Below are 62346 nucleotides of genomic sequence, written 5' to 3' on the forward strand. Positions count from 1 at the left end.
TTGAATTAAAGAACATTTGATTATGACCGGAAAATTCTATGGAATTAACTGAAAGCTACGTTGACTGACTGCAATTTTGGAAAATATCAAATTATATACACAGATCTTTATGACCAAATTGAAGATTTCAACCCTGCGATTTAGGAAGCAAAGTTCTAGCCAATCTTTAAGCGATAAGGTAGTTCATAGCCAGTGTTCACAACGTTGTCAATGGATAGAAAATAGCACAAGAACCATCGTGCTGGCTTAACTGATGGGGGAAATGTCAAAAGCGTGTTTCCAGTAGAATTTGCTGAGTGCTTCTCAGCTTTAAGGTAACCAACGTATCCTTGTTAAACAAAAGGCAAAAAGCTATGATATATGTATAATAACAAGGCCACTGACCACATATTCTCATACAAAAATATGTTGTTCTAGAAAGTATAGATTTCTTTACAAAAAGAAGGGTAGCAAGGAAGCAGATGCTACGTTAGCTGTTGTTGCCAAAACCAATCCCATGTACAAGTGAAAAGGAACAAGGAATGGAACAAAACCCTTTCCGAAAGGAATGCCATTTATTTTTAGAAAATTACAATTTTCTATGACGGTTCATAATCAAGGAGAGAACCAGCTTTTACACCTTTACACTCCTCACCACCCAAGTTGATCGCACAGCTAAGTTCTCAAGATGGAATCCCCTGAGCTTAATTGTCATGTGTGTTACAAAGGTGACCAGGAAAAAGAAGAAAAGAAAAAAAAAAAGCATAAAGGAAATGCCTGATTTTTTCGCAGATGTCTCTATATCTTCTATCTGTATCTTTCTCTACTTTATTATACACACGATCTCCATATCCTTCCCTCTAAAGAAATAACAATGATGGAAACATCATCATGGTACCGCCGTCGATCTCCCTGTGGTATTTGGAGCAACTCGTGGAAGTCCATACCTGCAATTCACAATGAGCAAAGTCACTTTCAGTTTCCATAATTGTTTTTGCTGCTGACAGACAACTCAACTTTCTTATTAATACTTTAACAATACCAGCTTTCTTGGCTGCACGGAACAGAACTTCCTCAACCAGATGTTGAGCTGGATCTCCTTCGGGTTGCAATGTGATGAAAAGCTCAACTTCATAAACAGCTTCTTCATTTGTTAAGTATTGATAAAGCCCATCGGATGATAAAATCAGAAACCTGTCTTTTGGGCCGAGTTTGTGGTGGTAGAGCGATGGTAAACAAGTTATGTAAGGGGATTTGCCAATGTAGTCAATTCTGAACATCTCTAGAAGTGCGTCGTTCCATCTAGGCTGCAGAAGGGAAATAAAAAATGTGAGAAGTGGCGCCGCATTTCAAAAGCAAAAGCACACAAAAACTGCATCGCCAAAATATTCTGTCCTCTCATTTGGCAATACTTTGTTAGCACAAATGGATGATACAAGTATCATTTTTACACTTTATAGTTCTAAACAATCAAATGCTCTGGATGCTCCCCCTACCTGTTCCCCTGCTATTTGTTTAAAATGAGAACATGAGGCAGAGGCATCGTAGTATCCTTCATGTAATTATTTCAAATTCAAGTATCACTGAACCATGTTTCCCTTTTCTTCCCGAATTGATATGTTAGCTATTATATTATTGGCAGTAGTACAAGCAGTTGCACCTTTTTCTCTCAAATGCATTGTTAGTGTTGTAACTTGCTATTCAGAGAAGAAATTAGGAGGAACATCTCCGTGCTAGATATTCCAAGCTTAGTTTTTCCATGCCCCGATGGATACATTTCTCAAGCCATTAGTGATATATCCTTTTGACAACTTAGACCCCGAAAAATGGCAAAAGAACTGAGCTTCTTAACCCAAAAAAAAAAGGAGTCCGAATGTTTAAATTGAGACCATACCTGCTTGAGAAAACCAGCACCAAATGCCCGAGTAACCTTCAATGAACCTTTCACACGGTCATTCAACAAAGCACAAGCATCATCTGGATGTTCATTTTTTATTCTTTGCACTTCCTGAAATGCAGACAACACGGCATTCAGATATAGTTCACACGAATGCAATGAAAACGAAAAGGAGTGAACATGCTAAATTGGTCAGAACAAGATTTCGTTACCACAAACTGAAAGCTAATTATACCTCTTCCACACTGGTGCTATGATCAACACTCAGCTGTGAGGCCGTCAAACTAGGCATTGAATTTGATCTTTCACCATCAGAAGCTTCAAGATCATGCAATGTTTCCTCATTGATTCTTTCCAAGTCCTGTCTAATCTTCCCTAGCCAATAATCAGGCTCTGCCTTCTGTGCTAATACTGCTCGACTATCACCCACATTCATCACATAAACATCTTCGCCCTTCATTAACATCACAAGAACACAAGAACCCATTAAAGCCAGCTCCGGATTCTCCACTAGCATTTTGTCTGCAATATCCAAATATGACTCCTCTGTTTTCTTCAAAGCCTGAGACAAAGCTTCCAACACATCTGCATGGTTTATTGGGCTAGTATCTGATCCCGATCGATTCAATTTCTCCTTTAATCTCTTATCAAGCTCCATTCTTTCCCTGTCCCATTCGCATTTCCATCTCCTCTGATTCTCCTCCCATTTTTTAGCAGCTCCTCTATACTTCCCTTTGGAACTCCTGCTCTTTTTTCTCTTCAAATTCATATCAAAACCAGCTTCCCAACTCGCACTGGGATGATTATCTCGATCCATATACCGATAACATTGATCATTTCCGCAATTCCCATTAGTTTCACTGTTCTGTAACACATTTTCCAATCTTGAATTAGTACTTTCAACAGAATTACTAGTATCTGTTTGAACAGGGGAAGATGCAGGGGCAGATATTTTATCAGAATCAAACTTATCATCCCACAACAAACCTTTAAGCTCTTTATGCACAGCAGAGTAGAGATTGGACAAAAGATAATCAGGCGCATCTGGACCATTGAATCCATCATAAATCCCAACAAAAACCCAACCATGCTCCTCTGATACAACAACATGGACCCTATCCTCCCCTGCTTTTCCTTGAGCCCATTGAAGATTTTGACTCTCTAAAGAATCATCATCCTCTAAACTACCATCACTACTCAGATTAACACTACTTACAGTCAACTCATTCTGCTTCTCTGAACTCAGTATCCACTCAGGTTCTTTAACAACACCAACACCCCCTTTTATAGGAGCTACAACCGAGTTCTGTCCACGAGTTATCTTTTTAGTTATTGCTCTTTGTAAGACTCGAATCAGCGACCTTTTTCCTGATCTGGATCTAAAAGCAAAACCACCGTGGGAAAAGCTTCTTTGAAACTGATCAGAAGTGCCCTTTTCCAGCGGACCCGAGAACAACCCACGATCCAACGGACCTGACATGAATCCTCTCTCAATCGGACCCGACAAGAACCCTCTCTCCATCGGACCTGAACAAGGAATCAGGGCCGAGTTTCCTGTTAAGGGGCCAGAATTGATGGACCCAAATAGACTTCTGGGAATTGGTTGCAGAGGAATCGAAGCAAAAGAAGTTGAGCTCTCAAAAGCAGCAGCTCGATCGATGGTGTTATAAACATAAGGATCGATGAAGGCAGTGGAGAGTGGCGTTGAAGTGTTGGCGCTGACGGAGGCACCGGATATGGTACGGAAGGTGGTTGTTTCCTCTGAGTGTACTTTGGAGGAGGATAATCGGGCGGGGTCAGGTCTCACATAGCAAAAGGAGTGACCTAGACCTTCGTCTAATGGGTTTAGTACCGATATATCCTTTCTCCGGCGAGCATCTCCAATTCCGGTGAAACAGACCGTCAGTTTACCAAAACCGTTTCCCATTAGAATTTTTTTGGTATGAACTGAATCACTGTTAGTTATAGTAATTCATTAGCATAGAGATAAAAGAAAGAGAGAGCAACTGAAGAGAAGCAGAGGTGAAGCTCAGAGAGAGAGAGAGAGGGAGAGATAGAGACACAGATGCGTTGACTTTTGGGTAATTTTTTTTATCAGCTTAGGAAGCAGAAAATGAGGTCTCGCCTTTAGGAGCTAAGGTATGTTACCTCGTAGCCGACTTTTATATATTTGAAAACGTAATTGTGGATATTTTTTAAATTAATATTTTAATATTTTAAATTTTAATTTTTTAAAATTCATTTTAATATTAAAATAATTTAAAAATAATTTTTTTAATTAATAAAAAAACATGTTAAAATTAATTTTCTAACACCTCTTTTAAATCTTCATAAATATTAAGAATAGTTTGGTAGATAAGATAAAAATATAGTTTTTTGCTTTATTGTTTTAGTTTAATCTTGAAATTAGTTTTAAAAAAATGTTTATCTTGGATATATCATATCTAAAAAAAGAATATGCTGTTAAGATAAATTAGTAAAAGATTTAGTTTTATTAAAGCTTAAATTAGTTTAGAGATATATTTATATATAAATAAATAAATTTAAATATTAAGTAAAATATAAAAAACAAAATTTCCTCTCGTCTTATGAAACAACGAGGAGTTTAGTAAATTATTTAAATAAATGATTTTAAATTAAAAAAATTAAAAAAAATAATAATTCAATCTATTCCAGTTAAAAACTCAATTAAAATTAGTTGATTATTTTTAAAAACTTATTTAAATAATATTATTTTTTATTTTTTAAAAAAATTAAAATTGGTTGAGAATGATATATGTAATACATTGCTTCAATCTTATTTTATAATATTATTTGAAATTGTGGTTTAACCATGTTTTTATATTTTTAAAAATATAAAAAATATTATTTTAATATATTTATAAATAAAAAATTTCAAAAAGAGATGCATATCTACTCCCAGATTGAATTTAAGACTAAGATCCTCTCATTTATACTTGGTGCATGTTTAAAATGTGGTTGGAATGTACCTTAATTGTTAGAAAGAAGAAAATAAAAAGGGTCTGCTTTTGCGCGTCTGTGGAGGGGTTGACTAAAGTTACGGGTTTAAGTAAATCTCTAAATTATAGAAATTAATTTAATAATCAACTTCATTAAAGAGCGTTGGATCGCAGACGCTTCTCTCCCTCGGCAAAGATTTGGAAAGATATGCATGGTAGGTAGGCCCACATTCGGGGGGCTATGGAGTGGAACAAGAACATGCTTCCTTTGGAAGCATTTGAGCTGAAAAAATGGCCACCTCTAGTCTTTTCATGTGAGTGTTCGTTATGACAATGCACCCAAATTCCTAATAGTACTTTTCAATTAATAATATATTACTAAATTTATTTTATTTTATAACTTATTAAAATCATACAAAAATATTTTAATTTAATTTTTAAATAAAAATCAATTAAAAAAATTGTGGCATAAAATAAACACAAGTGCATGTATTGTTTTATTCAATTTTATTTTTTAAAAAAATCATAATAAATTAAATAAATACTGGTTCAAATTACAAATCAAATTGAATAATTATCTAATTATATGTGATTAATAACTATAATTAATGGGTGTTGCAAAACAGTCATATTCAAGTAGAATAAAAAATTAGTTATTTATCAAAATATGATTGTTAGTTACCTCAATTAAAAACTTTAATATTTATATAGAATCTTATGATTTTGAATTTTTCTTTTCCAAGAACTCCAATTATTATACAAAAAAGGATTGATTTTAAAAAACTAATGAAATGAACTTTCAGTTTTATCTTTATTTATATCTAATTATTTATGTTTGAATTTAAAATTAAAAAAATATTAATTTAAAAAATAAATATTTTTATATATAATTGTCAAATCCAACTCAAGAATTGATCTAAAAAATAAGTTAGGTTATAAACCCAGCTTATCATAACAATTAAAGTTAATAATTTTTTTAAAACAATTTTGTTTTATTTTTTTATTAAAAGAATTTAAGGATTTACCAACCAGACTAACAAATTCAATATTTTTTATTTATTTAATCTAAAACCCAATCTTATCTAGTGGTCTGATTTATCTACGTGCGTCATATTAAGTTAAAGAAAAGAAATGTAAGAACATCAAATTATCTAAAAGTGGAAGGAGTGAGTAACGCACGCGCTGTGGAAGGGGGTAGGGATCGTATTAGCAAGTGGATGGGTGAATTGAAGGGGGACCAAAAATTCTGCAACTATCAAAAGTCAAAGAGGGACAGCTCTTAAACACGCTTGGTAAAACGTGCCACGGTAACCGCTGGATCGGGAAGAGGGATTGATAAAAGAAAGGGTATGGTGACACCTGGCGTTTAATTACGGCCTCAGTATTGTTTATTTTGTCAACTCGTGGTTTTCTGGGTACGTTCTCCGCAAGCTCTCTTTGACTTTTCCTAGCACACAAAAATAATTCTCTCATAACTATTGTTTTTTATTTATTTTGGTGGGGGGTAGGGTGGTTGCACTCAACAACTGCTTGCTGCTACGACATTACACTATTATATTTAATGCTTATTTATTTTTTATTTTAAAATATTTTTAAAAAATTATTTTTTATTTTTTCCTTTATTTTAAATTAATATTTTTTTTAATATTTACGAATTATTTTCATATTTTTAAAAAATTATTTTTTTTTATTTTTTCCTTGATATTTTTTTAATATTTATACATTATTTTCATATGTACTAATATAAAAATAATTCTAAAAAATAAAAAATATTTTAATATATTTTTAAATAAAAAATATTTTAAAAAAACTGCTACCACAAGTATAAACACTTTCTTAAAATAGTATTATAGTAGAGTTAGTTTTAAAGGTATTTTTTATTTAAAAATATAATAAAATAATTTGTTAATTTTATTTTAATAATAACAAACCAAAATAATTTATAAATACAAAAAAAATAATTTAAAAAAACATAAAACACGCTTCTAAAACATAAAAATCAAACAGTTTTATAAGCTTCTTAGCAGCACCTGAGCACTAACACCTGCCGGAGTTCAGGCGGTGGCTGAGCTAACTTCTTTTTGCTGGGAGGCGAAAACTAATACTTCTCAAACAAATATCTTCACCAAAAGGTAGTATATATTATAATGGATCATGGGATTTTAAAATGAAAATGAATTTTTAAATTAAAATATAGAAAATATCTTAAAATTTCAAAATATTGAAACTTTACTAACAATTAATCTGATTTTTACCTTACTATAATCTTCGAGTTTTAATGCAGTTATTGTTTTAAGGTAAATTTAGGAACCGAAAAGTATACAAATTAACAGAAATTAATTGGTGCAGTGAAAGTACTTTAGCTCAAAAGAGAAAACCGTGGGAATAGTGTGGTGATGAGTTTGTCGTTCTCAAAAAAGAAAAAAAAAAAAGAAAAATTCAATGGTTTTGGTTTGGATTTTGGAGGAAAGATAATCTTTTCCAAAGATTTATTGGTCATTATAAAGAAGATGATTAGGGACAACTCATTCTTTTCAAAAACGAATCACAGTTAAATGACATTATTATTCTTAAAAGCAAAACTCAATCAATTGACTTCTAGGGTATTTTTAATTTTCTTTTGTTTTTAATAACTGAATTAACTTTAAAAGTAAAACTTCTTTAAGTGTACATCAAGTGTTTTTGTATATTTTTATATTAGCTTTTTAATTATTATCAAGTAAAAAAAAACTGGTAATTTGATATTTTAATACATATATAAAAAATTAGTTGATGAATATATTGCGCACCTCAGCAAGCAAGTTATCTTATCTTGTCATATTTAGGCAGGTCATGTGATGGTTTATTGCAGCCAGAAACAATCATATTTAGTGTTTTTTGATTCATCATGATGGGACTTACATAAAGAGGTGGCATTAATTGATTTTTCTTTTATCTCTACTTTTTTATTTTCATGCTCTACCTTTTAAAATTTCACAGTAATTTTTTTATTGGTTTTCATTCAATTGTTATTTTAATTATTATTTTTTAATTAGTTTATAAAATTAAAATATGTTTTAAATTTTATCCACTTTAAATTTTTTTAATTTGTAAGACTTAGTTTATGTATTTTTTATTATTGTATATTTTATTCAAAATTAGTTTTTTTAATGATTTCATCCTCTCTTTTTTATCTGATTTTTTTCATTATTTTTTTATTTTTTATTTCTTTACTTTGTTAAAATAATTTATTGAATTTTTTTTTTATTTCATCATTTGATATTAAATTAGTTGAGAGTTGAACTATTTTACTGAACCTAGGTCTATGATTTCATATGTTGTGAGTTTTAAAAATTGACTTAAATTTAGAAGATTCGTTCAAGTTTATTTTTTTAATTCTTTTTTAAGTTTATATTTATTTTTATCTTTATCTTTCAATATTTAATTTGATTAGAGATTGAACCTCATTATTTTTTTATTTATTTTCTATATGAATTTTTATTAATTTTGAAAGTTACCTGAGTTATCTTAGGTATTCTTATTTATTATTTTTTGTTAAATTTATTTTTTGAAAATGTTGTTGAATTAAGTTGTCTTTTTTTATCATATTGTTAAATTAAATAAGGCTTAATAAGCCTATTAAGATCAATAATATGGATCTCATATATATATATATTGCTTATTTAAAAATACTATCAATTTGTATTCCACAAGTGGTATATCAATCTTTTATCCCAAATAGATGATTTTGTAGGTTAACTATAGTAGACCCAAGACGATCAAATATGTAGCCATCTCAAAATTCATTTTAAAAAATATATCATCTAATATATAATTATTTCAATAATTTAAACTTGTTTCATTTAGCAAGCATATTTTTTTTTTACTTTTTAGCATCTTTATATTTTTTTAGAATTAGAAAAAAATGACTCAACTTGTTGCCGAGCACAATCTAATAATTTAGTACTTTACTATATTGAGTTAAGAAAAACTAAAAGAGCTCTACAATTAATTATTGCAATTGTTGTAGCTCTTGATTTAATGGCATTGTGAATTTCGTTGAGTGTTATATTTTATCTATGTAGTTTTGTTTTTTGTGATCTAATTTGAGAACTCTATATTTTTTTTTTAGATTAACGTAGATATCCGGACCAGCTTACGCATCATATGACTAATCCTATGGGCCTTGAAGTTAACGACCATGTAAGCCTCTAGTGGCTATCATATGAGCAACCAAAAATTCTAAACTGAGACCATAGAAGAAATAAACCTCTTGATCTCAAGTTTTTACCACTTGATCATCATCTAGATGATTTTGATAATTCTATATTGATTTTATTTGTGATTAATCTTGATAGCTTGTTCCCATAAGTTTAATGTGAGATTATCGTGGATTCAAAACAAATCTCATTACTAGGTAGTCTCTCAAATTTGCAAAGAACTATTTTGACTTTCATCTTTCAAATGAATAGAACTAAGGTGACTACAATTGAAAATGAGCAAGAAATCTTGGCCATTTTTTGTCCACGAAGGAAAGTGGAAGAAATTTCATGCACGGAAAAGAAGGGGGGAAAAAATGCCATCGAAGCAACACTGAAGACTTGTTTCACACTCGTGTAACGATTCAAAGCTTCCAATGACACCAATGAAAATTGTATTTGGAGGTTGGAGGAGGTTGCGCATACGACTCCCAACTTAGCGACACTTCCCACACACTAATGCGCTAGCCTTTTTTGCCCCCTTGTTCAATTTATTCCAAGATTTTATGATTAAGATCTCTTTAATTGAGTCCCAAAATCAATGTACCCGGCACAACCCAAGTTTTTATTTTATTTTTATAAGATCTCTTTAAGTGGGAGAATGTGTGTTTAAGGTAATTAGTATCATGTGCTAGCCACGTGAAAAATACTAGTACCAATTTATAAAAAGATTACTTTTAATTTTTACTTTCAAGGATTATCCGCGCTTAATAAATTAGATAAATATTATTCTCGTCTTGACCAATAGTTTAGGAACCATGACATATTTTACCCTGAAAAAATTAGGAAAAAAAAAGAATTAATATTCTTGCGATGATATATATATATATATATATATAAAAGTCTCAAAATTTGTGACTGAGCGTATTCTTTTTCTTTTTAATTTCTACTTGAGGATTGCCTTGGTAAAACTGGATGGCATATAAAGGTAAAATGGCTTTTAGTTACAAAGTACAATGATTGCGTCCAACACAACCGAAAGCATTTTGAATATGGCGTTTGAGAAGATTAATGAATCGAGTCTCGAAAGATAATAATAATAATAATAATAATAATTATAACGATTGAGATTTCAAAACTGTCATCATTCACCGTTGCGAGTGGAGTAATAAGTATTATTTTATTTCAGTGTTGTCAAAACCGGATCGGACCAGTTGATCCAACCAGTGAGCTAGTGGTCAAAGGATTTTTTAAGTGTTTGAGCTTGAATAACCTAATTAATTTATTTTTATATCAATTAATTCGTGTGAACCGACAAAACCATCCGTCTACTTTAAAAACTAAAGGGACTGCAAGTCAATTTACAACTTTAACTTTACAAAACCTTAAAAAAAAAGAGTCATGGGTCTGAGTTTCACATGAGCCAGAAACTTAATAACTTCTTGTCACATGAGTACATATTTGTCAACCTGATACAGAGACTCACTTGAAAAAGATTTTTGTTATTTTATCAACAATTCTTATTAAAGTCTTTTTTATTATTGTTGATGATGAAGTTAGGTTGAGATTGTATTTAATTAGATTATTAAAAATTTAAACAACTTCAACAAGTTTATTCAGGTAATATCTTGTTCCATTTAATTAGAAACCCCTACATTATATTTGATTAAATTACTAAAAATTTAAATAATTTTTATAAATTTAGTTGGGTTAATATCTTATTTGATACAACTATAAACTTTACTAATTTAGATTTTAAATCTTAAAATTTTTAAATTAATCTAAGTAAATCTGATTGAGTTTAGAAGTGCAATTATTTTTTAGTTTCAACAATATTTTATATCTAAAAATATAATAAATTGATGTTTTTATGAAAAAAATTTTATGATATTAATTTGTAAAATTTAAAAAAAATTATTTTAATATATTTTTAATTAAAATACACCTTACATGACGATAACAAATATATGCCGACGACTATATACACACAAACTCCAACAACGCTCGAAAGAGAGGGTGACAGAGACATGCACTTTCCCTTAGCCGCCAACATCATCTTCCCATTTCTACATCGAAAGCAGTCGAAGTTGAAAAAAATGAAAGGCTCAATTCTCATTCTGTTTTTAGCTTTCCAACGTTGAAGCTTCGAAGAGCTATGGGAAATTGAAGAAGATTTTCCTATCCATCGTTCATGACTCGAACTCGGTAATTAGAGTGTTCGGTGATAATTATTAATTTATAAGCTATTTATCTCAATTTAATTCTTATTATGATGCACCACAAAGGTAGTTTTTTGTGGAGATGCATCAAGTGAGTTTTACAGAAAAAAATAATAATATAGTTTTTGGTGGTTTTGATCACTAGAAATTATTAAACGGATCAGGCCCATCATCTAAAATAATATTATAAATAATTATACTTATTCAAATCATGTATTTACTAAATTATATTTAAGGTTTGTATGGGAATATGATAAAAGTTATTTTCAAATTATTCTAGCCTTAGAATATAGAAGAAACACGGCTAAACTATATTGAAAAACTAGCCTTAGAATATGGATTTGTTAGCATTTGATAACACAATTATATGTATAATTATTAATCTTTTGTTATTTTCTAAGGTGGTGCTCGAAGGAAGAACAAATGACGAGTCGGTCCAGATTTGGGCCTATAGAAGAAACTAGCATTTCTCAACCTACCCGTTGGGCGGTCCAGCTTGGATGTGCCCACTGCTATTCTTACGAGTAACTTGGTGCTGGGCCGTTGATCCTTCCTCTTCGACTCATTCCATCCAAGCAAAAGCCAGGATTTCCTGAAATCACACAGACAGATGTAAGCTTATAACAAGCTCCAACAGTGCAACTCAAGCAATCAATGACGAACATCAATATTGCCGAAGCTCTATTTCGATCCGAGAGTGATGGCGGTGTTATGCAAAATCCAAATACCGAGTGGACAAGGCATGGTATTTTCTTCGACAGGGATAAGCATTAAATGTTGAAGACTACACGGTCCAATATCTTGCTGTGTCAAAGGTCGAAAAGTAGGTTAGAATCAGTCAGCATATAATGCAAAAGATATTCAAAGTCCCATATGTAGGCATCTTCAGAGTGTCAAATATAACTTACGGTTCAACGTTGTAATTCAAGTTTGTAGGGAATATTCAAAGCAATATTGCCATGCTACACAATTATATAAGCTTGATGAAATACTGGAAAACTAGACAGCTTGCTGATTATTTGCTATAGTGTTTTATTCTATCAATAAATCATGCGTTGTAACTCTTAATTCAATAGCTAACCAGGCTTGTTCAATGAATAATATGGAATGCACAAACCAAGCTTAATGTAAGCCTAGGCAGATTCAGACAACATTTGAAATTGAGTTTCAAACCATGCTTGTTTTTTATGTTTTAGGATTGTTTTTGGTTTGTTAATAATATTATTTAATATATTTTTAAACACTTTAAAAAATAATTATTATTATATTTTAAAAGACCGATTCATTACAACACATGGAATTAGGAATCTCTCAACAATTGAATGACTGAACAAAAATCAAGGGACAAGTGAGGATGAACTGAAAAAAATGGTTAATTTCTTCAATATTTCTCGACGGAACATGTTGTTTTGGTGGGGGGGCATCTTGTGCACAATTCTTTAAGTAATTAGGCTAATCACTCGACTGGCAATCGTAATCCACATGCTAACAAGGATACATGAAGGAAGAAAGCCTAGCCTTTAGTAAAAAAAATAACAGAATAAAGGCATTCGAGAATGTCTCCAACATATTGACCTACTTTATGTGAGCTTTTCCAACTAATCATAAGCTCTTGTAGGCAAACTAAGGAACCTCAATTATTGCGTTCGCTTAAAGGAGAAAAAAAAAGGTGATAATGTAGGGGTTTTAACATAATATTAACAGGCAATTTTCCTTTTCAAACTTGTTTTTTATGATTATTTTTAAATTCAAACTCTAGATAACATAAAAATGCAGGGGTTTTAGATAAAAAAAATTATTTGTAATATTAATATTATTTCATCTAACTTAACTTGTCAAAGATAGATAATATGATATTATAAATAACAATGAATAAAAATAAATTTAAAAAACTAATATTATAAAATAGGCAGTCAAGATTTTTAAAACCTAGTCAATTTGTAAATACTATACTCATTTTATTTTTATATTTGATAATTTATGAATTAAATTTTTATTTTTATTTTATTTAGACATGTTTTGATTTTAAAGTTTTTATCAATGTATTTCATATTATGTTTCTTTAACGTAAAAAAAGAGTGAAAAAGAAAGGGAGGAAACAAGATTTTAATGATAATGTAATTAGTGAAAATTTAGACTAAACATTTCAGGGATATATATAATATTTACAAAAATATTTAGCTTCACCTAATTTATCCAACTCTTTTGGATTCAAAAATATTAAATTAATTTAATTTATAAAATATCAAAAATTATATACATAATATTATAATTCCAAACTCAATCCAACTATATATATATTGTCGAAGGGTGAAGAGAAAACCTATCATAACACCCATAAAAAAGAAAAGAAAAAAGGAAAATAAAAAACATGACAACAACTTAAAAAATGGGAATGTAACAACCACCTACAAACAAGAGAGAGGCAGACCAACCGCCACAAGAAATAAGTCCAAGTCAGACTCCGATTTTTATTTTATTATTCCTTAATCCTCATCTTAATTAACAGTATCTCTGTATTGGCGTGCCAAAGTTAGGTTTGGTTATCCAAGCTGAGGTTTGGTTACCAACAAGCGTTCTTTCAGCTTGATTGGTAACACCTCTTCTTTCAGCATTATTTAAGGTTGAATGTTTCTAGAAACATTTGGGATTTTAATCATTTTTTAAAATATTTTTAATTTGTTTTTCACTTCAAAATATTAAATTTTAATATTTTGGGTGATTTTTATAGTCTATATATGTCAATATCAAAAATAAAAAATAATTTTATTATATTTTTAATTAAAAATATAACATTATTAACCCCACTTTAAAAATATCTTGTGAGTGATATGGCCAAATAAAATAATCATGAGTCCCTTTGTTTGTGTGGTCAACCATGTAGTTTACTATATAAAAAACATAAAATATAAAATGCATGCTTTTAACATGTATTATTGTGTTAATTATTAACTTCAAATATGTGTTTGCTATAATGATATATTGTGTTTTTTAATTGTTTTTTATTTAAAAATATATATTAAAATGATTTTATTTTTTTATTTTTATTTTTAACATCAAAATTTTAAAATCATTAGAAACTAATAAAAATATTAATTTAATATTTTTTAAGTTAAATATATTTTTAAAATACATTTAAATATAATTACAACCGCAAAAATAAACTACGCTGTGCTAATTAATGTAAACTCGGTTTTCTCTTTTCTATTAATTACCAAAAACTAAGATTAGCCGGATTAGTAATAACCCAACGGGTTATAAGGTATTTATATCCACGGATAAAGAAAAAAAAAAATAACAATCTTACGTGTGTTCAATATTTGTGGCCATCCAATCCTTGCCCTCAAGGCAAGCTTATTTAAATGACTTTTTTATTATTATTATTTGTATACCTGAAATTGGACCAGTCTTCGATAAACAAGACAGACAAAAGACCTGGCTTGGCGGGTAAAGTGCGGCCAGAACTGCTTTCTTTTCTCCTTGTATACTATGATCCCTTTATTGGTACAAAAGGCCATCGACTTCTTGTTTCTTCTTGTACGTTAGATTAATATCTTTCCAAGTATATGCTGCTCGCTTTCATGATATTCTAAGCCTTCCATAACTGACTTCAGAGTTTACGAGCTATCTCTAAGCTCTTTCTCCTCCATCAGGTTGGTGTTTTAGGCTTTTCATGTCCCCATGATTGTTCTGATTCTTCTTTCTTTTTGTTGTTTAACATGTCAGAGTAAATACAAGAGCAGTCTGAGTTGGTGTTTTAGAGCATAAAAGAATGACTTCATTAATTTTCTGAACACAATTGCCTTTGTGTTCTACACCTGGTATTGGGTATTCAAATAATCTCCCTTTTTATTTATGGATATGCCTGTTGAAGTTGAGGAAACTAGACGCGCGTATTAAGTTCAGCTACCCTTGTTGACTTTCCAGTCTTAGAATCTTTTTGAACCTCACAGTAGACATACTCCACCACCATGTTAATTAGCTCTGTAAAGATGGGGTTCTGTATATTGAAATCTTTTTGCTTAGAATAATTTGCGTGGAAAACTTGTTTGCAATTACACCCCCCCCCCATGGTGTCTGATGCTTGTTCTGATCAAAGATGAAGATTTGAGAGGCTTCTGAGACATGGATTTTTAGCTCGAACAGCAACTTCTCGACTTGTGTGCTTGGAGTTCGAATTCTAAATATTCACTAAAATATACTCATGATCATCTCTCTGTGTGATTTACATGATTAGTAATGTTATTTCAGGATATCAAAGGTGTCTTCGTGGTTGAAATCTACTGTGGTTTGTGGGAGGACAGACAGCAGGAGGAGGATCAGCTTATATCTTGTCTGAGATTATATACATGGGGAGACAGTTGGAGCGCCAGGTTTCGGGTGTTGGATTTGAGGACTATCATCCAGGTTGCATGTGGGGAATACTTCAAGTTCTTGACTACCATTATTGGCACAGTCCAAAAAAATCACCTCTGCGCAGAAAGCATGGCAGATGTAAGCCATCTTAATTTGCCTCATGCCCTCGTCCTGTCTCCACTTTTTCACTTAATTTTTATCATCTTCACTAGAGTAAATAGAGAGTGTTTTTTATAGGTACTTGTAAAGTACTGGTTCTATGTTTTTATCGAAATTGCAGAATTGGGTTCGTTAGAGTTGACTGATACTTGTCATGGTAGAAGAAAAGAAATTGTCCTCTTTGGAGTTGGATATGATTCTATCTTGAAGACTCGTAGAGCTTTGGAAATCGTTTTACGTAGAAGCTTGATGCGATTAGTTTATGGTCAGATATAAGGATACTTTACCTTTATCTGCAACACACATAGCAAACTGTTGTTTCTTGATATTGAATGGCCCAGTCCTGTTTTATCAGTAAAACCTATTCGATTGGCTATGCTGGTCTGATATGCAATGGTTCCACCTGATAAGTGGTATTCTCGCCACCAAACTGATACTACTAATAAATGACTCAACAATGGAGTGTATCCAGAGCCAATTCAATATAGTTTTTCTGACGACTAAGGTTTGGAGGGTTGAATGGCATTGGCAGCTGGTTCAATCTGAGAAATATGTGTTCTTTCACCTAGAAAATGACATCTTTTTCCCCTCTTGTCGGAGTATCAGAAATCTATATCCTTGTCAATATGTGTAATGTGCTTTTCATCCCCTTTTATGGTCTGAGCAACCTTATTTCCTTATTTTGCAGGCTGCCAAAATCCTAAAACAATCTCTTTTGATCATTACACTAATGAAGTACAGGAATATTTGAACGCTGAAGCAGTCCCCTTACTGGTAAGTCCACTGTACAGATAAAATGCATGTGAATGGTTTGATATCGATGAGTGCATGTTACTTTTATCCTGAAAATTACTTCTTTTGTATGTAAAACTATGAAACTGAGAATAACTTGCTAATAAATTGGCCAGGTTGAACAGCAAACTACAAAGACTAGCTCAACCAACATACTTGCTAGAAAAGCCCAGATAAAAGCTTTAATTGCTGAGGAGAAATTTTCAAGAACAAGGTCACAGAAAGCTGATCCAGTCCCCCAATTAGGACCTTCAGAAAATAGCGTTGCTACAATAAATAGTGATTGGAGAAATCCAATCATTATTCTTCACAAAAGTGCTGATACTGCTGTCTCCAGATTTCAGGTTCCATCAGTGTCTAAGACAACTGAAGAACTAGTTGCAGACAACAGTACGTATCATCTGCCTGGCACTGTGAATGCCAATGACTGCTCAAAACAAAACCAGCTTTCTGCAGAGGATGCATTTTCCTTGGAGAACTGTGATAACTCATTAAACCTTTCACATGCTAAGCGTCTCAACAGAGAAATTTCATGCCCTCAGTTTAAGGAGAGGGTGGATTTTATGGAGATCCTAAAGGCAAATGAAAAGCTGTTGGAAATCCTACAGGATCCAGGCGTTCAGAACACCCATGTCCAGCAGACTTCCGAAGCAAAGGTAAGATTAAGGAGGTCAGGATCATTTCCTGCAGCTGACTGTTCACACATTACATTTGTTAGGCCTAGTACAATTGAGCACAAGCAGAAGGAAATTTGGTCCTTTCCAAAGGGAGTGAAGCCATCCATCGGGAATCCAGCACCAAGGTCTACAGCATCCAAGTCTTTGGAAGATTTTTATGAGAAATCAATAGATTTAAAGGTTAGCAATCACGGAGTCACTTCTATTGATCAAGAAACACAGTTTTCTTCTCTCAAGTCATCTCAGGGATTACATAAATACAAGTGGCATCGTTCATTTATGAGTCCTTTTAAAGGTCTTAAGAAAAAAATAAAGTGTGCACTCACAGAAAGCAAAAGGGAGAGTGACCATGAATCAACAAATACAAGTAGCTTCGAAGTTCCTTCTGGAGACAAGTTTTCCACCGATGAGGAAGAGATGTCTAAGAAGCTGAAGGAAATCACAATTCAACAGGATGGTGTAGAAAACCCCACAAGTTTTCAGGAGACGAATAGTTTCGATAATGATCTCAGCAAAGCTCAAGCCCCACGCATAAGAAGAGGATCCTCTCTAAAGGAGTCACTGGATGGTTATGCTCGATTGTTTGAGTACAGTTTCAGTAAACAGGTCAAGTGGAACCAGTATCAATCTAAAAGCTTAAAATTGTCGAGCGAAGATAAATCTCAATCAAGTGGTCTGAAATCCTTTAGAAGGAGACTCTCTCTGCCAGATATCGAGTCTATATATCTCATTCCAAATGAGTCCTCAAGTGATGCGCTTAGTTCAAATACGACTGGAATGGACTTCGATGCGAATGTTAAAACTGACATTCTTAATGACTTGAAGTCCGTAAGCACTCCTGAAGTTAGAAAACAATTCAAACGACTAGATACTGTTGAAGAAACTGAACTTCAGAGCAACATAGAAGAAAGAGCTGGCAGCATGGACAAAAATGAATGTTCAGGTGGTCTAATGGCAAGTTTCAACGAAGGAAGTGCTATTACAAGTGAACTAAATCAGGATAAAATGGGACCTGAAAGGGGACCTGAAAGGGGAGATCAGAGTTCTCTGACTAATCAGGGGATTGGTTCAGCAATCACCTCCATTAGAGAGCATGAAGAACAAAGTCCAATTTCAGTTCTTGAGACTCGTTTTCGAGATGATATAACTTGCCTAGATGAGTTCCCAATGTCAGAAGGTATGGCATACTATCTCCTCTTACAAAATGCTTTTACACAAGCCTTAAAATTTGTCCTTTTTTTTCTGAGGATATTTTGTTGAACCATTTCCATGTATTATTGGCTTTGCAAGATATGTGAACAGCATGGATTGCCTAGATTTAGTGGAAAAAAAAACTCTTTAGACTTGCTAATTTGACCACTCCTGTTATTCAATTATTTTTCTGGAAAAAACCATCTGATAAGTCGAATGTGACATACTGACCATAAAAGCTTTCTATAATGGAACTTGATTTCCAGAAAATGTCCATAACAAACTCTCCCCAAAAGTATATACAATTCTTCTGGCAGTATGATTGTATTGGTAGTTAACTGGTTCCCCTAAATTGCATCAGGTTCAGAGCTGGATCCTAGGCACATGTGTGGTGATGAACCAGATTCTCCTGTCACTTTTCAAGACAGGTCAACCGGAGATTCCTTGGAAGAAACTCGCAGCTCTACCAGCCATGCGAATGCAGAAAATGCAAGCACAATGGTCGGTGCTCGATTCCTCCATTTTGAATTGAACAGGCCAGAAGATGATGCTGATTTCAATTATTTGAGAGACGTGCTTGAGGTGTCCGGCTTCATTGGGCCAGAGTCCCTTGGAACATGGTATTCATTAGAGCAGCCCTTGAGTCCAACATTGTTTAGGGCTTTGGAAACTTATTTGCACAAAGGACTTGAATCTTCCTCAGAGGATGTTGCCTACGATTGTGATCACCTGCTTCTGTTTGATTTGATTAACGAGGAACTGCTCGACATATATGAGAGCTCATTAGCCTACTTCCCCAAGCTCTTCTCTTTCACTCAACGCGTCCGTCCACTGCCCAGAGGAAATAATGTTATTGATGAAGTCTGGAAAAGAATTAGCTGGCACAGGATGTCAACCTCAGAAATGGAGCAATCAATAGAAGATATATTAGCTCGAGACTGCGAAAAAGGTGATGGCTGGATGAACCTTCAATTGGATGCTGAGGATGTAGCATTAGACCTGGAAGATTTGATTTTCGACGAGCTTGTAGATGAAGTTATATATTCATATACACGGTAGACAGTTGAGGTCAGATGAATCAGCCTTGCCCAGAAGCCGTTCTGCCTCAAGGCTGGCTCTGTACATAATAGTTTAGTTTCCTTCCAATTCATGTTTGCCTATAAATTCCATGGTTTATTGATTGCCTCAAGAGAAGAATTAAGGACTGCCATTGTTGGCTCTGAAAAGTTTCCATGTTTGGAACAACTTGATTTAGAAATAAGACCATAAGACTATTATTATCGACAACCCTTGGATTTTCCACTAATATTTTCACATAAAAAATAATATCAAGTCAAGATATTTAAAATGGCATCCATTATTAGTAATGTATTAGTATGTTATTTCCATAAATCCATGTTAGAAAATATATCTCAGATCTCATACAATACTAGTTTCGTTATTTTCACCCTCTCTGGCTGCTGTTATGTACTGAAGGACACATTCTCCAGGCTGCGCTGACATCCTCTCGCAAAGCAAATACCAGGGCATTATCTTGCATTTGTATTTTATTGTATTCTTTTCCATTCGTCTATATGGCTTTCAAAGTTCTAGGAACTATATAGCTTGTAGAGCACAAACAGTTAGTGAAAATTACCGAGCGAAGAAAATAAAAATCTCCTATTCAATGAATTATGCAATTGGGGATCAAAAATAAGCTTTGAAGTTGTTAGGTTAGAGATAAGAAGATTATTAGTGATGAAGTTCGATTTTATCAAATGAGCTTGAAGGTTAAGCCGTGACCTGGTGTACGATTATTAATTTTTTGTTTCTAATGATTTAGCCCATTCTTTCTTGGTTAAGTGGCTAATGAATTTTACTTAGCACCTACAAAAAAATTCATTTATTAAAGTTTTGAAATTCTCCAATAATTAAATTAATATCAAATAAGAGAAAACACAAATTTTTTTAAAAAAATCTTAAAAATAGATGTGTGTGTGTGTATATATATATATTGTAAAGAAAAATTATAGATTGCATTAATTTCTTTTATAACTTATAAGGTTAAAAGAAAAGTATTCATGTATTAGTCAAATATTTATGCTTTGTTATGATAAAATATTTCTAACTTATTATAATAAAATATTTCTAATTATAAATCTAGTGATTCATCTCATTTAAATTTAACTAAATTTTAAAATATTAAATTTGATATTTTATAGACCAACAAATATTCAAGCTCAACACTTCACTGGATAATTATCTTAAACTTTGATATTTGTTCCAAAAATGAGGAGTTAGGAAAAACATAAAATGTTAATGCACCAATTAGTGTGAATAAATTAACTTCATAAGGTTAGGGATGACATTAGAGTTTTACTTTAACTGTTTGCAAATAAATTAAAATGCTATTTGTTGAATCAAGATTGACGACGTGTATGAAGAATTGAAAGGAAGGGTTTTGTGTATCCAGTCTGTGCTGTCTTGGAAGAGGGGTACCAGAGCTGAAAGTTGGTCTTAGGATGCTCATGGATAGTGGAGAATCGCTGAGACTGGGTTTAGAAATTATTGACTGTTACTGATAAGTTTGATGAAGATACTGAATCTAAAGTTATAACAGCCTACTATAGAAAAACTTGCCCAGCATAAGCCCGGTAGCAGCTGAATTCCTGGTTTTCTTCAGAAGTGCTGTTTTTTTATTGCAATTCATGAAATAGACTGCTGGTGATTGAAGGTTCTGCTGGAATGAGTTTTGCTTCTCTTTGATTGTTTATCAATTGAAACATGGATCTATAATTGTATCAAGTACCTGTCAAGTTTATGTGCCTAATCGACACTCTCTTCATATCTAATGCAGATCTGATTTTCAAAAATTACCTCCCGGAAGGTTTCTACATGACATGTACTTTATCTATGATAACCCACATATCTTTCCATATTTTTATTACCATGGAAGAAAGTTTCACTTATGGTGTTTGCTCCTGCAAAGTTCAGTCTATAGCTTTTAACATAGAAAGCAGCAGAATGCACTTCTTGGTCTGTGTGCAGGTTTCTGTCTGATCTCAGTTTTTGTTGAGTTTCTGTTGTTACATTGGTATGATGCGCTAGTAACAGACAGTTTACTATGAGAGCCTCCCTATCTGAACAAGAGGAAGTCCCATGCCAGAAGCTCGCAGTACTTGAGCGAGTAATACAGTCCTGCATTCCAAGATCATAGCGGAAGCTCCGAAAGCAATTTCGCCATCATCAGATGCAAAGGCATTGATCATCAGTAGTGGATTTCATCACTGGTCTCTGCCTCTAGTCTATATGATTCAGCCCCACTTCTATCATAAGCACGTGGACGCATTTCAGATCAGGAATATTGTATTGTGAACATGGCCTCTAGTCTACTCCGCCATCCTGGGATTCTTTCCTCTATGTTATTCCTAATCAAGTTTATCTCTTTAATATCTCAAACAGCAGGAAAACATATATAAATAAGCAAAAGCTAGCTTTTAAAAAAAATATACAATGCAAAAGGGAAAAACAAATCAGGCCTTTTATAGAAGAGAAAAGAGTGGCAGACAAAACTTGGAGTTTGACGCGAGAATAATTCGCTGACAAAAGCAACCTCCACTATGGAAGGACACAGGGCACTCAAGCCCCACTGCACACTAGCAATGGAGATCATTGCCTCTCTTATCTAAATCGCCGCGTGCCTGTCAAATGGCTTGAGAAGCGCAGTGCCCAAAGCATCCACAAATCCTTGACTCTGTTTCACTTTTTTTAAATCCAATTTGATTTTTTTTTAAAGTGATATATATATATATATATATATTATTGATTTATTTTATTTTATTTTATTTTTAATATTTAATTTAATTTAATTTTTATATTAAACTAAATCAGGCCTTTTATTTTTTTTAGATTTTCTAATTGAATTTTGTTTTCAATTTAATTTTTTAAAATTTTATTTTATTTAATTTTTATATCAAATTTATTCTTTATTTTATTTATTTTATTCCATTTTTATTTTTATTTTTTCTAATTAATTTTTTTTAATTTAGTGTCTTAACATTTGATTTTAAAATATTTTTATATAAAGTTTAGTCTCCTTTTTTATTTTATCATTTCTTTTGTCATGGAGCCCTTTTTTGATGCACTCTTTTAACAAAATCATCCTTCTTTGTTTTATAGATTTATAATTTATTTTTAGTTCATAATGTAAGAATTTTAAAAGTTATTGCAGGTTGAATTTGATCTATTTTAGATTTATTTAAAATTTATTAGATTATCTCAAATTTATAATTTTAATAACGAGGATAAGGATTGAGACAAATATATTTTTTTTGTTTTTTAATTATTTTTTTAATTTTAATTTTTAATATTAAATTATTTAATAATTAAATTTTATATTTTTATTTAGTTTGTTCTCGACAGGAATATTTTAATATTACAACTGAGATGCAGATTTTATATTTTCGGACACGAAGTTCTCCGCTTCCACGCAGCACAGTAGCTAAGCTGTCTGAAACCACAATTCCACGATCCTTCTGTTCCTTTCATTCCATAACCGTCCACCAACCCATGGCTGAGTTAGACGTACGTCCTCTGTAAAGAAGACGAGGATCCGCCACAAGTAACAGACGAGGACCAAATTGAACTAATATTTCTCATCGGACTCCACCAGCAGCCGCACCGGTCAAATTTAATTTAGAACACTTTTATGTTGGTGTTTTAAATATGTTTTAAAAATATTTGAATTTTTTAAAATTAATTTTTTTAATATTTTTATGTAGCGATGATAAAAATATTTTTTTTATATAATTTAAAATAAAACTTTTTAAAAAATAATCATTATTATATTACCAGATACAAATACATGCTTTATTGTACTTGTGGTGATCATACTCAATCATGCAACTCGTCTTAATCGCTGGGAAAAGAGAGTTAAATCCAAGAAAGAAACAAGTTGGGGTTTTTAAGTATATATGAAGCTCCTCTCTGTATGAGCTTCATTCATTGACCGAATTATAATTTTTGCTTCACCAATATGATGAAGGGACACTAATAAATAATATGTAAAGCTATGGTATCATCGATGCATGATTAAGAATATTTAATGAATTCGATCTAGACATCTAATGTCTAAATCAAAAGGGAATATGTCAAATGTTGCAAGATGCTAAATAGGAACTGGTTAGTTTTTAATTTTTTAAAAAGTATTTCAAAAAATTAATTAAATTAATTTTTTTAGTATTTTTAAATTATTTTGATATGTTGAAATAAAAATAATTTCAAAAGATATAAAAATATTATTCAAATATATTTTAAAATAAAATACATTTTAAAAAATAATTACTACCATATTTATATTTTGAAATATTATCTTCACCCTATCTCTACATCATCATCATGCTTTCCTGCCTCTCCCCGTTTACTTTCCTGAAGGCCTTCGATGATTTGGTGACTAATTGATTAATTTCAGTAATTTGATTACGATAAAGGATCGAATCCATTTCATCTGGACCCACCAAGGTTCGATATTACCATAGTGGATGAACAGAATATCTCCTTTGATTGCTCTTTTTTTTTTAATAAATCTCTATCACTTGATTTTTGCCTTGAGAATATCTCCTTTGATTGCTCTTTTTTTAATAAATCTCCATCACTTGATTTTTGCCTCGGAGAGCAGAAAAAGAGAGCCAAAAATTATCTACCACCGAGCGGTCCTCTCGCCTTGATTAGACCCCTCACTCATTGTGGGTTCGACTTTTTCTTATTGGAGTTCTCCTTTTTTTTTTCTATATATATTTATTATACATATATATCTTTTAATATTGTCTTTTTATTTAAAGATAAGTAGACTGTTCGGTTAATCAAATAATATGTATTTTTTTACTTTGAATTTTGTATATAATTTATTTTAAATTTTGATTTTATAAAAATTAAAATAATATATTTTTTATTTGTTTTGCATAACAAGATTCATGTAATATTGATTTTAACCAAATAATTATTTTAAACACATTTTTAGAATAGCATGGGGACACTCTTCTAACCTGCCCCTGGAGGAGAAGTGTTTGTCCACGCTAGGCTTGACCCACCACTGATGGTCACCATATCTACCATTACTGACACAAAGCTTACAGTTACGGGCACCATTTTCACTATAGCCCCACCACCCAGCAGCTTTGTAATTACCGTCGCCACCATCTCCAGAATCATCTCCGTCCACTCCAACACTGTCATCTCTATCTTCACCATTACTAATAAAAACACCACAACAATACATTATCATCATTCTACTACTATCATACTTTTAAGTTATTGTTTATTAAATGTTGCAAAACCTTCTTTCTATATAGAATATGTTAAGGAAAAATGTTTTATATGTAACAAAAATTATTTATAAAATGTTTTGAGAAAAATAATAATTTCATTGATTTTAAAAGCATGTCTCTATATCTTAAGGCATTTAATTAACTGAATTTTGCAACTCAACAACCCTAAATTGTAATTGATCCTTAATTATAAAACCGAGTGAATGTAAATATTTTTTAGAAGAAATATTGTGAGTCCACTTATGACTCATCAATAATTAGTTTAATGATATTTTATAAATTTTAGGATTATTAAAATTTTATATAATTATTAATTTTAAAATTTATAAAATTAATTAATATACATGTAAGATAATCTAAATACTTATATTAATAAAAAATTAATTAGACTGATAATACAAGTATGCAATTCCTCCTCCTTCTTCTTTTTTTATTATTATTATTTGGATAGCATCTTCGATGATATTTTTCTATGAGAATAATGAGAATTACGTATATTTATTTAGCATCATGAGTAACACACTATTATATTAGAATTAAAAGCTTTATATTTTATAATTTAGCTAGATGAAGTCAAGGAAAAATAACACACCATTTTAACCAGTATTTTCATAGTTCGTACCTGATAATTAAAAACAAAAAACACAAGCAAAACACATAAAATAATCTTTTGAAAACTATTGTAAAAATTTTAGTTCAATTTAATAGTTAGATAAAAAAATTATTCTCATTAGGCACAACTAATTTTTTTAGATCTAAATTTATTTTATTGTTCCATAAATATTTCAGTTAGTTTAGATAATTTATTTAAGTCATATCATTATTTAATTATCACAGGCTCTACTTCTTCAAGCCAATTATTAAAATAATTTATTTAAGTCATATCATTATTTAATTATGATAATTACATATTTAATTGTTCAGAGATATCAATTATCACAGGCTCTACTTCTTCAAGCCAATTATAGGAGATTTGTAATTTTGATGACGGGAAGTTAATGTGAAAATTGCTTTATAATTCGATGGCAAGCACCAGACGCTATTAGCCTAAGATATAACCACGTGTATGGTGGATATTAACCTCCTTTTTGCCTGAACTACACTATAAATAGCAGCTAAGGGCAAAACCTGATAAATCATCCTGAGGACTTAGCTTGAGTGAATTCTTCCAAGTAAAGAAATTTTCATCACACTCTTTCTTTTCCAACAGAAAATGTCTTGCTGTGGAGGAAACTGTGGCTGCGGCTCTGGCTGCAAGTGCGGCAGTGGCTGCAATGGGTGATTCTTTCTTTCTTCGAAAAAATCAATTTGCTATTATTTTCTTTCATTAATTACTTCTTTGTAGTGCTGATAAGATTTCAGATGAATCTGACACTCAGCTTTTCTGTTTTTGTAACATCTTCCTCTGCATGCCCATTGCAGATGCGGCATGTACCCAGACTTGAGTTTCTCCGAGACCACCACAAGTCAGACAATCATTGCTGGTGTTGCCCCAGTTAGGATGTACGTGTCATTCAGTCACAGTACTGCAGATGAACTATATAGTCATAGAACTTGCAGGAGATTAAGGACTAATTACTAGCTGCTGCTGCTGCAGGTTCTACGAGAGCTCTGAGATGAACTTTGGTGCTGAGAATGGCTGCAAATGTGGATCAAGCTGCACCTGTGATCCATGCTCCTGCAAATGAGAACACGTCGCCGCATGGCTCCAACCAAGCAGTTTTATGGAACTATAATAAATAAAAAAAGAAGTCTGGTCACTCCATGTTGGTCTAATATAGTATTTGCTGTAAATTAAAGTACAGTTTGCTAGCCATGGCCTCCTCAAATCCTTTCTACAGGATTTCATTTGATGGCTAGTAATCTGTAAGTGTCTTGTGTTTCCTGCTGCTATGTTGGATCCTTTCCATGGAATTATGTATCTTTAATTGGAAGCTTGATTCTGCTTTTATGTTTGTTGACTTATTTCTACCCTTTTGATTCATTTCATAGACTTTTCGTTTGCTTTTACACTGTTGATTTTGTCTTTTCTAATCCCAATACGTAACAATCTACAATTAAGGAAGCAATTTCTAGCATTTGACTATCCTGGATAGTAATCATGATTATATACAATAATTCTCTCCTCCCTTAAGCAGAAAAACTTTCATCACACATCCAAGACCTTAGCCACTCTCTCCCCATTCGCCTTCGTATCGGTGGTTTTCCGAGCTCATATGACGTAACATAGCTTGCTTGATTAGGAGTCTTCTCTTTCCTTGAAAACATGCTTTTCTTATTACTTGTTCTTAAATTGATCAAGATATTTTTAAAAAAAATATATAGCGTGTGGATTTTTCAATTTTTCAATTGTTGCAATTTAATTTAAATTGCTATAATAAAATTATCATTTTACACCTATGCTGAAAAAAGAAAGTGTCTTGGTCTTGAAAATAATTTAGTATTTTTCAACCATACATTAGTTGTTAAGAAATTGTTTAGGGGTATGTTAATATTTTTCTATTCTTTTTTGTATAGTAAAAATACAATTTTACCTCTAGAATTTACAATTTGTTGAACCATTAACCAAGAGTTATTTAGTTTTTTGCAAGGCTTTGAAATATTTAAAATATTTTATATCATCAAAAAAATTAAAGTTTTTTATCAAGAGTTTTTTTTATATATATTTTAGAATGCAATATAAATACCAGTAGACCTTTAGAAAAGATAAAAACCAAGATATGTGTTTAGGGGTATTTGTGTACTTTCAGTAGTTTTTTTTTTTTTTGTGATTCCTAATCTCATAAAAGTATTTTGGTATCTTTGTAGATAAAAACCAAGATATGTGTTTAGGGGCATTTGTGTACTTTCAGTATTTTTTTTTTGTGTGTGTGATTTCTAATCTCTTAAAAGTATTTTGGTATCTTTATGTTGAAAAATTATTTTTTATTTAAAAAAATTGTTGGTGCATGACGCTCACATACTGACAAGTGAGCGTCGTTTGTGATGTTCAAGTGGCGTATGATGCTTTTCGATAGCTAAACCTATCTTTTTCATTGTGTTTTTGAATTCGTCATTGTACCATTCATGACGGGGGATGATGAGAAATTCGTTATCGGTGATATTTTTTTTTTCTAGAGAAAGTGTATTTTTGTTCTTTTTTCCTTAGATTTGTCAATTTCAGTCCTTATATTTTTTTTATTGTGTTATTTTCATCCTAGTACTATTATAAAAGTTTTTAAGTATATTTGTTTAGTTCTTAAATTATAATTTGTCAGAATTTATTTTTTCAATTTAGTTTTTATTGTTTTACTTTGTCATTTTTTTTCTTGGCTCTTTTGCTAAAGCTTTATTGATTTCTAATTTTATTATTTAATCAAATTTTATATCCCTTTATTATTTTTAATTTAGCCATCATTCTTTTGATTTATTTTTATTTTTGTTAAATTTTATTTGTTTTTAAATTAACCCTCCAATTTATTTATTTTTATCTTTTCTTTATATTTATCAATTTCAATCCTTATATTTTTTATTATTTATTTTCATCCTCGGTACTGTTATAAAAGTGTTAAATGTTATCAATTTAATCCTTGAATGACAATTTGTCATATATAATTTTTTCAATTCAATTTTTATTCTTTTAATTTTTTATTTTTTCCCTTGCTTTTGTTTTGTTAAAGTTTTGTTGATTTTTATTTTTATCATTTAATCAAGGTTTATGTTGTTTTAATTTTTTTAATTTAGCCCTCATTCTTTTGATTTATTTCTTTGGTTAAAACATATGTGTGTTTAAATTAACCCTCCAATTTAAATTTTTTTAATGCCCTCTAATTAATTTTTTATTTCAATGTTCTCTCTTATTTTTTTATCATAATTTTTGTATGTTTTGTTAATATAATTTCATCATTTAACCTATGATTTGATAGAAAATGAACTTTAAATTTTTTTTATTATGGAGTTTCCAATCTATTAACATGGGCAAGGAGATTGAAAAAAGCATTTTTTTTAAATAAAAAATTCATTTTCTTACTTTTTTTAACAAAAGCATGACTTTTTTCATTAATAATATTTTTTTACAATGATTATATATGATTAAAATATATTTCTTTAGCCAAAACACTCCTTTCATTAATTAATTTTTTTTTTTTGGGTTTTGACAAAAAAAATAGTTTTTTTTTTATCAATTACAGTTTTTCATATATCATAATTGGTAAGATAGTTTTAAGCTAAGAAAAAAATATCTCATTTTTTATAGCTACTATTAAAAAATACAAAAATAATTAATTTTAAAAACATAAAAATTAAGAATAAAAAATATTTTAATCTCATTGGATATTCATATACAATTTTTTTAAGATATATATTAATTTTAATATAATTATGGCAAAAAATTGAGAACATAACCATAAATTTTTTTAACCTTGGTTAAAAAATATTGATACAATTAAATAATTTTTGAAATATCATTCTAATTAAAAAAAACTCGGTTGATAAGCCATCTAAACTTTGTAGGTAAAAATAATATTATTAAACCCTGTTTAATAAGATAGATCAACTCAGTTCTATATTATGGGTTTTATAAAACTTTAGTTGGGTCGAAGGTTAATCCAATCAACCCTATAATTACACCCATAACTTAACTCAAGATTTAATTCATGAATAATATATAGGGTAATAGTTTATCAAAATCAATATAAAAATAATATGATTTTAAAAAATTTTAAAAACATAAACATAAAACGACATCATTTAATTTTTTTAATTAAATCAGATTTTTACGAAAATTAAACTAGCCTTAAATTTAAATAAGCTCCTCCTCCTCCCCTGAAAACCCGTTTGCACTTTCCGCCTTCTTCGCTGCATTTCCAGCAGTAGCACAAGCACTATACCACCAGCAACACAAAAGCCATGGAATTGGAAGCCCATCATCTTTATTACAATTCGAATAGAAATCCAATGGCGAAATTTTAGGTTCGCTCTTATCTCCTCAACTAACAGCTTTCCTAACAATTTCTTTCCTTTTCTGTCCATTTATCTTTGTTCTTGGATATCCTTTTAATTTCTGTCGTTTTCTCTTTTCCCTTTTTAGGGTTTGCTCTTTTCCCTTTTTAGTGTTTGCTCTTATTAATAATCAGCCATTGGATGCATGGATTACCGTTTCGATTGCTTTGTGTGTGTTTTGCGTCTATGCACATAAGATGTTTGATGTTTTTCTAGCAGTCAAAAAATGTAGTGCAAATTATGTATTTGTTATTGGAATTTATTTTTTAATAATGATCCTATTGGGATTCCTTGCTTCTGTAATCTCATTATTCATAAGAAGCGAAAGCAGCTTGTTTCCCTCAGTGTTGCGCGCTTGCTTTTATTTTGTGCATTGTGACTAATCTTAACTGATTTGGTGGGATTCTGGGAAATGTGAATTCGGGCTCCAACTGGGTGGTGGAAATGAGCTCATGCGGTGCTTTTACAAAGGAGAGATTATTTATTGGGGTTGCCACCCAGCAAGGGCTTCTTTTAGTCATCATGGAATTTTCTGTGTTAAGTTTAACAGCTTTGAATGACGAAGGATCCTTTAGGGATTTAGGTACAAGTGAGAGATTTAATATGATAGGAGTGAACGTCCAGGATTGATTATGGCTTGTTAGAAATATGTAACATATTGATATAGAATCATCGTTTGTATGTATCTGTTTCAATTTTAGCTGTCGGTGAGCTGGTGCACAAACAGAACTAAACACAAATGAGAAACTTATGCGTGTCAATTTTGTAAAGAACTTGTTACCTAAATAGAGATCTTACCAATTTTCCAGTTACTGTTTCATTGAAGTAGGTTGATCGCATAACACCACAGAAGGGTCAAGGTCAAGCAGAAAACTTTGCAATTCCTGTTTCAAGTATGTTGAACAAACAACAACTGGAACAAAGGTTAATGCTTCAGTTATTTATGTTCCCTACCATTTGTTGCAGCAGCTGTTATGGAGTCAATGGTAACTGAGTTGAGTTTTATGGTCTGCATTAGAGGGAATCACTTAGCGTTATCTGGTAAGAAGATTTTATATTAGCTGCTTCCACTTTCAAGTAGGATATATCCTCGTCAAAATTTTGATGCTGGCTGACTTTTGGTTTTACTTTTACACTGCACCTGTTAACCTTTTCAGGCACTAGTATCCAATTGGAGAAAAGGCAAAACCTTTGTACTCTTCTTCTAGTCCACTTGTCCTGAAATACAGAAAAGCATGCAGGCGCTAGCTTTTTTGAGGCATCGCAGGTTCTCACAAACAATTAATCAAACACTTTTTATCCCCTCTTTATCTGTCTATCAAACACCTTATACTTGCTTCAACTTTCTAAATACCCACACAAGTGATAAATTTCCCAAGAAAAGCTTAGACCCAGAAGGACCAAAGTGCTTATCTTTGAGAATTGAGAAACTTCCGAAAGGAGAATCAGTTGGATATGCCTTTCAAAGCTGGATGGGCGAGGGTTTTCCCATTCATCGAGGTGATGTTTTTCACACCATTAATCGCTTAAGGAAGCTCAGATTAAACAAACGCGCACTTGAGGTGTGTTTATTAGTGTTGTCTTTATAGTTCTTTGAGAACATAACTTAAATAGCAATGTTAGTTCTTGTCTAAATGCTTTAACGAGCTACACCACAACATTTTATCAGGTGATGGAATGGGTAGTAAGGGAGAGGCCCTACAAGCTCAAGGAACTCGACTACTCTTATTTGTTGGAATTCACAACCAAACATCATGGGATATCACATGGCGAAAAGCTCTTCTTGCGTGTCCCGTCTGAGTTTCAGAATGAGTTGCTGTATAACAATCTTGTAATTTCATGCTTGGAAAAAGGTGTCATTAGGCTTTCACTTGATTACATGAAGAAAATGAGGGAACAAGGTCATCCCATTTCATATTTGATTTTCAACCGCCTTATAATCCTCCATTCCTCACCTGGCAGTAGGAAAATGATCCCGAAAATCCTTGCTCAAATGAGGGCTGATAAGGTGGTTCCCCATGTTTCAACATATAATATCCTGATGAAGATTGAAGCAAATGAACATAATATTGATGGGTTAGTGAAGGTATATAATGATATGAAGAGATTTAAAGTTGAGCCGAATGAAGTATCTTTCTGCATATTAGCTACCGCGCATGCAGTGGCAAGGTTGTATACTGTAGCTGAAGCATATGTTGAAGCTGTGGAGAAGTCATGTAGCGGAGACAACTGGTCAACACTTGATGTTTTGATCATATTGTACGGACATTTAGGAAAGGAGAAGGAACTAGAAAGAACTTGGGGCATTGTACAAGAACTGCCTCATGTTAGGTCTAAAAGTTACATGCTTGCAATTGAAGCATATGGTAAAATTGGACAGCTTAGCCGAGCTGAAGAGCTTTGGTTAGAGATGAAGTCAATACATGGGTTGAGATCAACTGAGCAGTTCAATTCCATGTTATCCGTGTATTGTAAACATGGGCTTATTAAGAAAGCAACTGGGAATTTTAGGGAAATGGAGATCAATGGGTGCAAAGCAAATTCCATAACTTTTCGACATCTTGCATTGGGTTGTTTAAAGGCTAACTTGGTGGAGGAAGCCTTAAAGACTCTAGAAATGGGGAAAGACTTGACAACAAGCAATAGGGTAAAGAATTCAACCCCATGGTTGGAGACTACTCTATCAATAATTGAACTTTTTGCTGAAAAGGGTGATGTAGTGAACGTTGAGAAGTTGTTTGAAGAACTTGCTAAAACAAAGTATGTAAGGCATACATTTGTATTCAATATTTTAATAAAGGCTTACGTGAAAGCCAAGATTTACAGTCCAAATCTCTTGAGAAGGATGATTTTAGGGGGTGCTAGGCCAGATGCTGAGACATATAGCCTGATCAAACTTGCTGAGCAGTTTCGACCCTGATTTTGATTTGCTCAAGTTTGAAAAGAATCGACAACAAGCAATAGGGTAAAGAATTCAACCCGGTGGTTGGAGACTACTCTTTTAATAATTGAATTTTTTGCAGAAAAGGGTGAAGTAGTTAATGCTGAGGTGTTTGAAGAACTCACAAAAACAAAGTACACAAGGGATGCTTTTGTATTGAATATCTAAATAGAGGCTTATGTGAAAGCCAACAATCCAAATCTCTTGAGAAGGATATTTTAGGGGGTGCTACGCCAGATGCTGAGACATATAGCCTGATGACAGTTTCGACCTGATTCTGGTATGCTCAAGTTGTTATTGCTGTACTTCTACATTTCATTCATTTTCCTTAACAAAAATTATAATTGTTTAGTGTGTCAGTAGTTGTATGTGGAAGCAAAAGGTGAAGGACATGAAAGAAATCGAGTGTGATCTTGTATATAACAAGAAATGGTGTTCCTTCTGTATTTCTCGTCAGGTGTGTTCTATTCACAACAACTTGCTTTTAGAAATTAAATATGTTTCAACTTATAGGACCCCATTTGCTCTCATGCTATGCATCTCTACAAGTGCCTTTCACCGATACGTTCTTTATGCTAAATCTGAAAAAACAAAATATATAGTATAAGAAAAAATACCTCATGCGATTACTCCAGTTAACATTTGGTTTCATTTTTCTTCTTTTCGTGATTGTTATGCCCAGTGGAAATTCAGTTATTGCAACTTTTATTTTGATTTATTATAATTTGTAAGAAAAGATAGCGTCTCTTAAAGGGCTCAAGAGCAAACAACCTTCGAGCTGAATCACCCATGAAAAATGCAGTGAAATATTCCTTTCTATCAGCCATGGTTTTCTCTTTATGAATAATTAACTTGGGTTTGACTTTGCTATTGTATTGATTGTAGTGACCGTCAGAAGATTTCATAGACGACAGTATGGCTTGAAGGAATAGTCCATTGGTGGTGGAGAGATAAAACAAGAAGTCAATAATGCCAAGGGACGGTGGTGCAAGTGATGACTCCGAATATTTTTTTTGAAGGTCGGATCATTCATAAAGTTGTAGCTATAGCCAGCTTCGCAGGCTGCTGCTATGATGCTTCAACCATGTTTTCTGCAATTGGAGGCCGTCTGATCGTCTCATGGGGCTGTGATGTGATTGTGGGCTGCAATTACTGCTGTTTCCTGTGTTTTTCATCATCACAAGTGCTCTGAGCTGCTGCTATTGAAATTTTTGAGTTATTGCTGCCGAAATTTTTATCTATCAATGTTGTTGCTATGTTCTCTTCTGCAAGGGAGGGGAACTTAATGGTTCTAATCTGCTTTGACGGCTACCTGTGGTTTTCTGCTCTCATTGATGTTATGGTTCGTCACCCGGTTTTGCTTCCCGTAATAAAAGTTATGTTTTTGTTTCTTGTATTATCGAAACAAAATATTTTTATAATATTTGCTAATTAGATTTAGTGTCACAATTAAACAAGTTTAATTGCCGCCGAGCGCTCCGTTCCGAGAATAGTATTTATCTAATTTTAAAAACTTTTATTGGGGGAAAAAACTTGATACATGAATCTGTCTAGGTAGAGCTGTGCTGTTTGTTTATGTATTTTTTAATATAGAAAAATAATTTTTTTATTCATAGCATGACATTTTTAATAAAAGCTTTTTATGATTTTAAAAGCAAGTTTCACTAAAAGATAAAAAAAATATGGCTTATAAAAAAATAAAAGAATGATTAATTTGAGAAAAATTGTACAAAAACTTCAAAAAAACAAGATGTTATACTCATTGAATATTTATGAGAAATGTGAGAAAAAAATAATATTAAATTCATGTATAATTATCTAGAAAGTAATTAATAATATTATCATTAAAAACATCTAATCTCATTTGAAAAGCATGATATCATTGTATAACAAATATCAGTCACCTTTAGGGATATTTTTAAGTAATAATAAAAAAAACTAAAAAATCAATTAAACTAAGAAAATAGAAAAAATAACTGAAAAATTAAACTATAAAAAAGATTAAATAGATTAAAATTTTGAAAAAACTGACCAGTTCGGTTCGGTTTCGGTTTTTTAAACTTGAAACCAAAAAAATTAAACCAAACCGAATTTAAATTGAACAAAATAGGAAAAAAACTACACCAAATCAAAAGAAACCAAACCAAACTAAAAAAACAAAGCAAAACCGGTTTTAACAGGTTTTCATCCTAAAAACCGAACCGAAATCAATTGATTTGAATTGATTTTAAATTTTTTAAAATTTAATTTAATTATTTTTCTTAATAAAAAACCAATCAATTGATTTGAATTGATTTTAAATTCAATTTAATTATTTTTCTTAATAAAAAATCAAAGTAAATAGAAAATGATCATCCCTGATCACCTTTAATAATTGAAAATTTAAGTTTGAGTTTTTCAACATTTCAAAACCCAATTTTCAACTTTTTTTTCCTTTAAAAAAACATATTTAAATGATTAAAGATCCAAACAATCTTTATTTAACTCTTTGCATTAAAAAAAAACTTGTTTGCCCTAATTTTTTTTTTTTACCAAAATATGATCCATTAAATGTTTTCTATCTCTTTTTTTGTTTTTATGGAAGCTTTCTGTCTTCTCTCATATCTGTTAGAGATTGAAATATATATATATATAAAGAAAAAAAAATTTATGAATGAAATATAAAATTAAAAGAAAAAACAGGAACCAAGTGTAGAAAAAAGCGCCTCTTGAATTGTTAAAAAAAGAGAAAAAAAACCTTCTTCTTTTTTACTGTTAATCTCAATTCTTATTCTTTCAATTATTTTTTTAACTGAATGTTATAAAATCAAAACAATATAACTTGTAAGGATGAAAAAATTTAAAAAAAATAATGATTAAAGCACAAAAAATAAAAATTTTAGGGATAAAAAAATGATATGAATAGTAAGGAAACATGTCAATGAGTATGAATAAAATGAAGATAGAATTGTATTTGATAATACAAAACATTAACTTTTCATTCTGTTTATTTAATGATGGACAAAACATAATTAAAATAATAACTTATTTTGTTTAATGCATTTATTTATCGATATAAACTAGACATTATATAATAAATTATAATTTACTGTCGCTACTAATTTCCTTCAGTATTTATTTGATGGAATGACAAAGGAAGTTTCGAAGAACAACAACACACATTAAAAAAAAAAAACCATTTCTTAGAATAAAATATTGAAAAATACATAATAGACGAAAAAATAAAAATGCATCAGTAAATAAAAAAAAAAAAACAGAGCGAAGGCTTTGAACTAAGCCTCCGCTTGAAATAGCCTACACGTGCTGGGCAGGAATGGACTCGCCATTTAGAACACGTGTCATCCAATGGTATCTTCTTCAACCTTTCGTCAGTTTCTACATTTTAGAGCCTTGATAACCCTTTCTAAAAACTCGACATCAAATTAAAATTTTATACTTCGATTTATTTTTTTCAAGTATAATTGAGTTGTATTTAGTTAGTGTTCTATGACAAAAAAATAAATACAGAAAGGATAAAAACATATTTAATTGAAGAGACAAAAACAAAAATATAAACTAAATACATCTTTGAAATAATTTTAAATTAAATTTATGATTTAAAGAAAAAAAAAGTATAGAGGGACATGTACTTTCTGTCTTTACTGTCTTCGGTTTTTTTAGATAGTAACCAAACGTTGCCAATTATAAAGATGAATCTATTAATAACAAGATTGATTTTTGATTTTGTAGCTGATATATGATTAATTCAAAGTTCTCTTCCCAACGGTTCTCTCTTCTTCATAGGGAATCGGATGCAAGAAAGAAGAAACATAGACTTTTAAAGGAGCAAGGGACAAAGAGTAGAAAGACACTCCTCTTCAACAACAATAATAATATTAATAATAATAAAAACAACCCTTTTTTCAGTTAAGTTTTTTTTTTCATTCAGTTTTTTTAAATTGAATCCTATAGTTGTGTTTATTAATAGTAATCTCTGATGTAATGAATAAATAAAACCGAATCAATATAACTTGCTAGGATAAAAAGAAAGAAAGAAATAAAGTATAATAATAAAAGTATAAACAACAAAAAAAACTCAGGGACTTTTGATACTTGGGATGAATAACATGAGTTTACGTGAACAATGGTAAAATAGTAAATTCCTTATCTATTTTAACCATATGTAGTGTATAACTAAAAAAATAATGACAAAGAGGATTAAATTGTAATCTAAAAATATTAAAAATATTTTAAACCTCCTAAGTTTAACGATTACATTAAACTCGAACAAATTGGATCTAATGATTATACTAATCCAAATAATTTAGATCTGACAATTATACTAAATTCACGAGTCTTGAATCTTGTGAGTCATGATAATCATGCTAGACCTGTATTTGGTTTTGACAACCAAATAAGGTTGCCAAGTTCAAGGTTCTTAGGCCAAATATTGTTGCCACACCTAAGAACTTTAAGTTTGATGTGTTTGTCAGACCAAGGTGCTTGGGTCTCCAACTCTTACTATACCCAAGCAAACAACAAACAAATATTAGATAACTATGCATTTTAGTTGTTGGAAGAGAGGGAAAAAAACATATGATGGTCATGCTAGAGCCAAGAGCCATAGGTTTGGAGCCATGCTAGACCTGCGTCTGGGTTTGGCAACCTTAGCATAGTCGTACCTAGGTTTGGAAATGTTGGTAGATAGACCCGTTTTTGGTTCTAGCAGACATGTTGAAACCTTACTCCTTGATCACCTGTGCCTGGGTCTAACACCAAATATAATTGTCAAATCCAAGCAAACAGAAAACAATTGTGTATTTTAGTTGTCAGGAGAGAGAAAAGAAAGAAAAACCACAAATAATCAATCATTGGTGGTAATCTAATCACGATATCTTTACATGGGTCATACCACATGAAGCTAGCACGTTTGCACATCTATCTAGATAACATATGACTAAATTTTGCCACTAAGAGGTGTTTCACGCACTTTCTTAATGGAATGGATGTTGTCCACTAGTTAAGACATGTGGAGCACAACATTTTTTTAAAAAAAGTAAAAGAAAACAATATGAAAAATATTAAAACACTTTTCATGTTTTTCTTAATTACACATCCCATCTAAATAAATTTTAATCATAATCCAAAATAATTTGTTTCCAAAATGATAGTGAAAACCTATATTATTTAGCTTTTTTTTATAACTAGAAGTGGAAATGTATTATTTTGTAAGTTAAAATTATTATTATTACTACTACCAACATTAATAAAAAAAATAATATTAGAAAAAATATTAATGATATTTAAAAAAAAATCATATGAAAGAGTAGGATAAAACTGAGTTAGTCATGATAGATCATATTACCAAGATAACATAATAAAAAAAACACAAAAAGAAAAATCACAAAGCTGGTTAAAAAAAAACAGCAACCGAAAAGGAGTGTGCTAGGAAAACATATTTACACTGTCTGAAATAGTGAATTTAGATTGTTTGCTCCTGCCTCTTATTTACTTTAGGTTGACTGGGCAAGATCCTTTATTGAATCCTTTTTTTCTTTCATCAAACCGAAAATTTGTGTACTTGGAAATACTACGTTCATTCAGAGTCAAAATCTTCAAGCAATGTCAGACACAGCAACTCCGGCTCAATTTCCGTGCACGGACCCGCCTGTACGCAATCAAGATGATGCCATCCCTCAAAACGGCTCAGTTATCAACCCCAGCACCCGCACCACCGCCGTTGAAAACCTAACCAGACCGAACAACAAAGGCAATCAACAACCGGTGACGCCTGTTCGAGCGAAGAGAAGATCATCAGAAACGACCATTGAGACCAGTTGGTTGCCGCCGGGATGGGTTGTTGAAGATCGGATTAGGACCTCTGGCGCGACAGCTGGCACCGTAGATAAGGTTAGTTGCAGTTCGTTCTCAATTAATTAGTTAGTTGCAGTCCGTTCTCAATTAATTAGCATTTTTTTCATCAAATTAGATTTTCTCTTTTCTGGGGAGATAATTGTATTAATGCGTCATGCTTGCTTAATCTTGGATATGAAAAAAAAAAAAAAACTACTGATAGACTCAGCTGCTATCTTACAAATATTTGCAATCTCATAAAACGAGGCTTATTACAGCATTATCACTAATTTATGAAAATACTTTTAGGTTGTGAGAGCTAGAATTTTGTTGTAAAACTTTATTTTCAAACATTGAAGCAGTAGGGGATTTTTATTTTCTCTACATTCATTCATTGTAGCTTGCATCTAATATGAGAACATAAATGCTTGCGTATTGTAGTTTTAAGGGTTTCTGTAGCATGGGGCGTTTGTCAAAACTTGAGTTGGGTCAAATTCAAATGGTGTTTCAGTGTTAGCCACTTTGAACAACTCTATTCATGTATTTAAGGGATAATAAGTAGTATTCAGCTCTGTTTTAGCTACCAACATATGTTTGACATGGGTAAAGGAAAAGGGTGGAACAGCACAGCTCATGAGATGGCGTCATGGACTTCTTCCGTAGTCATCAAATGCTGTTAGTAACTCCCTGTGTTCAGGCTCTGGGATGTTGACCAACTCGCACATGCACACATGCACATACTCACAGGATTTTTCTCCTATAAAATAAAGTGAAAGAATGTGCTAATATAGGTGACAAGGGTTCCCAACCATTTAGAGAAGTAAAAAAACTACACATAGATGCGGCGTTCTTTGTCTACAGATCATGGGCTAAACATGACTACTTATTCAGTCATGATGTGCCAAATCTTAACAACAAGCAAAGATGAGGAAATAGAGAAGCAGGATAATAGAGGTCTGGAGGACAATTGATCCACCGATTCATGTTGATTGTTGGGGAAACAAAGACATAAGAGAAGACAGAGAATGTTAGAAGAGGGAATGAGAAATAAACATGGGAAGAACGTGTGATGGAGACGAATATAGCGGAGAAAATAGGAACGGATATACGTGTAGACTTACATTTTTATATGTTTTCTAATAAATCATTACATTGAATATAGAAACAAATATTATGTTTTAAAGGCATTGGTGATTTTAGAAAGTAATTGGCAATTAACTCCAAGGCAAAGGCAGATGCGTAGAGGTTAATATAAGGCCAAAAAAGAAGGTTCTATTTATTTTTATTTTTTTTCTCATGGCCAGAAGGTACTATTTATTTTTGAAATTCATTTAGCCTATCTTTATGAAGTTGATCTTTTAGCCTGTCATTATCTTTTTTAGTTTCCATTCATAGCAACTATAGTTTTTTTTTTTTATCTACTATATTTGATTACTTGTGACTAAATTTAAGACAACAAACTATATCTTTACCTAATTTTTAGTTTATAGTTTTTTTTTGAAAAAAAAATTGGATCATTGTTTGAAATAGCTTTTTATTTTTTATTTTTTTCAATTTTGGATCTATCTGCTTAAATGCAGTGACATCTGGAAAGTCATTTATGGCCTTAATTGCATCGTCTTATTTCTGAAAATTTTGTTAAGTTCAAAAGCTCTTTGGTTTCTACCTGTGTAGAGGTTGAAGATACCGCCTTACAAATCAAAAGTCCTAATATTCTTAAAATCATGGAGAAGCATATCTTTGAGGTCCTGAAAATCCAGTATGTAACTATAGAAAAAGCAATGAAGATGGTATAGTGTTTTTCCCCAATTCCAATTGCTTCTGCCATTAAACTCGTAGCAGTATAACTTCAGAGTCAAAATATAAAATGTCTCATTATTATAAGCTTTGTAGTAAGAATTTATGCCACAGCCATAGGCATACTTTTGTGATATCTTTTAGCTTATATTTAAATGCACAAATATTTGTTGTCTGCCGGCAACATTAAAAGTTATGTTTGGAATATCATATTTTAAAAATCATGTAATCAATGACACATTGATATTGTGGAGCAAATAAAGAAATAGTGTAAATATTTTAAACTTGTCTTTTTTTCTTTCCTTACCATGCTTACTACCAAGTGGATTGAAAATTTGAAATAGATTATCTAAAAATAACCTTGAAGCTTGATATATTACTCTTTCTATTCTCAACAGCTTTAATTATCTATCATAAGATCCTTTTCCTTTTCATTTGATTTTAGAGTTCTCTTTCATAGTTTCCATAGAGTTATATTTTTATATTTCCTTTATTCTCCATGTCAATATTGACTGTAGATGAAAACTAATAGAAAATAACTCTAATGTTATACATATATTATGGGGTAAATTTAACTAAAAAAGCTTATAAAATCCTTCCCAGGTATTTAAGCATTTTTATTATATCCTGCATGCAAAGCACAGATAAATGACTGTACAAATAAAGTTAAAGAATGTGCTAATATAGGCGACGACAGTTCCCAACTATTTGTAGAAGTAAAAGAAACTACCGTGTGCACTATCTATACAACAGATGAACAGTATACAAGATTACCCATGAAACTTTAGAACTCCTCTTCATTGGCGAAGAAGTCTTATTCTGTGTGCCAATTGCCAAAAGTGCTGTGTTTAACCCAAACGCTCTCTGAAGAATTGAGAATATATCATCTCTTTAGATTGCTCTCTGAATTCACTTATTTTACGAAACCCAAAACACTGCTAAAAATATACATATCCCACATGTCCTTTTTTCTTGCTCAAAATTCACAATCTCCATGCATTTAGCTCTTCATCAACTCAATGTAAGATGTTGATAAATAAAGCTGCCTCCCTGCATGCTAAAAAAAAAAAAAAAAACAGAGAGAAAGAAAGAAAAAACTCCATTAACCTGGATTTGTCCAATTTTCCAAGAATTGTTTATGGTTAGAATAGTTCCTCAAGCTGCCCTTATGGGGACAAAAGGAATAACACACTTATAGACATGACATGATAGAAAAAAGCGAACTGTTTCTGTTCTCATTTCTCAAAGTTCAGGAATGGTTGGAAGAAGCTTCAGTATGCATGGCCAGAATTAATAATTCAGAGCTATGCTACTCTTGAGATGAAGAAGCATTTTGAGAGTGATTAGATTTTTCTATTGTCTTTACAATGTCAGATCTTACTCTATTGCGTGGCTAGATTCAGTGTTATGATTCCATCACATGACATCACATAACTGTGGTTTTAATCTGTGTTTTTGATTTCCTAGAGTAGATGTTAGAAGTCTTTTGGTAAAAGAGAGAATTGTATCAAAATTACTATTTTGACAAATGGACTATTCGTTTAGATAGTAAAATTTCAAGCATCAACTAAATGGTCTGTATCTCGTGCAGTATTACATTGATCCTGCCTCAGGTCGTAAGTTCAGGTCCAAGAAAGATGTTCAATATTATTTGGAAACTGGAACCATAAAGAAGAAGGGAAAATTGAATGAGAACTCTGATGCCGATACTAATGTGAGTAAGAAATCTCTGTTTAGACTAAAGGATCGGCCCCTCGATTTCTCTTATGACATTTTGTTTTTCCTCTGAACTAACTCGTATAATTTTGGAAGTCTGCAGGGAATTTAAAGGGTGATAAAAACAAGTCTGGCGCAAACACAAGTTTTGCTTTGAACTTTGATTCTTTTAATGTTCCTGATAGGACCGAATGGGTTCTTGCAAATGCAAATGAAGATACCTGGATTCCCTTCATTGATGGTAAAAAGGTACCTCTATACGATAAGGAACAATGGGATTTTGCATTTGCATCTCTGACGACAAGCAGTCATGGTAAAAGAAAGCGATGAGACTTGAAACTTGAAAGCGTGTAGAATGTAGCACGCAGTATGATCGAGGGACAGTTTTAAAGAGTCTGGGAGTCTTCATTTTCCCTTTTTTTTTTTTGTGGCCATTTATATTACAGCTTTCTGTTCATGAAATTTATCCGGTCTAGCTCTAGTACCAGTCATAATTCAAATAGTTTATATATATATATATATATATATATCATAATTCTAGTCACAGTAAATCAAAAAGTTTTCTTTAGCAAATCGATCCGGTCTAGTTCTACCTGACAGACTCACAGCAATTCAAATAGCTTCTTATCAGATCTTGTCTAGTTCTATATTTGCTCCTGTCTGTGTTTTCTTTTAATTCAGTGTTTCTTTGTGGTGGCTCCTGAAAATATCTCTTATATTTGCCACAACCCACCAGCTTTTGACCGTGGGCACTGCTCAGTGCACTCTGCGCTAAGTTGCGATTATGATTTAATTTGTGATGAAGAAGGTATCGGCATGATGTATATGTTTTTTAATATTATAAAAAGAGAATTGAAAAGATGATGCTTTTATTTTATAAAATAAATTGAAAAAATATAAATTTATAAAGTCTAAAGAAAGTTGTAAATGTTAATTAAAGCTAAAGTATGTTAATCTTCATTGACATTTTACCTTGCAATGTGGGTAAAAAAAAAATTGTATTTATTTGTATGTAATAAAAATAGATATTTACAAGAAAGATAGCAACTTTGGGTTGCATTTAACGATAAAATCTATAATATTTAAGCAATAACTACTGATATTTATTTTATAAACCATTTGGGAAAAGAAAAACAAATAAAAATAAAAATTACATTCGGATCCACTAAAAATAATTAGAATATTTCTAGGTTTTAAATTATATTTTTTTAATTCTTTTTATCATGTTTCTTTCTTCTCTTTGTTTTTATCCCTTTTCTATAAATAATTAGTAGTTACTTCTTGAAGATTCTAAAAATATTTTTGTGTTTCATAGGTTGTTTTAGTAAAATAATGTGTGAGTTTCAAAAAAAAATTTTTTTGTTATAATAATATGATAGAAAGGCTCGGCTTTTATTGTGCGTGTCAAGACCTATCGAACTTTTTAAGTAAAAGAAAAGATAATAAAAGACTCATTGAATTATTAGTTAAATTTAACCCAACCCTTGACCTTTGGTTTTATTTTTATTTTGGTCCCTTAAACTATTAGGTCCACTTAATTGACCTCCTCTGTTAAAAACATATGGTTTTTAATTTTTTTTATTAATATGAATATTCAGGTCAGCTTGTGTATATTTTTACTAATTTTTTGGATTCTAAAATTAATTATTATATAAATTTTCAGTACCCTGAAATTTATAAGACTTAAAATAATAATATTTAAAAAAATAATTTAAAATTTAATTAGTTAAATTATACCAGTAAATTTATACAGTTGTTAATTGTTATAGCTGGTTCCGGTGAGGTTAAAAATTATTCGTAAAAAGGCTATCATAACTTGGACCAAGATTAAAAAAAAAAAAAAAAAAGAATAGGGTCAGGGTTTATGCTGACCCAAAATCCAAGGGTATTACTTAATACCTCTTAAAAAGTTCATACAGTGAGGAGGTGGCCTCTTCTTTTTTTTTTTTTTCCTTTTTTATCCCTTTCAATTCCTTTTTTTTTGTTATTTTTTATTATCCTTTTTATATTTATTTTATTTAAATTTATCTTCATAAATTATTTGAATTTATTTTTTTATAAGATTATTATAATAACAAACAAATATTTTGATATTTAATTTAATCTTAATTTTATAAATATTTAATTTTATAATATAATTAAAAAAAATAGTTTTTAAACCTAGGAAGATCCATGATGTGTTAATTCATGAAAGCACAATATATTTTTGTTTTAATATTTTTTAAAGATAATTATATTAAATATTTTAAAAAATTATATTATTTTTTTATTAATTGTTTATATTATCTTAAAACCTGTCAGATCAATTTAATTATATGGAAGCAACTCTTATATTTCAAAATTAATTTATTATATAAGGTTTAATAATAATATTAAATATATTTTAAGCTTTAATTTTTTTCTTATGTTTAATTTTCTTTTTTTAATTTAACCGTAGTAAACTAGTTTCAACTAGTTAGCCTTAAAATAGCATCCTTGGTTGTGTACTTATTGAGCTAAAATGGAGGGCAAAATATTTATTGCGGCTCTAGATTCAAATTAATATAATTATTATCTTGCCTTTTTCATGAAAAATCAATGACTAGTCTATTTAGAGTAATTTGATATTTTTCATAGTTCACTAATTATTATTAAATTAATTAGAGGCAATATAAATGTTTTACATTTTTCATTACAGTAAAATTATTAAATTATCTTTAAAAATAAAAAAATTAATAAAATATAGTACAAGGATTTATTTTATATTTTCATCATGATTTTTTTATAATTATAATAAATTATGAAAAAATTAATATTTTAATAAATATAAAATATTAATAAAAATAATAATAACACACACTAGTGTGTTATACGTACGCTATGTTATTTTTAGACAATATATGTGGAGTTGTATGATGATCAACAATATACTTTCAAGATGTGGTTGGATTTGTCTTGGCAATTTGTTTTCCAATAACTACACATGTTCCTTTTTGACATTCAATTTCCCGTTGGTTGGTATGTTTTTATTTTTTCATTTTAATTTTAACTTTGGATTTTCAAAGCAACCTATTTTTAATTGAAACTAACATAATTTTTTTATTATGTTTTTAAGGTATGTGTGCACCAATTAATTATTAACACATAATTATTTTTCACTTTCTTTTAATAAAAATGTAATTCTAATATTTTTCTTTTTAAGAACAGTGGATTTTTTTGTTCCAAATTTTTTTGCTACCAAGTCAGCTAAAAAATTCTAATAGCTGATTCTTAATATACTATTTTTAAAATTATTTATTCTTTTTAGCAACAGATTTTTCATTGATAAATCCGTTACTAACATCAAAAAATTAATATATACATAATCCATTGTTGATTCATTGCTAAATCAACATCCCAATTATTTTTAGTAGTGAAGAGAAAATGGATTTTCCAGCTTCGACTTGGTGCTTTCAAGTCGGGGACCGATGGCTGCGACATTGTTGCTAAAAACGTCTTCGATGGCAACTCCATCGATGATCCCAACAGACAACTTGGATCAACTTTGACAACTGCAACACCTAATTCATCTGATCACCTTGCTGCAAATTCATCCAGCTCTTTGACAGAGCAACGATCCACTCCTCTCACACCTCCAAACACTTTACTGCCACAGGTATAATTCGCAGATATAGCCTGTTCAGAAACACCCTCATGCATCTAGACTGGCAAATCTTGACACCTGCTCCCCCTCTGGAACTAAAAGAAGACTCAATTTCAAAGACTCAGAGGCACGCAGCAGGTTTACGTACTACGACCCTTCTCCTTCCATGCATGCGTCGATCACTCCTTATGTATCCAGTATTGCTTTTGAACATTATTCACAACATTCGTTAAAACTGCGACTGTTGCTTATGCATTGTCTCTTTAAGCTCTTCGCCTCTTTTTTTCCATACAGCCATCCTGGTTCACCACACACCGACAATCCTACCGTTGAAGATGAAAATATAGTGCAAGATTCAGCTTCAGATTCCCAGATCGCATCTCCGCAAGCAAAGAGACAGCGAGGATCGCCAACATCGCACACTTAGGTGAATCTTCTTCTCATCTAATTATGTTGTTGCGCTTTCTTTCTATCCCTGCAAAAAGATGCTCATTAATGTGACAACTCCTGCTGCTATCCCATGGACTCCGACTCATCCCCTTTAAATTTTACATCAGTTTTCCCTACTGCTCCCCATGCCTTGACTCTTCTGTGACACAACTAAGATCCCTCTGTTTATACTCTTTTGTATTCATTGGTTTAGCTTTCTCTTGGCTAACATGTGTTCATCAAATTAATTTGCAGGCAACTCTCACTCTTCTAATTGCTCTAATACCTCCTTTCACCGTTACTTTCTTGCAGATATATATGCTGCTTTCCAGTCTTTTTTGCGTTCAGTGTGTTTTTCTGTTGTATAAACTGTACATCAGCCCTGTCTTACTTGCTAGGCTACATCTTCTGTGACCCTATGCACACCGCTTCCTTTCATTTTGTGATTTGTTCTTAATTATCTAGATTTTCGGATTTCCCTGACAGCCCCGCGTTAATGGTCTTCAGCTTTTTGCTTGGCCTTCGGAAACAGCGAAGGCTTCGACTGTACAAGACCAGCACCTGCAAAACGGGTGTACCTCATCTAGTTACATTGCAATAAAATACTGAAAGAGTGAGCGTTTTTTTTCTATAGCACCTCTCTCATAATTCGGATTCACACAATAAATTTACTAAATTATTCTTGAAAGAGAGAAACATAAAGGCTGGCTCTAGGAGTATTTTTTAAATTTTTATATGGGATATATTTGATATTATAAAATTAATCTAAGATATATATATATATATATATATATATATATATATATGTTTTTTCCTCTCTTGATTGTCTAGTGTGAAGTCTGAAATGGAGGGCAAAGTCCGAAATACTCTTGATTACCCTTGTGAAGTCTAGCATTTTGGACTTTTAAAATCTCGTTGTATTATTTCAATTAGGGACTTATTGTTTTTATTATTCTGTATTTATTTTAAAATTATTTTATGTTTTTTTTTAATTTTATTCTTTATCATTTTATTTTATTTTATTTTATTTTTATATTAAATTTGGTACCTTTTCTTTTAATTAATATTTATTTTTTCTTTTCATCCTTCTTCTAATTTATTTTCTTTTCAATTTCATACATGTTTTTTGTTTTTTAATTGGATTCTATTTTTTTTCATTATAATTTTTTTATTTATTTATTTTCTTAATTTATTTATTTTCAAATTTATCTTTTATTGTTTAATTTTATTTGATTTTCATATGAAATTTTATTCTTATTTTTTCAATCCTAGTTTTTAATTAAACCCGATTTAGGGGTTGTTCCCGAAGAAATCCTAGGTCACGAATAGAGTGAGTTGATCAAGGTTAAATCTTCATTCTTTTAAACCTAATCCGAGAGTTTACCCAAGTAACTCCTAGAATACAAGTTAAATAAGTTGATTAGAGTTGCTCAGATATGCTAATTTGTTTATTAAGCAAGAATATCAAAATTATATTTTTTTTATAAAGATTTAACAAATAAAATCAACGAGTTTTAAAAAAAATTAACAAAAAAATTTAGTTCTTCTTTGATCATGGTTGTTCATTAAAAAAAAATTAATTTAATTCTTTGACATTTAGTTTATTAAAGATTTTGCTTTATAATTTTTTTAAATTTGCTTTCTATAAAGTGTTGTCAGCCTCGTAATCGAGGTCATAAGTTTAGAATATTAGCTTTAGTGAACTTCTATTATTTTAGCATTTTTTTAATTCTGTTTTCTAATATTTGGTTGATTACAAATTAGTTTTTATTATTTTTTTTTCATTTTATTTTATTTGAGATTATCCTGATTTCATATTTTAAGTTGCAAATTTGATATGTTATTTAGGGTCTTTTTATGTTGTTATTTTTTTATATCCTGGATGTCAATTTTTTATTAATTTGATTTATTTATTGTTATTACTTTTTAAAAATATTTTTAAATTAGCTGAGATTATTAAATTTAATCCACTCAATAACCAAATTCTAATTTTTTTTTAACTTTTTCAAAAAAAATTCATCCGCAACATATAATGTAGCTTAAACTACCTACTTAGAGTTACTAAAACTTAATCTCTTATCTTTATCAATGGAAATTCTTACTACCTCTCTAAATCTCAAAAAAAAAAATTAATAATCTTTTCCTCTATTATCCACCCTAAAATAATAAATACATGGTGAGGATGAAAAACGTTGAATTAAATTAATTAAATTTTAAAAAGTATAGCTCAATTAATTATATTTTAAATTTATTTTTTAAAAATTATTAATTTAAATCCTATAAATTTTACAAATATAAAAAATTTATATAATTATTAATTTTTAAATTCATAAAATTAATTAAGTTGCAGTTAAATTGACGGAACATCCAAATAAAAAAAAAAAAAACCCATAATAAGCGGAGTAGAGAAGTTAATAAAGGAAAATGAGGGTCAACAAAAAAAAATGACATCAGACAAAACTTGTGCCAGTCACCTCAATAGGTTCAGACACTATCAATAAAGGCAAGGCACTGGTTGTGTCAAGCTGACTCATCCGTAATAAGCGGCTCTCTCTCTCTCTCTTTTCTCAATTCACTGTCTCGTTTTCATCGCGGAACACAATCGACTCAACTATGGTCAGAAAATTCTTCGTCGGCGGCAACTGGAAATGTGTATGCTCTCTTTTATTTACTTTACCATTACTTGTTACTGTTGCTCTTTTTTTTATCATAATTTGTGATCGCCATAAATACTTAGACTGTATTTCCGACATGGATTTTGGGTCTTAATTGAGATTAATTTGCTTTTTTTTTCGTCGGGGTTGCAGAATGGGACCGCTGAGGAGGTGAAGAAGATTGTTACCGTGTTAAACGAAGCTGAGGTTCCATCTGAGGATGTTGTCGGCAAGTTTTTTTAAGTCATATTTATAACTCTGCATCAGTTACATACATTTAGTGAAATCTGACATTGTTTGAAAAGTAGAATTCAACTCAACTTGAATTTGGACTTGTGATTTTGTTTGAACCCCACGTTACTGTTTGCAATCAAAGCTTGATTTGGGATCATTGAATTTGATGCATTGGAAATCCATTAATCTTCTCATGATTTTTCCTCTTGTTTTTTTCTTTTTGAAATGGAAGTGAACAGATATTTTGAATCTTTTGCAACAAAAAGAAGGGCACAATTTGATTTTATACACTGAAGCCATGCATGTCAGCGGCCACGCGTCGGCCTAAGTTGTCATTACCTAACTTCATTTTATATTTAGGATTTAAACCAATATGGAGTTCCTTTATTTACTTCATTCCTAAATTCATTTTATATCAAGAAGTTGCTGTTTTTCTCCGTGAGCTGTGTGCTGTACTCTAATTTTGTTCACATTGCTCTAGTTTCTGATGGTGCAGTGGGCCTTTCTTTCTTTTTACTTGCAGAGGTTGTTGTGAGCCCTCCATTTGTGTTTCTTCCTGTGGTAAAAGGTTTACTACGACCTGATTTCCAAGTAGCCGCCCAAAATTGCTGGGTTCGCAAAGGTGGTGCTTTTACTGGAGAGATTAGGTATGCCAATGCTCGTTTAATCTGTATTTGGGTCAAACCATAAAGGTGCTGGTTCTAGTCTTGAGACTGTGACTACCAATTGCCATTTCATGTAAAAATGCTAAAGATAAGGACTATCTCCATTTCCCCCTTCCTAGTGCCCCATTTCATTGGGACTGTGACTACCAATTGCCATCGCTTTATGGGCTAATATACAATATCATCTGAACAGTATTTTTATATATCTTTGTGGTTATCAATGTCATGTCTGTGACTAATAGTTTGTGGTGTTTGGATGGGAAAGAAGAATCCCAATTGGTTGACATGTTATGGTTATAAGATATGGTATAACAGTGTTGTATGAACAGGTTAAATTTTAAGACAATCTTTAGCTAGAGAGGGACAGGTTTTATTTTTTGTTTTGAATATCTGTTCCTGAGAACTTTTACTTTCTAAGTACTAACAATATATTTGATCTTTTTACTCTCATTTTTGTTGCCTGACTATTGGGAAGTCTATGTCTCTTGTGGACAGCGCTGAGATGCTCGTGAATTTGGGCATTCCCTGGGTGATTCTTGGCCATTCTGAACGAAGATCTCTGTTAAATGAGTCAAGTGAGGTAAACTATATGATATTGATGTGCATATCTTATGCACTGAACATATGCTGTTTAGCATGTACAACTATACCTTGTATTAAGCTTTTTCTTTATTGGTGTTTCAACTGTATATTTCTGTATTTTTAAACCATATTCATATCCCTGCATCTGTAGTTTGTTGGAGACAAAGTTGCTTATGCACTTTCTTTAGGCTTGAAAGTGATTGCATGTGTCGGTGAGACACTTCAGCAGAGAGAGTCAGGATCTACAATGGCTGTTGTGGCTGCACAAACAAAAGCAATTGCAGGTAATTCCCTATTGTTGGGGTAACAGTTTGTCAATTAAATTTTTTGGTAATGTTGGTTCTGTATCGATTCAAGAATGCTTACTTGTAGGCCATGCTTATAGAGAAGTTATTGCATAGCTAGTTTGTAATGATGCCTTGCATTAGTAGAAAACTAAACTAGGTCCTTCTCAACAAAGGAAAAATAAATCTTTCCCAGAATACCTTTTCATTTATACCTTGATTTAAATAACTATTCATTCTTTCTTTGTTTTTATTGTGTCATATTCTCCTGCAGCTAAAGTTTCATATTGGGACAATGTTGTTTTGGCCTATGAGCCAGTTTGGGCCATCGGTACAGGAAAGGTTGCAACACCGGCTCAGGCCCAAGAAGTAAGTATTAAATCGGTTCAGTTGTCCTGCTGATATTTACACTCGCAAATTTGTTACACTTGAGCTCTTGTATTCTCTACAGTGTCATTGACAATTTTTGAAGTTGTTTGTGTGAGATTGTTATATCAACAAAAACTATTATTTATATCAACTTAAAATTATTGGCTTCTGCAGTCTATCAGCCAGAACTGTTATTTATATCAACTGTTTTGTGAGATCAACATTGTGATAGCTGAAAGGTTATACATGTTATACTTGAGCTCTTGTATTCTCTAAAGTGTCATTGACAATTTTTGAAGTTGTTCATGTGAGAATGTTATATCAACAAAAACTATTATTTATATCAACTTAAAATTATTGGCTTCTTCAGTCTATCAGCCGGAGCTGTTATTTATATCAACTGTTTTGTGAGATCGGCACTGTGATAGCTGAAAGATTATACATGTTTTTGTAATGCTCTCATAGCTGTGTGATCTTCATCTAAGCAGTCTATATGATGGACTCTGGTTGAATGATGATAAGCAGCTTAAATACTTCTTGACATGCATGTGTCTGTAACTCCTTCCCTCTCTCAATTTCCCTAGTCTTTTGGAACAATGTCGAGTAGCTTAACTAATTAGGCTAGGTGACATGTACCCAAATTCTTGTCAAGTCTAAAGCTGCTGCTAGCACGCACACACAAAAAAGTATTTGTTCCATAAATTATTTTACCAACCCACCCATACCATCTGTTGTGTCCATTTCATTGCTAAAATAATCTATCTGAATCATTTTTCATATTGTTTACATTATTCATTGGATATGCCAGGTCCATCTTGAATTGAGGAAATGGCTCCATGACAATGTTGGTGCTGAAGTTGCTGTGTCAACTAGAATTATCTATGGAGGTAACTTTGTCTATTTTTCACTCATTATGAGAACTTTTGCTGTTGTTAGGTGTTAATGGATACTCACTAGAAAGTTTCCCATGCAGTGTTGTGTATGTTTGGCCACAGTCCTTTTTGTAGACAACTATTGCTCAAACCATGTATTCTTGAGAATTTTATGGTAAAATTCACACAAGATATCATCAATGGGAAAATTAATACTTACATATATATATTGATGCCTGAAATTAATAGGCCTTGGTTTGGATTTCAAAGCCTAATCTTGTTTGATTCAACTTTGATTAATGACTATCTTTTAAAATAAATTGGTCTTAATTTGAAATATCCACTGTAGTCTTTAAATTTATCAATTTTGAAACAAGGTTCTTAAAAATGTGCTATTATTTTTCTTGTTATATTTTATTTTTAAGTTCATTTAAAAAGATTAAATGTATATTAAGTTATTTTCAATTTCAAAACCCAAAAAATAAAAAATAAAAATCCCAAAACAAGCCAAAATCAAAGCCTCTTGGCATAAGTCAAAGTCCAAAGCTCAAAATGCTTTCAAAATCCCAAAACAAGCCAAAATCAAAGCCAAGATGCTTTAAAGCTTTAAAAAATTATCAAAGTCCAAAGCTCAAACCCAAGACTGAAGTTTAAAAACAAAGTCAAAGCTCAAAATGCTTTCAAGGGCATAAAAACAAAAGGGAAGCTGGGTAGAGAAAGGACAGGATGACAAGTCACGATTGAAAACTATCAAGCTCTTGTATATACAGTAATGTTGGTATTATTATTAATGTAACAATAAAATTATAAAATGGCAATAACGGCTCTTATTGGAGACAGCAAATAACTCTCCAAATAAATATTGCTTACTCCTCGAAAGTTACAATATCGAATAATAATTCAAAACAAGCTGTTTTCATTCACTGTCTAGATAAAGTTGCCCCTTCCTCCAATCTCCCAGGACTAAATTATCTTGCTAAGCCCACCCTCTTGTCCATTCTTTGCTTGAATTGCATAATTGTGTTCCTGTGCATGCTCGTTCCATTCTGGTACTGCTGTTTGTTAAATGCCACTCTCTCAACACTTCTTTAATAATGGCGAAGGCAAAGGTCTAAAAAGGAGGTCTGAACTGAACTTTAACATTTGAATGAGACTGTTCCTCGCCATTATCATGTTTTATTAGCAAGTATTTAGTTAAGTTTTGTATTTGAAAAATTACAACCCTGAACAACTTTGATCTGGAAACTGAAGCATCTGCACCCTACTGCTTTCATTCTTCTTATCATCTTTTTTACTCTCTAATTAGATTGGTAAACCTGTGACGTTTAAATTCTTGCTGAAACTGACTCATGCATCATCTGCACGTGTTTGTAGGTTCTGTAAATGGAGCAAACTGCAAAGAGTTGGCAGGACAACCAGATGTTGATGGATTTCTAGTTGGTGGAGCTTCTCTCAAGGTGACTTGCTCGCTTGCTTTCTTTCTTATAGCATCACCATTCTTTCTCGCTTGCTTTCTTATTTTAATACTCTGTTGTTTGGCTCTTTACCCATCTTTTCATTTTTGCCAGCCGGAGTTCATTGATATCATCAAATCTGCAACAGTGAAGAGTCAACTGTGAAGAAGATAAATTGGTAGAACTGTCATACTTGGTTCTTCTCCTGCGTTGCCTTCAGTGTAGCTAGCATTCCTGTGCGCTGACCACTCTGGAACAGATAGTTACCTTTGCCATTATGGTTCCAAAACATAATAAATCGAATCTGTCACCAGATCCTGGTCTGAACTGCTGAGGATTCGCGGTGTTATGTGGTTTTGATTCTGATTCTTGATTTTCTTGGATTTTCTTGGTTATGGTTTAAGTTTTATCTTGAGTTATTAATTGCAGTTTTTTATTCGGCAGTAAATCTTTATCCTACAGCCATGTTACGCAAAAACCTGCTGATTTTCGTGGCATTGATTATTTGCATCTTGAGTCTAAATATATACTCCAGGGCTTCATATAGGATTTGAAATCATAGAAACATACTTTTTATACGTTATCCTGGTTATCCTGTGGGTGAGAACATCAGTCCAGTTGTAAAGGTAATGTCAGTCCACTGTTAGAACTCGAGATGTTAGCTATTATAGTCGTTCGGCATCAGTTTGAATGTTGTAATGCTGATCGAATTCCCACGTTGTCGGCTTCGGGTTTGAGCAAGGTGCCAGATTCTTGCTCTGCACAGTGCACGGCCTGGATCATAATTTTTTTAACATGAAAAAAATGTACAGCAATTGTTAATTTTATACATGAAAAAAATGTACAGCAATTGTTAATGTTTTTCTTCTTTCCAGTGGAAAAGGAGTTTTAGATTAGATTGATTTGAAATTATTTGATCAATTTCATGATTCAAAATCAATCTTAATAAAATATATAATATAATTTGACTTGACATGATAAATATTCAAGATATTATTATTTATTTTATAAATATTAAAATATTAATATATTGAATAGATTTAAGTATGTAAGTTAACTATGAGATTACTATGAAAATTATTGTAATAAATTGAATATAGAATTTGAAGGATTAAAAAAAGGTTTCTAAAAATATTTATAAAACATATAGATTTTTTTTGAGTGTTTTCAAAATATTTTTTTATTTATAAATATATTAAAATGATATTATTTTATTTTTTAATAAATTTTAAATATTTTTGACAGCGAAAAAAATCACGTTCTACGTAGGGCATCATTATTAGTGCCCGTCCATGTCGCTACCGAGCCCAGTCACAGAAGTGCCACTCTTTTGACTAATCTCTTACTCATTCTGTCTGTGGATAATATAATCAAACACCTCCTCATCTATTGTCTCGCTATCTCGTCTCTTTATTATGATCAACTGTCTCAAAACTCAAAGCCCTAAATTCCACCTTTCTCTTTAGGGTTTGAAATCCTGGGAGATAAGAAGCTCCATCTTTTGAAGATTTAGTCCACATTATTATTATTAATTCCATTCTCTGAGTAATCATGAAGTATAGATGCTTTAATCCGATGTTCTTAGATATGTATTGAATACTTTACATATGCATTCAAACCAGTAAATAAATATATCCAGATGCTTTGAAAATCGTGCATATTTATTAGCACAATCTCAATCGTTCTTGTTTATTACTTTTTAATAGTTTGTCCATATTTTAATTTTACAATGTCGAACTAAGTTATTTGTATGGTATGAAATACAAGGACCAAACACGATTGATTATTGTTGAAGAAAATAAAAAATATATGATCTCAAGATTCTTATTACGAGTCTTGATAAAAATAACTTGTTGTTTGGCGTAACATTTTAAATAGTTTTATTTAGTTCTAAATTTAAAGACGTTTTTTTTTCCAGTGGAAAAGGAGTTTTAGATTAGATTGATTTGAAATTATTTGATCAATTTCATGATTCAAAATCAATCTTAATAAAAATATAATATAATTTGACTTGACTTGATAAATATTCAAGATATTATTATTTATTTTATAAATATTAAAATATTAATATATTGAATAGATTTAAGTATGTAAGTTAACTATGAGATTACTATGAAAATTATTGTAATAAATTGAATATAGAATTTGAAGGATTAAAAAAAGGTTTCTAAAAATATTTATAAAACATATAGATTTTTTTTGAGTGTTTTCAAAATATTTTTTTATTTATAAATATATTAAAATGATATTATTTTATTTTTTAATAAATTTTAAATATTTTTGACAGCGAAAAAAATCACGTTCTACGTAGGGCATCATTATTAGTGCCCGTCCATGTCGCTACCGAGCCCAGTCACAGAAGTGCCACTCTTTTGACTAATCTCTTACTCATTCTGTCTGTGGATAATATAATCAAACACCTCCTCATCTATTGTCTCGCTATCTCGTCTCTTTATTATGATCAACTGTCTCAAAACTCAAAGCCCTAAATTCCACCTTTCTCTTTAGGGTTTGAAATCCTGGGAGATAAGAAGCTCCATCTTTTGAAGATTTAGTCCACATTATTATTATTAATTCCATTCTCTGAGTAATCATGAAGTATAGATGCTTTAATCCGATGTTCTTAGATATGTATCGAATACTTTTCAATTGTATTCAAACCAGTAAATAAATATATCCAGATGCTTTGAAAATCGTGCATATTTATTAGCACAATCTCAATCGTTCTTGTTTATTACTTTTTAATAGTTTGTCCATATTTTAATTTTACAATATCGAACTAAGTTATTTGTATGGTATGAAATACAAGGACCAAACACGATGATTATTGTTGAAGAAAATAAAAAATATATAATCTCAAGATTCTTATTACGAGTCTTGATAAAAATAACTTGTTGTTTGGCATAACATTTTAAATAGTTTTATTTAGATCCAAATACATTGTTGAGGTTTTTATTGTATTTTGTTTTTAAAGAATCTGATTTGTTTAATAGTACATTAAAACTTTTATTCTATATTGCGCTTGCTAGGTATTAATCTTAACATTTTATTTTTTAATTTATTTTTTATGAAGATATCATGATATAAAAAAAATCTTGTTAGGTTCATGCTCAATTTTGCATGAAAAAATTAAAAATACAAGGATTAAAATTGATAAAAAAATAAAAAAAATATGTGGGTTTTTTTCTTTGATGGTATTGTTCATCTAGCACCTTTTTAAAAAAAACACCTCTAAGATTTGTCAAAATTATTTTTTATCCTTTTAGTTTTTAGCTTTTAAACCTTTGTTTAAAAAATTATTTTATTTACATTTTAATTTCTGAACTTTGAGAAAGAAAGGAATCATAGTAAAATGATGAAGGGGAGAAAAATCAATTGATTGCTTATTATTCCATGAACAAAAGCCCAACTTTGGTGTTAGCATGTTCCTTCCAACGGGAGGAGTGCAATTGAGCTTTCATATTACCACAAAAAAATAAACAAGGGTTGGGAAATTTTTTTATGATCTAATTTTATGTTTTTAAATTGATTTTTAAATTTTAAATTGAGAAATTAATTTGTTGATGTTTTAAAGTTACTTATTGAGTGTCTTTAGATGAAAATAAATTTAAAATAATTTTTTAATTCAAAAAATCCAAGTTGGATTTTTTGATTACCTTTATGCATTGTTTGCTTTATTTAAATAAAAAATAAATGACATGTTTTCCTCACTGAGAGAAAAATTAAAAGGCTACGAACATGATGGTTTTTCTTTTTGTTTGCTAACACGCTAGCTCTATTCTTTTAGCCTAAAAACCAGATACCTTTTTATGCCTTTTCTTTTCTAAAAAAACTCATTATTTTTTCTATAAATTTTTTATTTTTATAAAAATAAATTATAAAAAAATATTATTAAACATGATCAGTCCATAATTTAAATTATAATTTTGATAAATTAATTTAATTTAATATATATCAATTTAAAACATCATTTTAATTTTAAAGAAGCATTAAATCAACATTTTTTTTTATTGTTTTTGTTAGATAAAGTCGGTTTTTGACCTAGTAGACTAGCTTGTAAGGCTTGCGATATTATATTAAATCAACTCTTATCTGATTTACTTTGAAACCTAACTTGATTTAGAAGCAGAAATAATAAATTTTTATATTAAAGCGACAAACTTTGTTAAATTTAATAATATCATTAAAAAATACTCTCTACTTCAACATGCGAGTAGCATACTAGTTATAAAAAATAATATATTGTAACTCTATACACATCTCATCTTCATTGAAATTAGTAAAATTATATATTTATTATCGACAAAAAAACTAGTAAAGCTTATAATTTGGGGTAAAATTATTCTTTTCAAATGATGTATTACTCATTACAAGATTGATATGAGAAAAAATAATTGAGATACCTTCTATAACTATAAAATAACTATTTTTCCCGGCCAATGATACAACAACTTAGATCACCTACCTAGTTATATCTAAACACGTTTAAATACCAAAGTTATTAAAGATTTTGATTCGATCTATAATAATCTCTTCCCGAAGGGCGACTTAAGACGCTAATTATAGTTAACGCAGCTTAAGAGCGGAGCCGGTCCAAATGGGAGCTATTATTTAGCAAGACTTTTCAGCTGACAAGTCAAATAAATTGGATAATGACAACTAAGCTTTGTATTATTGTATATATTATTGCTGTATTAATTACTTTAGTAATATGTTTTGAAAGTAGTCTACTTGTTTGTAAAATTATTTCATGGGAAGCTTCTACACGTCATTCATTCATTCTTTCTTTCTTTAATTTTTTTTAATTTTAGTGATAATGGAGGCGACAGCACTGACCATGGTCCTGGGCCTGTCGTTGACCGTATACATAACGCCCGCAACGCAAGCCATACATCAACTCACACGTCAGTAATTTTTGTTTGCAAAAGTGAAGTTTTGGATTGCACCCACAAAGTCCCTCGTTAGGCACGTCACCACTCACCAGCTTATTTGGTTCCAGATTTTATTTAAAGATTCACCCTGAGAGTTTTCCAATTAAAAAAAATATGTGACATTATAGATAATATATTTTTATATGATAAATTATTTATATTTATATTTTTAAAACAAAAAAATTCAGAATCTCGTATTTTTGTTGTATTCAGAGTTAATTTCAATGCATGAAAACTCCCTATTATTAAAAAAAATCCCATGGAAGTAAAAAGACAATGCGATGCCTTGATAATTCACATGGCCACAATACACTCATGAAGTGATTGTCACTGCAGGATGCTTTTAGGCTTGAATACAACTAGGGAGATGTCACTGCAGGATGCTTTTAGGCTTGAAATAGACGCTACAACTAGGGCGATCATTTAAAAAAAATTATTTAAAAATATATTAAAATAATATTTTTTTTATTTTTTAAAATTTATTTTTAACATAATCATATTAAAAACAATCAAAAAAATAAATAAAAACATTAATTTTAAATAAAAAATTCATTTTTCTTAAAATATTGTTTGAAACACAGTTGCAAACAGCCTCTTAACATGTATCAAAATTTTATTTTATTTATTTTAGTATAAGTTTGAAAAAGATGGGAGAAAGTCATCAAATTACAGGAAAAAAAAGATAAAGTTATTGACTAGTACATTTATAATAACAAGAAATTATATCATGTTGTCCACGTGTTTCTTTAAATTATAAAAGTTATATTTGGGGCATTTTATAATATTCATTTTGTTAGAAAAAACAAATCAAGACTAAAAAGATTTTTTTAATTCAGGTTGGTTTTATATTTTTAATTAGTTTTCATTAATTTAAGCTCAATGATCTTTTAATCAAGTTCTCTATAATGTTTTTTTGTTTTGTATTTCCAGAGAATATATATATATATATAACATTGTAAACGTATTAATTAAAGTGAATGGTATTGAATGCATGGACAAAATTTCTATTTTTTTAGCATTGACCAAAAATAAAATTAAGTTGACTCGTGAAGAAGCTGGCGCATGACTAGCACATAAAAGGCAAAATATTTCTACCCATTGCCATCTTCAAAAGGTGGAAATTTCCATGAAAGATGGTCTTAATCACAACCTTGAAAACACGTCCTCTAAACCATAAAGGGCTCTGTATAGTTCTTACGTGCGATATTTCATCACAGCACAACACGTGCGAGGAAGAGCATGAGCTTGTAATTGCATCCACAGAGAGTAAAAGCAGAAAGGATCCCTTCTTTACCATTCTCTGCTTGCCTTTTTTAGGTTCCGTACAATTCATCTAATATTTAAATTATTAGATTTGCACAAGTTTCAGAACTCTCTCTTATCAATTAACAAAAAAAAAAGTTTTTTTTATAAAAAAACAATCTTTCATGATTTTCCCAGTAAACGTGTTTATTTTTTAATAAAGATAAATTAATTTTATTTTTGTAATAAAACACAATTCATTGAATAAAATAATCTATAACTTCTCCATTATGTAATGTATTTAAATCTCATTCTAAGAGCTTTTCACCTAAAAATAAGAAATATTTAAGAAATTATATGTTTTTTTTACTGTTCTAAAAAACAAAAAAGAATATTGCCATGTATGATGGATGTAGCAACAAGTTTCGCAATCTAAGACCACATTATACGTCAATAAATTCTACGCAATCACCCATGACAATTTTTTAAATATAATCACAGATATGAATAATTATTGTAAGTAATCTCCCTAAAAAGAAATCCAAGGACCATCTCATGAAATTTTATTTCATTTAATGTATTTTTATATAATATTAATTTTTTTTTGAAGGATTGCATTTAAAAAACCGCCCTCAACACTTATTAATCTACTAATTTTATTTTATTATATGTCTGTTTAAAAGTATAATTATGTTATTTTTTAAATAATTTTTTATATTAAAATATATTAAAATAATAGGAGTAAAACAATTCAAAATATTATAAAAAAAAATTATTAAAAAAATAATTTTTTTTGTGCACCTTCCTGTGGTTCTGAACGAACGACGGAAATGTGACTCTCGGCTTCGATTAGACATAAAAACTAAAATTACACTGTCAGCGTATTAATTAAAGTGACAAGGAGCGCCGTGTACGGGAGACTATTCCTTAATATAGATTGTACTAGATCTTTCGCCAACATTTGTCACGAGTTTTTGATTCTTTCTTTTCTTTAACGTAAAAAAAATATGTTTAAGCTATACTAATATTTCTTCCCAAACAAATTTCATTTCATGTGGCTAAATCGTGATTACATGTTTAAAATCAAATTAAACAGCTGATAAAAATATATTTTAATTTAAAATATATATTTAATTTAATATTTTTTAAATAAATATTAAAACAATAATATATTGAATGGATTTTGATGAATTTGATAATTTGTATACTAAATTATGAGATGATAATTATTTTATAAAAATTAAACTAAAATAAATTATAAAACTTAATTTCTTGAAACTAAAATAAATTATAAAATTTAATTTGTCAAATTATAAAATTAAAAAAATCTTTATCCTAAAAAATACAATAAAATAATTTGAATTTACTCGAGTTAATTTAGTAAATACAATGTTAAAATATAAAAATAAAAAGAAATAATTATAAAAAAATATAAAAAAATAACATGAATCAATCCCGGTTAATATTCCAAGCCTACTATCTAGATAATGAAATCATGATAACACAATAAAAAACATATTAAAATAAATTATAAAACTTAATTTTTAATCAATTTAATATTAAAAGATAAAAATTAAATTAAAAAACACACAAAAAATGACTCGGGTCATGAATATATAACAACCTTACAAAAAATAAATTGAAAAATATTATAAAATCTAATATGTAATAAATATAATATTTAATAATATAATTAAGATTGAAAAAAAAAACAGTATTACATTTAAAAGTATTATATGATTAAATATGAGGAGGGGTAGATCAAAAACTCCTTCCTCTTTAGTTTTTTGTTATTTTCAATAACAATAAAAATGTTTTGTTCAATATTATGTTTGAAATACAATGTGTTTAACTTGAAAATAAAATAAATTTAATGGTTTTTAGTAATTTTAAATGGTTTCAATGTATTACAATAAAAAAAAATCTAAAAAAGCTATTTAAATATATATTTTAAATAACCCCTTTTTTTTAAATAATAATAATAATTTAAAATTTATTTTTAATATTAACATATTAAAATGATTTAAAAATATAAAAAACATAAATAAAAGTAAAAGAATCAAATCAAACCAATTTCTTTTTAAAATGCTTTTATGGCCACAAAAATAAATAGTTACGAAATAACAAATCAACTTTAGATATGGTCCGTGCAAAACTGGGCAGCATTAAGATCACATGGCGGACATAATACGAAGAAGCAAAGAAACCAACTTGTGCTGTGGACGCTTGTCTCGGTGCGCAACTTGCATGCCACCCATATCGTCACGGGGTGCCTTGCACGTGACCAGGGAACCGTCATCGTGCCCTCTTTTCACAGACCAGAACCTCTAAATGTTCTTTGCCTTTCCTTCCCGATAAAGCCAGAACGTATAAAAATTATGAATAAATGTGTTAATATATTCTATTAAGATTCTAGAATATGCACAGCACAACGCAGAATGCATCATGGTGATTCTCGCCAAACCCTGGCTATAAAATCAATGGCAACGGTGGGTGCATTTAATCTAAGCATATCATTTATTTATTTGGTTAGCTTTCTATGATAAAAATAAATAAATATAAAAACATGTTTTAATTTTGGAGTGAATTTATATTATTTTAAAATATAAAATATCAAAAGTACTTATTTTTATCCAAATTATTTGTCCTGAAATAATAATTAAACACTAATTAAAAAAATATAGCTAATGATTGCTACGACAACAAGAGTTTATCTAGAAGAGAGAGTTGCATTAATAATTGACTATAGGGATTAAATAAATTAAGATTTAACTTAACAGAAAATTACTTTTAATTGTTTGCTTGATTAGATGCTGATTAATACATGATCTCCTCTGATATCCTGTACTTTGTTAAATATTGACTAGATATTGTACGATTCCATTCCATTACTAATAAAATAAAATAAAAAAATCCGAAGAAAGAAAGAGGCAAGAAGCCAGCGAGACAGAGTGCCGCTGACTGATACAGTGAGAGACTGCCGCTGCATGCATGCAAAGCCAAGCCAAGCCAACTACAGGAAACACAAG

General features: G+C 30.6%; 6 protein-coding genes across 12 annotated transcripts; 5 read left to right on the forward strand and 1 right to left on the reverse strand.

Moving 5' to 3' along the window:
• Positions 1-363: 363 nt before the first annotated feature.
• On the reverse strand, positions 364-3999 carry PLL5 (pol-like 5). Its single transcript, XM_011044392.1, has 4 exons — positions 2112-3999; positions 1874-1987; positions 1022-1286; positions 364-926 (listed from the first exon to the last, which is right to left on the reverse strand). Exons 1-4 carry the CDS (start codon positions 3801-3803, stop codon positions 811-813), a joined length of 2187 nt encoding a protein of 728 aa, XP_011042694.1. The 5' UTR covers positions 3804-3999; the 3' UTR covers positions 364-810.
• Positions 4000-14639: 10640 nt separating this feature from the next.
• Positions 14640-19695, forward strand: LOC105138342 (uncharacterized). The gene is made up of 5 exons (XM_011044393.1): positions 14640-14886; positions 15485-15727; positions 16437-16522; positions 16657-18394; positions 18770-19695. The coding sequence occupies exons 2-5, from the start codon at positions 15583-15585 to the stop codon at positions 19465-19467; spliced, it is 2667 nt and encodes an 888-aa protein (XP_011042695.1). The 5' UTR covers positions 14640-14886; positions 15485-15582; the 3' UTR covers positions 19468-19695.
• A 6138-nt stretch (positions 19696-25833) lies between these two features.
• On the forward strand, positions 25834-26676 carry LOC105138343 (metallothionein-like protein type 2). The gene is made up of 3 exons (XM_011044395.1): positions 25834-25991; positions 26136-26216; positions 26311-26676. Exons 1-3 carry the CDS (start codon positions 25927-25929, stop codon positions 26399-26401), a joined length of 237 nt encoding a protein of 78 aa, XP_011042697.1. The 5' UTR covers positions 25834-25926; the 3' UTR covers positions 26402-26676.
• A 2783-nt stretch (positions 26677-29459) lies between these two features.
• Positions 29460-32628, forward strand: LOC105138344 (Tetratricopeptide repeat (TPR)-like superfamily protein). 7 transcript variants are annotated; one of them, XM_011044397.1, is made up of 4 exons: positions 29460-29663; positions 30503-30734; positions 30851-31255; positions 31363-32628. In XM_011044397.1, exons 3-4 carry the CDS (start codon positions 30929-30931, stop codon positions 32611-32613), a joined length of 1578 nt encoding a protein of 525 aa, XP_011042699.1. In that variant the 5' UTR covers positions 29460-29663; positions 30503-30734; positions 30851-30928; the 3' UTR covers positions 32614-32628. The 7 variants fall into 7 exon arrangements, with proteins under 7 accessions (XP_011042699.1, XP_011042700.1, XP_011042701.1 ...); XM_011044398.1 differs by having other exon boundaries at positions 30520-30734; XM_011044399.1 differs by having other exon boundaries at positions 30523-30734.
• Positions 32629-38084: 5456 nt separating this feature from the next.
• On the forward strand, positions 38085-42628 carry LOC105138345 (methyl-CpG-binding domain-containing protein 5-like). The gene is made up of 3 exons (XM_011044403.1): positions 38085-38523; positions 41855-41977; positions 42076-42628. The coding sequence occupies exons 1-3, from the start codon at positions 38236-38238 to the stop codon at positions 42307-42309; spliced, it is 645 nt and encodes a 214-aa protein (XP_011042705.1). The 5' UTR covers positions 38085-38235; the 3' UTR covers positions 42310-42628.
• A 5885-nt stretch (positions 42629-48513) lies between these two features.
• Positions 48514-53580, forward strand: LOC105138347 (triosephosphate isomerase, cytosolic). Its single transcript, XM_011044404.1, has 9 exons — positions 48514-48682; positions 48838-48913; positions 49442-49565; positions 50079-50163; positions 50317-50449; positions 50724-50818; positions 51627-51705; positions 53065-53147; positions 53259-53580. The coding sequence occupies exons 1-9, from the start codon at positions 48644-48646 to the stop codon at positions 53307-53309; spliced, it is 765 nt and encodes a 254-aa protein (XP_011042706.1). The 5' UTR covers positions 48514-48643; the 3' UTR covers positions 53310-53580.
• The last annotated feature ends 8766 nt before the right edge of the window (positions 53581-62346 follow it).

The sequence above is a fragment of the Populus euphratica genome, unplaced genomic scaffold, assembly GCF_000495115.2.
Source record: "Populus euphratica unplaced genomic scaffold, PopEup_1.0 scaffold88.1, whole genome shotgun sequence".
NCBI classification, from domain to species: Eukaryota; Viridiplantae; Streptophyta; class Magnoliopsida; order Malpighiales; family Salicaceae; genus Populus; species Populus euphratica.

What these genes read in the sequence shown, in the direction of transcription:
- PLL5 (XM_011044392.1), bottom strand. Translation starts at nt 3,803, where the DNA reads ATGGGAAACGGTTTTGGTAAACTGACGGTCTGTTTCACCGGAATTGGA. An exon ending in GTGCTGGTTTTCTCAAGCAG is followed by an intron (nt 1,287 to 1,873) that starts GTATGGTCTCAA and finishes TCCCTTCTGCAG; the next exon opens with CCTAGATGGAACGACGCACT. An exon ending in CCGTGCAGCCAAGAAAGCTG is followed by an intron (nt 927 to 1,021) that starts GTATTGTTAAAG and finishes TGTGAATTGCAG; the next exon opens with GTATGGACTTCCACGAGTTG.
- LOC105138344 (XM_011044396.1), top strand. Translation starts at nt 30,929, where the DNA reads ATGCAGGCGCTAGCTTTTTTGAGGCATCGCAGGTTCTCACAAACAATT. An exon ending in TAAACAAACGCGCACTTGAG is followed by an intron (nt 31,256 to 31,362) that starts GTGTGTTTATTA and finishes ACATTTTATCAG; the next exon opens with GTGATGGAATGGGTAGTAAG.
- LOC105138342 (XM_011044393.1), top strand. Translation starts at nt 15,583, where the DNA reads ATGGGGAGACAGTTGGAGCGCCAGGTTTCGGGTGTTGGATTTGAGGAC. An exon ending in CTGAAGCAGTCCCCTTACTG is followed by an intron (nt 16,523 to 16,656) that starts GTAAGTCCACTG and finishes TAAATTGGCCAG; the next exon opens with GTTGAACAGCAAACTACAAA. An exon ending in TGAGTTCCCAATGTCAGAAG is followed by an intron (nt 18,395 to 18,769) that starts GTATGGCATACT and finishes AAATTGCATCAG; the next exon opens with GTTCAGAGCTGGATCCTAGG.
- LOC105138345 (XM_011044403.1), top strand. Translation starts at nt 38,236, where the DNA reads ATGTCAGACACAGCAACTCCGGCTCAATTTCCGTGCACGGACCCGCCT. An exon ending in CAGCTGGCACCGTAGATAAG is followed by an intron (nt 38,524 to 41,854) that starts GTTAGTTGCAGT and finishes TATCTCGTGCAG; the next exon opens with TATTACATTGATCCTGCCTC. An exon ending in ACTCTGATGCCGATACTAAT is followed by an intron (nt 41,978 to 42,075) that starts GTGAGTAAGAAA and finishes TAATTTTGGAAG; the next exon opens with TCTGCAGGGAATTTAAAGGG.
- LOC105138343 (XM_011044395.1), top strand. Translation starts at nt 25,927, where the DNA reads ATGTCTTGCTGTGGAGGAAACTGTGGCTGCGGCTCTGGCTGCAAGTGC. An exon ending in TGCGGCAGTGGCTGCAATGG is followed by an intron (nt 25,992 to 26,135) that starts GTGATTCTTTCT and finishes TGCCCATTGCAG; the next exon opens with ATGCGGCATGTACCCAGACT. An exon ending in GGTGTTGCCCCAGTTAGGAT is followed by an intron (nt 26,217 to 26,310) that starts GTACGTGTCATT and finishes CTGCTGCTGCAG; the next exon opens with GTTCTACGAGAGCTCTGAGA.
- LOC105138347 (XM_011044404.1), top strand. Translation starts at nt 48,644, where the DNA reads ATGGTCAGAAAATTCTTCGTCGGCGGCAACTGGAAATGT. An exon ending in TCGGCGGCAACTGGAAATGT is followed by an intron (nt 48,683 to 48,837) that starts GTATGCTCTCTT and finishes TCGGGGTTGCAG; the next exon opens with AATGGGACCGCTGAGGAGGT. An exon ending in ACAAACAAAAGCAATTGCAG is followed by an intron (nt 50,450 to 50,723) that starts GTAATTCCCTAT and finishes ATTCTCCTGCAG; the next exon opens with CTAAAGTTTCATATTGGGAC.